This window comes from Trachurus trachurus (assembly GCF_905171665.1).
Source record: "Trachurus trachurus genome assembly, chromosome: 4".
Classification (NCBI taxonomy): domain Eukaryota; kingdom Metazoa; phylum Chordata; class Actinopteri; order Carangiformes; family Carangidae; genus Trachurus; species Trachurus trachurus.
In genome coordinates this window covers 31,685,304-31,749,720 of record NC_139898.1, presented here as the reverse complement: position 1 = coordinate 31,749,720, position 64,417 = coordinate 31,685,304, and the positions used below count along the sequence as shown (strand labels likewise).

Genomic DNA, 64,417 nt, shown 5'->3' with positions numbered 1-64,417 from the left:
TTTCTGGAGCCTTCATCAGTTGCACATGATCTTCATTGCCAGATGTTGGATTGAGGTTATGCTATTTATGAGTTAAGACAAAAAAAGAAAAAGAAAAAAAGAATAGTGTTGTTTCTTTTGAAATCCTGAGCTCTGAGCTGATTCTGTTCACTGATGGATCTGGACCTGTGGGTTTTGGTCTTTAAAGTCTTTAAAGGAGACATTTGGAATTTTGGAGGTTTTGTTGTTGCTTCATACAGTATCTCCAGTGTTGGTTGGAAAACTCACTCTCTTATGACTCATCAACAATCATTATCTTAGCTTAGTTTCCACAAAACAGAAGACAAATCTTTAGTACGGACATTTTCACTCATGTATAACAGACATACAGTAAAAGTCAGTGTTTATTTTTCTCACTATAAGTCCCAGAACGGGAGTCTAACCCTGTTTCCTTGTGGAAACTGTGTCAGACCAATCATCAGATGTTGATGTGAAGCCGGCACATGTTTCACTGTGAGGACCTTTTGTTCAAACGAGCTGGATGACCTCCTTTCTGTCGCTATACTTCATTCTTCTGGCTTCTAAATCTGACACACTGACATACGAACGTACGTTAGCCACAGATGAGAGGTGAGGAGAGACGACAATCATGAGGAGAAAACAACCTGAAAAGACTAAAAGAGTTCAGGGCTGCAGATTTAGAGATGAGGTCATGTGTAGAAGAGGCTCCAAGGGGACGGAGAAAGAGAAGGAGAAGGAGAAGGAGAAGGAGAGGGGGAGGGGGATAAAAGAGAAGTGTGCATGCTCAAGGCTGCAGGTGAAAGCTGCTTGACTCAGAGTGCTTCTTCATCTAAAACGACAGATTTAGCTTCAGAGATGTGACATTTGCCGCTCTGACATATAGGTAATAATGTCTCCTCAGGATGAAGCTGCTACAGGTGCAAAGAACTGTGGAAACTGGGCAGTGAACGCACCACACATCACATCACAGTTAACTCATGAATCCGTGCTGTTACTGTATGTTATGCAAGAGTTCCAAAACAACAGATTAGCACAGTAACGAGGCGGCGAGTCCAACTTCTCCTCCTGCAGAACAAAAACAGAGCTGATTGACGCCTGAGTTGAAAGTTTCCTGCACGTAGCTGCAGCTTTGTATCCGTGTTGTTATATCTGCCCAACCTTTTTGTCACAACACTGCAAAAACTCAAAATCTTACCAAGAATATTTCTCTTATTTCTGGTCAAAATGTAATTTCTAGTCAAAACAAATCTCATTATACTTAAAATAAGACTCATTGTATTAAAAGTAGCTTGTTTTTAGACACTTTTTACTTCTTTCAAGTATATTTTCACTTGAAATATGTAGAAAAATCTGATAGTGGATCTGAACGTTTTTCTTCCTTATTACAAGCACGAAAAACTTGCTTTCACTGGCAGATTTTTCTACTTATTTCAATTGAAAATTAGTTTGAAACAAGTGAAAATGATCTGAAAACAAGTGAATTTTTAGATGATGAGTCTTATTTTAAGTGGAAAGAGATTAGTTTTGACTAGAAATGAGACATTTTGTCAAGAAATAAGACAAAAGATTTTGAGTTTTTGCAGTGAAGCTTTGTTATTACACTTTTATCAATGTTAGCGTTGAGTCATAAACACTCAGAGAGCAGTTTATTACACCCACGATAAGATTGATACACAGAAGTGTAATAAATCATTGTAACGTTGTGTTTGTGTCTGTGTGCAGCTGCTGCGCTCTAACAAACAGAGAGGTGCTTCAGGGGAAAGTTCACCAACAGAAGCGTCTCCTGCATTAGCTTCTGTTTAGGCTGGTTTGTTTGCATGTGACAGCCAGGCTTTGTGTATTTCTTTTTTTCTGTAGAAATGCAACCGGGGACAAATTATAATGTATTTTCATATTTTCCATGATTTGAATCCACTGGTTTCCTGGTTGAAGAGACGGATGCAAAAGACTCTCAGGTTGTGTGTTGTTCAGAAAGTTGTTTTTTTTTCTTTCCGTGTCAGAATCACGTCAGTGGGCCGAGCAGTGAAAACAGATGACAACACCTTCCTGCCTCCTCCGCCCTGCCAGCAGCAGCGTTTCTTCTCTCTCTCTCTCTCTCTTTTTAATTTCTTCTCACTTTCATGAATCTGTCTGTTCTTTGTTTTTTTCCACATGAGCTCCTCCTCCTCCGAGACGCTTCGCTCAGTGGAAAACACCTTTTGTTTTGGTAACACACGATCCCTACACTGCAAAAACTCAAACATCTTACCAAGAACATTTGTCCTTTTTCTAGTCAAAATGTCATTTCTAGTCAAAACAAATCCAATTATACTAAAAATAAGACTCATCACATTGAAAAGTAGCTTGTTTTTGGACACTTTTTACTCCTTTAAAGCATATTTTCACTTGGAATAGGTATAAAAATGGATTAGGCATTAGGGTTACACTGCAAAAACTCAAAATCTTACCAAGAATATTTGTCTTATTTCTGGTTAAAATGTAATTTCTAGTCAAAACAAATCCAATTATACTAAAAATAAGACTCATCACATAAAAAGTAGCTTGTTGGTAGACACTTTTTTTTTTTTTTTTTACTTATTTTCACTTGAAATATGTAGAAAAATCTGACAGTGGAGCAAGTTTTTCTTTCTTATTACAAGCACAGATTTTTCTACTTATTTCAAGTGAAAATTTGTTTGAAACAAGTGAAAATTATCAGAAAACAAGTTAATTTTTAGGTGACGAGTCTTATTTTAAGTGGAAAGAGATTAGTTTAGATGAAAATTGAGACATTTTGACAAGAAATAAGACATATTCTTGGAAAGATTTTGAGTTTTTACAGTGAAGGGTATAAAAACAAGTTAATTTTTAGGTGTTGAGTCTTATTTTAAGTGGAAAGAGATTAGTTTTGCCTAGAAATGAGACATTTTGACAAGAAATAAGACAAATATTCTTGGAAAGATTTTGATTGAGGTTTTTGCAGTGCTCCTGCTCTATATATCAGCTATTTCCTCTCTCCCTCCCTCCCTTCCTCCTTCCTTCCCCCTCCACCTCTTCCTCCCTTTCTCCCTTTCTCCCTCCCTTCCTCCTCCCCTTCTCTCTTCCTCCCTCTCCCAGTGTTGGGTGTGATTGGTCGGCTCTCTGTCAGACTGGAGGTATAAAGCGTCTGCTGGGGGGGTGGAGACAGATACAGCCGTTCTGCCGTCTCCTACTGAAGAGCACTGCTGGAAAAACTCTGTCTGACGCTCTGCAACAACAACAACAACAACAACAACAGCATTGACATTGGACCTCTGACTCGTCACCATGTGTAAGGGACTTGCAGCACTTCCTGCAACATGCTTGAAAAGGTAAGAACCAACAGGTGCAAAGAAAAAAAATGCAGTTAAAATGTACTTGAACGTCTCATGCAAGCTGATTCTCTGTGTTTGCTGCTGCTGCTCGTGCATTTCCTCTTATTTATAATTATTAATAATGCAAACAAATCTGACTATCTGCGTCTCCTCCTGCAGCGCCAAAGACATCAAGCACAAAATCAGCTTCTTGCTCCAGAAGCCGGAGCCTCAGACGACGGAGCAGAAGCAGACGAAGGAGAAGGAGAAGAACTCTGCTGCTGCTGCTGCTGCTGCTGCAAAGAGGTCAGAGGAGCTAAATGTGTCTTCATTCACTTTAATACAGTAAAACCCAGTCTGGTTTGTGTTTATTCTGCAGTTCCCTTGAGAATGAAAGTGAATTCAAGCACAGTGGCACACAGATTTTAATTCTCCATTCATGCATCTTGGGAGGAGCTGAATTTCTGTGTGTGTGTGTGTGTTGTGTTAAAGAGGATTTTTGCATGAGGGTGTTGGTGGTTTCAGCCTCTTGTCCGTCCTGGGTGAGGGATCCCTCCTCTGTTGCTCACCCTGAAGTTTCTCCGATTTTTCCCTGTTAAAAGGGTTTTCTATGGAGTTTTTCCTCAGTGGATGTGAGGGTCTAAGGACAGAGGATGTTGTTATGATGCCATGTAAAGCCCTTTGAGACAAACAGTTTGTAAAAAACGTGCTATACAAATAAAATTGCCTTGCCTTGCCTTGTCTTAGAAAGATGCTTGTCTCCAGGCTGAGGACAATTTATATTCAATCGATTCCAACACCACCAATCACTGCAGACATGACTCAGCTTAGTAGACTGTGAATGCATCGATGTGCGGGGCTTTTATTGTGAAATTCCTTCCAGTTGCACACAGAGAGTGGAAAAAATACATTTTGATTTAATGGGAAATCGATTGTTTTGATGTGAGATGTGAGATGTGATGAGTTGTTGTAGATGTGAGCTCAGAGGAAGACGTTGACCCTCAGGTTGTTACGGAGCGGGTCAGGCATCGTTGACCTTTTCCCTTTCAGAACCACTGACTGAACCCATTCAGACGTCGTTAAAGTGGTTTCGTCCCATTCATTCAGGACACGACGGCCGCTGTCACGCGCTCCATTCAACAGGAGATTTATATGAATATAGATTATTGGAAGGAAGCTATTAATTATCCTCATTATGGCCGTTGTTCCTCGGCCCGATGAAATCTTCAATGGGATGTTATTGAGTTACAGGTTTTTCCTTTTTTTTCTGCTGTGACGCAGGACGCTGAGATAGATGTGCTGCAGTTATTGATCGAGGAGGATGAGAGGGTAAAGAAAAAACCCACACATCTCCTCTACAGCTTGTTCATTCTGATGGAAATAAGAGACAAAGAGAGTATATTGAATACAGCCCTTTTGTTTACTGTAAATGCGATCACAGGAAGTGATTCCTTATTAGAGCTCATTAAAGGGATAGTTCAACATTTTGGCAAATTGGCCCATTGCCATTATAGTCATAGCAGTAGGTTCGTTACCTTTAATTGTCGGTGCAAGTTATTTTTAGAACGGCGGAGCAGAGCCGTGAGCTGCTCAGAGGCTCATGGGATTTCTTGGTTTCCCTCATCAAACTCATCAAATACACAATCCAACAACTCCAAAACGCTCTGGTGGACAAGTTGTGACCTGCACATTCACCACGCTATGAGATAATAACACAACGTTACCAGACAGAGTTGTTTTAGAGGGAAATGCAGAGACTGCTTGATGAAAAACTGTCCCTGAAGGCAACGTGCATCAGTGGTTTTTCATGAATTTCCCTCTAAAACAACTCTGTCTGGTAACGTTGTGTTATTATCTAATAGCGTGGTGAATGTGCAGGTCACAACTTGTCCACCAGAGCGTTGTGGAGTTGTTGGATTGTGTATTTGATGAGTTTCATGATGAGGGAAACCAAGAAATCCCATGAGCCTCCGTAGCGTAGCTCTGAGCAGCTCGCCGCTCTGCTCCGCCGTTCTAAAAATAGCTTGCACCGACAATTAAAGGTAACGAACCTACTGCTATGACTATAGGGATTATGGCAATGGGCCAATTTGCCAAAATGTTGAACTGTCCCTTTAATTAAAAGAGATTTGAATAAAATCAGCCTGTGCAGCTTTATTTATAAAAGCTCCTGTGTGTGTTTCAGGACACCGACTCCGGCCGAGGTGAAGAAGTGGAAGGAGTCGTTCGGCAACGTGGTGAAGAGCGACGGTGAGTTTCAACTTTCACACCTGGACGGTTAAAAAAACTGAAACATGAGCTTGTGTTCGATTCCTTTAAAAAAAAAAAATTCCCAGAGGATTCAGTCAACATGAGCTCATCACAGCTTCTCTCTCAGGGTTAATTAAAGTAAAAAAAAACATTCAAACATCCGAAATTTCATAATTCTCCTGTGACACAACGAAGCTGCAATCATGGGAATAATATCAGACCCACACACACACACACACACACTGACCTTCACATTCCTCGCTAATGGTTGCAAGGCCTTATGGGTAATAACCACTAAAGAGATGATGATCGATTTTCTCATGGCTCCTTTATGAGGCAGGGTTTTCAAAATAAAAGAGCCAGAGCAGTAAAATTGTAAAAAATGTGCAAATGAGGTTGAATGACCGAGCTCAAATTAACACACACACACACACACACACACACACACACACACACACACACACACACACACACACACACACACACACACACACACACACACACACACACATGTACACACACACACAGACGCTCTCCGACACATTCTCATGCTCTGGTTTTCTGCTACGTGTCTCGAGGCACTAGTCATCGGCCCCTCTGGGCTTTCGGACCAGTGTGAGTGTGTATGTGTGTGTGTGTGTGTGTGAGATTGTGTGTGTGTGTGTGTGTGTGTGTGTGTGCAGAAGCCTTCTGAGAATTACACTGTGTGTGTATATACGGACACAAAATGGGGGAGCAACGAACCCGGCGGGAACCGGCTGAGCTGCTCTGACCTCCTCCCGCTGCACTTCCCAGCATCAGCTCCCAGTTGAGCTCATCCTGCACTGCAAAAACTCTAAATCTTACCAAGAATAATTGTCTTATTTCTAGTCAAAATGTCATTTCTAGTCAAAACAAACCTAATTCTACTTAAAATAAGACTCATCACGTGAAAACGTAGCTTGTTTTTAGACACTTTTGACCTATTTCAAGCATATTTTCACTTGAAATAAGTAGAAAAATCTGATAGTGGAACAAATTTTTCATTCTTATTAGAAGCACAAAAAACTGGCAGATTTTTCTACTTATTTTAAGTGAAAATTTACATTGAAACCAGTGAAAATGATCTAAAAACAAGTTAATTTTTAGGTGATGAGTCTTATTTTAAGTGGAAAGAGATTAGTTTTGACTAGAAATTAGACATTTTGACAAGAAATAAGACAAATATTCTTGGAAAGATTTAGAGTTTTTGCAGTGTGGTCTCAGATCTGTGTGTGTGTGTGTTGAATCTATACAAATGTCTCTAGATGAAAGTGTAGATTATGAATTATTCATCTTTTATTCCTGGCTCCTGGAAGAAGATTCAAAACGGTTTTCAGACGGAAAAGTTTTGGTCAAATCTCTGAACTTGTAAATGTGGGCTCAATATTAAAATCATTCTTCTTCTCCTCTTGTGTCAGTGGGTCGTTCCGTCTTCACCAGCTTCCTGAGGTCGGAGTTCAGCCAGGAGAACATGGACTTCTGGGTCGCCTGTGAAGATTACAAGAAGACGCCGAACTCCAAGCTGCTGACCAGAGCCAAGCAGATCCACCAGCAGTTCATCGAGGCCGACGCTCCTCACGAGGTCAGCTTCACCTCCAAAACACACACATAAGTTAATATAGTGTGTTCACGTTTCTTTGAATAAATGTGGAGGACAAAAAGTGCCAAAATGTTCCCAAAAAAGGCCAAAAGAAAAGAAAAGAACAGGTTTTCAGCTCTGGACTCGTTTCAAAGACATTTTCATGAATCTTATTAATGCAAATGCACATTCCTCTTCAGTGAGGTGAAGACTGGTGCTGATTGTGACCACGAGCTGCTTTATTCATGTGAACAGTGTTCATGAATAATAATGCTGCTGCTGCTGCTAATGGCCGACCACTTGCTGCTCTGATTAAAGCTTCCAACTCTCTTTTGCTTTGATCATTATCACAGGAAGTTGATGAATAATATGAAGGAAAAATCTGCTGGATTCAGTTGATTAGATTTAGGAAATAAATACTTTAGTTTTCTCCTCCACCTTCCTTGTTTTATCTGCAACTCAACATAAGGATTAGATGTCATTAAAGACAAAAATGAAAATGTCCACTACCAAAAAACTTGTGTAAAAACATTACAGATTAATATGTTTTCAGCTGTTTTCTGCATAAATCTCTTCAACAACTTCTGCCCTGCCCCAAAAAACGACCAATCATTCAATCAGTTTGAGGATTTCAAACCTTAAAGTGCCAGTTTGATTACTTTGATGTCTCTGTTTTTAAATCAGTCTTGGTCAAAGATTAGCCAAACTATTGACTTTGATGCATCGTTGTCATCAGATTGAATCCTTCTGAGCCATTTGAGGACAAAAAACGTCCAATCTTTCAGGGTATTTTGTCAGAACTGGACCCACAATTCAGACTTGTAGACACAAACAGGTAAAAATAAGAGGACTTATTAAACGAACACACACAGGCAACAACACAGACGATCCGACAAGGACGATGGGAAAACACTGAGGTTAAAAACACAAAAGGAACTAGACACAGGTGGTGCAATCAAACACAGGTGAGACAGGTGAGGTCATCACAAGGAAGACAGGACATGGAAGACCAGAGATGAAGGGTTAAAATCCTCACAATGATTCAATGATTGGTTGATGATTTGGTTTTTGGGGCTGTTTAAGAGATTTAAGCAGAAAAAAATATGAATCTGTGATGTTTTCATCTGAAACGGTTAAAATTAATTGTTTAAAGGGATAGTTCACCCTAGAATGATATTTCGCTCATTATCTACTCACCCTATCATGTTGACTAAGGGCTGGAAGAATTATCAGAGTCCACCGTCCCTTCTCTTAGTTACAGGGGGTCTTGGCGTAGCAGTGAATTTCAATGCAACGGTTGCAAAAGGACACCAGAGCTCTTCGTAAAAAAACACACACAAAAAAACATCCAAATACCTCCATGATGCTCGTATGTAATGTCCGTCTTGTGCTGAAGCCCCAAATTGCGTAATTGTCCCGAAAAAAATTAAATAAGTCCATATTTTAAGCTTGTTTGTAGCGGAAGCTTCTCGAAGCTCCTCTTCCTGGTCCGTCCAAATATCGCGTGATTTGCGCCGGCGTCAGTGCGGTTACTGCGAATCACGCGAGCATCATGGAGGTATTTGGATGTTTTTTTGTGTGTGTTTTTTTACGAAGAGCTCCGGTGTCCCTTTGCAACCGTTGCATTGAAATTCACTGCTACGCCGAGACCCCCTGTAACTAAGAGAAGGGACGGTGGACTCTGATAATTCTTCCAGCCCTTAGTCAACATGAGGGTGAGTAGATAATGAGCGAAATATCATTCTAGGGTGAACTATCCCTCTAAGGGATAGTTCAACATTTCGGCAAACTGGCCCATTGCCATAATCCCTATAGTCTTAGCAGTATCGGTGCAAGCTATTTTTAGAACGGCGGAGCAGAGCCGTGAGCTGCTCAGAGCTATGCTACGGAGGCTCATGGGATTTCTTGGTTTCCCTCATCAAACTCATCAAATACACAATCCAACAACTCCACAACGCTCTGGTGGACAAGTTGTGAGCTGCACAATCACCACGCTATGAGATAATAACACAACGTTACCAGACAGAGTTGTTTTACAGGTAAATTCATGCAAAACCGCTGATGCACGTTGCCTTCAGGGACAGTTTTTCATCAAGCAGTCTCTGCATTTACCTCTAAAACAACTCTTCGCCGTTCTAAAAATAGCTTGCACCGACAATTAAAGGTAACAAACCTACTGCTATGACTATAGGGATTATGGCAATGGGCCAATTTGCCAAAATGTTGAACTATCCCTTTAACGTCTGTTTCTTCGTTAACTCCTGGACATTAACCCTTCGCTCTCCTGGCTGCAGGTGAACCTGGACGCGGCGACCAGAGACGTGACGAGGCAGAACATGGAGACCCCGTGTCCGCTGTGTTTCGACGAGGCCCAGAGGATGATCTACCTGCTGATGGAGAAAGACTCGTACAGACGCTTCCTCAGCTCCAAACTGATCCGGGATCTGTCTCAGACACACGCCACTGCTGCAAAGAAGGAGATAAAAAACAGTAACTGTACCGGTGGCGCCTAAAACAAACAAACAAACAGGAAGGAAGCTGCGGCCTGTTTCCGTTCACATGACAACCGTGTAAAGTTGTCGTGTCTCTAAAGTGAAATATCGAGTTCTTCTACTTCTTTCGACAGGAAGCGATGAAAACACAGACGTCGAGCTGAAACAATCATCAACCGTGTTTTTTTTAAGTTTCATATTTCTATTCAGGGAGTTTGTTCTTTTTTTTACAAGTTGTTGTTTTTTAAGATTTAAGATTTTAAAGGGACAACAAGGAGTTTTGGAAAGTGAAGTGTTGCCAAGAATGTTTTCATTCATCAGCAATGAAAGTCAGAGGTTCGAAGATCAGATCAGATACCGTCGTAGTTCCGACCGTAAACGGCGATTCGGCGTCCACGAAACCGAAAGTAAGGAAACGCTGGTCGGCTCGACCACACTGCAAACACTCAAAATCTTACCAAGAATATTTGACTTATTTCTAGTCTAAATGTCTCATTTGTCGTCAAAACAATCTAATCCTACTTAAAATAAGACTCATCACATTAAAAAGCTTGTTTTTAGACACTTTTTACTTATTTCAAGCCTATTTTCACTTGAAATAATCTGATAGTGGAGCAAGTTACAAGCACAAAAAAACTTGCTTTCACTGGCAGATTTTTCTACTTGTTTCACTTGAAACAAGTGAAAATGATCTAAAAACAAGTTAATTTTTAGGTGATGAGTCTTATTTTAAGTGGAAAGAGATTAGTTTTGACTAGAAATGAGACATTTTGACAAGAAATAAGACAAATATTCTTGGAAAGATTATGGTTTTTGCAGTGCAGCATTTCCACCATTAATTTCAAATAACAAAATAACGATAGAGACAAAACTATATATTTATTGAAAATGGAGCCATTAACAAGTGTGGGTAGCGTAGATTCATCCACATTAATATGAGCCTTTTTTATAACCAAATAGAAACTCCTCGTTGTCCCTTTAAAAATACGATAAAAAAATCAATCAAACCTCAGCAGCTGATTGTTGTGAACATGTTTATTTTTTATACCAGATCTGCAGACGTGATAATTTCCCACCATGTTGTCATGCAGCTTTACATTTCCCTCTCCTTCCTCATGACTCATGACTGTGTTTATACAGAAACCAGATGGACGGAGCTGATGTCTGTGTTCTTATTACTTCAAGTGTATAAGCTGTTGATCTTAAACCTGATGTACAGTATATCTCAAAAACAAAGTCATAGTAACAACTGGCTGTGCTGTATAAACATCTCTGCACTGTGCAAACACATAGAGCTTTTATTTTTAGCATGTTTATATATTGTACTATAATTTCCTGTCGCACGTTGTTATTATATACATAGTATAGTTTTTTTTATTCTTTGTCTAGATTGAGAGTCATTTGATGGATTTTTTACAGTAAACGTGTTATCAGACAATAGATTTCCGTGGCCTTCATGCGAAAACGTTGAATCAGAATGTACACTGTGATAGTGAACTGTGTAGATATTTATTAAAGTATGTCATTGTCCTATTTATATCATATATTACAGATCATGTAACTGATTATTTCACTAATAAAAACGATGTAAAGACAAATAAACAAGAGACAAACAGACACCTCCGCCTCAGTCTGTGTGTATCAGAAACATTAGTGACCTTTGACTTTTTGACATCAAAATCAAATTAATTTAAGTCCAAATTTGTAAAAAATTCCCCTTAAAGCATGATCAACAACATGTTTTACTGGGTCACCCAGACCGTGACCTTTGACCGCATCAATTTAATCAGCCCATCCTCAAGTTCTTGTGAAAGTTGTTGCCAGATTTAAAGGGTTTACTTTACTCTTTACTTTAATCATGCTCAGAGGTCACGGTGACACTGAGGTTTGAACTTTTGACCTTAAACCACTAAATTGTTAGCCTGGTTGGCACGACTTTCCAATGTTGATACTCAGCATTGGGTCTGGCCAAGACGTTAAGAGAATCCATTTCTCAAGCGCATCCTTCAAACCTGGTTACCCGCCCCCCTCAAATGCCTCAGTCTGCTATTGGTCGAAGCCAGAATAGGCGGTGTCGAAGCTTAAACCAATCACACCGCTCTTTCCTCTGTCCGCTGCTCCATGCTGCTGTTTACAATGAGGTTCCGGTCGCTGCTCTACTGCGTCACTTACTTGAACACGCCTCTACCCAGAGCCGTTGGAGAGGCTCGACGTTGATTGGCTCTCGAAAAAGAGGGTGGAGTTCCCGAAAATTCGGGAGACAGAAATCCAGTTAATAGCACGGTTGGCCAGACTAGCAGTCAGCAGCGCTTTTGCGAGGCGTGACGTCACTAGTGTGGGCGCGACCAGGCTTCTAAATTGTAGTTGCTATGACTACATCTGACATGGGTTGTCGGGAGGAATAGTGGGATTCATGTTTGAGTTCTCTTTTTGTCTTAATGCAGACGCTCCGACATAATGTGAAACTGATGTATTTTTCTGTACTGTCTGCAGAAGTTCAATAAAGAAATTGGGGGGGGGGGATGATGGTGATACGTCACTTGTACGGAGAAGGGGGACGACCCCCATTCCAACATTCAGGGTTCCTACACATTTGAAATTTCCAAATTCCATACTTTTTCCAGACCCTAATTTCCAGACTTCTCGGTAAAGAAATTCAAATAATTTGTGATATTTGAGTAAATAGTTGAAAAATAGTTTTAAAAAAATCATGCAATTAATAATTTGTTTTCATTATTCTGTATGTTATTATGTAACCAAATAATTTCCAGGAGATTGTAGCTATAGGTTAGCCTAGAAATCTAGACGCACCCTAGCGGCAGCAAAAATATTTGCTCCGTAGGTGGGTCTAGAAACGAGCCATAGGAACTTTTTGAGTCTCGAACACCGATTGTGTTCACCAAACACAGCGCTCTATCTGTTTAGAGAGTCGTTGGGCGGCTTAACACGATGACGACATACATTTTAATTGGCTTGTCAGGCTAACGGCATCCTGCTCTTTGCGCTGATTGGTCGGAGCGCTCAAGCACTACCCTATTGGTGCAGAGGCAGTTTGAAAGACAGTCTACCGGTCGTTGCCAGACTATACATTTTAATGATATAGTCTGGCTTGTCAGGCTAGCTATAGGTACAATAGCGCATACAAAAAGAATTAACCCAGATAACTTCAGATAAGACCAAACCCAGATAAGTATTAAGAAAAATATATTTCCATACAATAATTTCCATTTTCCATACTTTTCCAGACCTGGAAATGTATAAAATCAAATTCCATACTTTTCCATACTTTCCATACTTGCATAGGAACCCTGAACATTCCGCCATTCCAAAAATTTATGAATGTCAATCATTCCGAATTTCCGAGGGGCCGTCATTCTGAAGGTGTCAATTGTGGTGTTTTATTTTGAAAACTGACTGGATTCTCTCATGTTTCTATGTTTGACTTCCTGACGCGATGGCTTGCAGCAAATAGACCAGACGCCGAAACAATCGGTTAACATGGGCGCCTAGCCTCGCGTCACCGGGCTATTCAGAGAGGAGAAGAGCCTGGTGTCTGTTAACTCTGAATTTTTCTAGCGGATCCGGAAATCACCAAATTTACCAAAGTAAAAGTGTTCACCAACATAAAACTTATAAAATAGACATTAACTTGTAATACAATAGAAGCATAATGTTAACTTAATGGCTTTGGGACTTTCTTGTAAATTATATTCCTTAAATTAAAAAGTTTCACCGCATTTTATTAGCTTGGTGCTTTTATTTTGATGGGAAGGCCTGTCTCTCTCGCCCTAGATCCGGTTGCTTACCAAAACAGCGAGTCAACGGCCCCAGACTATGGGCGCCAGAAAGAAACTGGCTCAGCTTCTCGGCGCTTCCGTGTCCGGTGTGTCCCCAGCCGGCTAATACTGTACATAATGTGTGGGCTAATATACAAGACAAAAAAAGTAACAGTATGCAGCCCTTCTGGGATTCGATGGTAGGAACCTCTCCACACGAAAAAACTACAAATGTGCTGACTGCTTTACGGCATACGTCACTTCCCCCTTTCCCCATTCGTTAAAAAGAAGTCGATGCGAACGCCTATGTGGGATTACTGCTATCATGGCAGAAGCAGCAAGAAATCACTCAAACAGCTTTCAAACTAGAACTGAAACACTTCAAACAGATGATGACAGCAGCAGCTCAGCTTGTAGATTGTAAACCAGTGAGTTTCAGCTCTGCATCCGGTTCAGAAGTTACTCGAGGGAAATTGCTGAATTGATTTCACATCAAGGAAAAAAGAAAAAAGAACAAAAAAACGTTCTCCTGATCTGTTCTGTTCTGTACCTTCCTAATCTCATGGTAATCATCTGTAACGAGCAGACATGAGGCGGGCTCCAATCTCCGGAGGTGATTGCATAACGTCTGCAGGATAATAGATGATTACATCATTAATGATCATATTAAAATCTAAAGATATTATCAAATTACCAGCAGACGAAGGTTTGGAGACAAACGAAAGAACATTTTTACAACATTATTTCATGAGTCCAGTCAAAAAAAAGAAACAACTCTTGCTGCTCATTTGCAAAAAAAAAATGATGTAAAGAACGGAGATGTTGGCCAAAAAAGAGACTTTCATACTTGTCGAGAGTTTTCAGCGTAAAATGAGTTTTTTGAACCAATCTGAGAGATCAGATCCAGGATCGGGGTCAAGCAGCAGTGAAGCAGTGAAGCAGCTCTGGCAGCGAGTGGTGGAGCGACAGCTAATCAACACCCTTCAGCTCCAGAGATCACAACTCTACGTTTAATGACGACTGAGTCACAGCCGAGCAACGTTTTATTTTGAAGGATCCTTCAAACTGTGACCTGATTTTCCTGCCTCACTGTGCACCACCAACACCACCACCATGACCACTCGTCAACTTAGCTAAGTGTTAAAAAAACAAAAAAAACAATGTCTAGATATTCAATGTCAAGTTCAGGTTGCTAGGCGACAACTGGAGATCTGAAGTGAAGATGGAGACTATGGCAACTGTGAAGGACAATGTTGTACTTATAACATGTCCAGCTTCATATCGGGATGAAATTTCAGAATGCACCTAAAACGCACTATAACCTTGAGAGGTAAACTGACTTTGACCTTTTCTAAACTTTTGAACGCACATGTCCAACTGTTCAATGTTTCAGTCTTTATAACATGACACGCTGTTCTCTAACAAGGTGATGAACCACAAAACATAACAACAATGTCCTTTGGCCACATGAGAACTTACTGTCACATTGACATGTTTTAGTTGTTGTGCTACATCCACCACTGTTGTTGGAGATGAAGAAATGACCGTCCCACACTTTCATGATATCTGGCTGTTAAGCGTGACGACACGCGTGGCAAATATTCTATTTCCGGGCCCAAGCGCCGGTACAAGTTGTAAACAACGGCAGAACCGGTGGATCTATAACCTCTTTCTTCCATGACACATCTCTGAGAGTGAAAAAGAGATTAATTCATTTAGAGTAGAGAGTGTAGCCGTGCTGGTTCAACTCTGGTGCCTCCAAAGAAATCAGAGCCACGCTCTCCATACAGGAGCTGCTCCTGTCTTTGCTGCTGTTACAGTTATAAAAGGACCTGAAAATTAAAACCTGGTCTGACCTGCGGGTGTTGAACACCAGACCCGACGTGGTCCGTCTGATTAGCGACAATTCTCAGTCTAAACTCGGCTGAAAAAAGAAAAAGAGAGCCGTCTTCGCTCTAATCGCTGTGACCGCCAACTACATTTTGACAGTGATACGTTTGATGTGAGCGTTAGCTGCTATTAGCCTGGCTAACAGCGGCTAACGCTGCCTGTAGCCGAGTGGCTACTTAGTGTTAACAGTGTTTACATCGATTAGCAGATAAACAAACTTAATACGTATCGATAACATCTCTGTTCATATACATTCATGAAAATGTCCGATTCTTATTGTTTTTCGTGGGACCATGACTATGCGTAGGCTACTTTGTTGTGTTTGCGATGGACCCGATAGCGCCGATGGACAATATCACTGGATAATATCACTGTAGCAGCGTTAACTTTTTACATTTTCCATAAATTTCATCCGAAAGTCAGTTATCCCTAACTTTAGTGTACATTATGACGTATTTTCCTTTGTGTCTGAAAAAGCTGAATTCGTCTTCAAAGCCTCAGATCTGAAGGTATATTCAGACCTGTGGCTCCTTTGCTTTTTTCTGATTGACGAAGCTAAACCGATACGATTGTTGCATTTTTGCTTTTGGGGTGTTTTTTGTGTTCACAAGGTAACAGTCACGAAAACATGATATTTGACCCGTCAAATCCTCATTTCACTCTTCTCCTCTGTTTGGATTCACCTCCAGCTTGTTTACTGCAGCTATTTGCACGTTCGCAGCAGAGCTTTGCCTATGTAAGGGAAACACATTTGGGGCTCATGACGCCACTTTACGGTAAATAAACTGAATCTAATCTGCAAATTTGACTTTAACAGTGAAAGGCGAAGACAAACATGCCTAAATATTTACTGTTAATTCTGACTGCCTCCTTTTCGGCTCCGTAAGAGCACCAAAAATAGATTTAGATGTTTTTTTTTCTTTCAAGGAGCCAGAAACAGTAAAAGTGTTTGGCTTCATAATTCACCACCAACCTTTTACAGACTCTTTTCCGTGCAGACCTAAAATGGGCCACTCTTTGAAAACGCTGCTGTTTATCACAGACGGTTGATCATTTCGTCCTGCGGTGACATTTCAGTGTCATTTTTTCTTCTTTTTTGCAGAAGTTTTTCCACCGGAGGAATGCTGCTTTCATAAAAGGACTGGAAAGTCACAGATCCTGGTTTTAGGTCTGATATAATGCAGCAAATCCACCACCAGTCCATAAGAAAGTGATAAATCCACTGAGGCCAAAGAGGCACCATGGATTCTTATCTGTCACCTGAAATGAATCAGTGAGTGTGTGGATGTGTGTGTGTGTGTGTGTGTTTGTGAGTGGAAGAATTCAAACCATTACATTCCTGTGTCAGACAGGAGCTTTGATGCCAACACACACTTGAACATGATCTATTAAAGTTTCAAAGACAGATCAGTGTTTAAATCCTTCACTTAATTCTGATAGGCTAAGTAAAGCCTTGAGATCTTCTTCATCTTTGTCTCATCAGCAGTGGATGGAAAATAAAAAAAATACCAGAGTCAAGGCCACATCTCAGACAAAAAAAAATATTTTTGCCTATTTTTGAGTGAGAAGTTGAGTTGTGACTTTGAGTAAAGTGGAATTGTCCCATTGGTTGGGTTTAGGCAATGAAGAAAGGAGTTGGTTAACCCCCACGTTGTTCTCCTGGGTCAAAGAAAGAAGGAGGAAGGGAGAGAAGGAAGGAAAGAAGGAAGGATGAAGGGAAAAAAGGAAGGAAGGACCAATGGAAAAAAAAGGAAGGATGAAGGGAAAAAAGGAAGGAAGGAAGGAAGGCAGGCAGGAAGGACGGAGGGAAAGAAAGAAGGAAGGAAGGAAGGCAGAAAGCATGAAGGAAGGAGGGAAGAAAGGAAGGGAAAAAGGATTTTGGAAAGAAGAAGGGGAAAAGGAAGGAAAGAAAGATGGAGGGAGGCAACAGATTGGGCCAATTAGATCAAAAGAAGAAGGAAGAAGAAGTAATGATGAAGGGAACAAAGGAAGGAAGGATCGAAGGAAGGGAAAAAGGAAGGAAAGAAAAATGGAGGGAAGGAACAGATTAGGTCAAGAAAGGAAGCAGAAGGATGGGTGAAGGGAAGGAAGGAAGGAAGGAAGGAAGGAAGGAAGGAAGGAAGGAAGGAAGGAAGGAAGGAAGGAAGGAAGGAATGGAAAAATGATTAACTGGCTTACAGAGGCAAACAGGGGCTAATGGTAAGGGATAATGCCCAACGAGGTGTCCATTATCAGAAATGAATGGATGCCTCTATCATGGGTGTCCATTATCACTTTTTAATGGACACCCTGCAGCCAATCAGAATCGAGTACTCACCCAGACCATGGTAGCCTATAACACAGGCTAACACAGGCTAATACAAGCTAACACAAGCTAACAGAGGCTAATGGTGAGTTCATACCAAAAGCATCATGAGCGTCTACGGACGTTGTGGTCGCTGGCATTGCGCCGCCTGCTACGTGTACATCTAGGCTGACCCACCGGGCACTTTACAAGGATCATGACTATACTACCATATAGCTACTATCTTTCATGTTTCACTGTGTAGTGAATTATGTCTCTTTATACTAAAGAGACATCACACTGCTCCGGGAAACTGGAGCTCTCTTCATATTCTCTTTTTCAATTCCTCTCACCTTGGGAATCCTGGTCTGCAATTAGCTGCTCTTTTGCATAAAGATGAGCTTCTTTCCACTTCAAATTGACGCTCTGACCTTGAAAGCCAGCGTCCACTGAAGATGCCGCTTTTGTTGTGAATGCACAGTAACACAGGATGACATGAACTAACACGGGCTACCAGCGGTTCACACAAGCTGACACTGAACTTTCGTCGAGTAAAGCCTTTTTATGCTTCTGCATCAAGTCGACGGCGTACCCACATGCATGTCGAGGTGACCGTCACAGTGAGTGATTGGTCTGCTGTTTTTGGCTGCTATTTTCTGTTTATTTTTAATCTTCATTACGTTTTCTTACCATTTTGGGCTCTATGTCCTTTATGTAAATCACTGTGCAGCACCTTGGTAAACCTTTATGTTTTGAAAATGTGCTATTATGGCGGTGAATTGCACACCAACCCGTTGCCTCGACGCAGAACTTCAAAAGGTGCATGACCGCGGCGTTGACGCAGAAGCATTAGGTTTTACAAATACAAAGTGGATTTATTATAAGTAGTCGAATATACAGTTTGAACTAAATCATTTTAATCTGTTATAACACATGTTAGGAGGACATTTATTGCCAAAATGTGTTAGGAAAAACTCAAGACTCAATAATGAATCACATGTTTTTAATAGTAACTTTATCCAAAGTAATAGAAATACAACATTCCCCCATTTTTTCCTCTGACGGTACACGGCCGCAGGAACGTATGCACCAAAACAGGCAGAGTTTTCAATGGGCACTGAGCTAGTTTATTAAATTCAGTGAACAGTTTGTTTTAAATAGCAGTTTCACCTCCCCGGTGGTTCTGATCCAACGCCCCGTGTGAACAGTAGGAAGCAGTAATGATCTCCTCCCTCCCTCCTGTGTGTGTGTGCAGAGGGATTAACACAGTATCGACCGGCGGGACGCTGCGGGTCGTTAGATGTCAGAAAATCTATCGACAGCGACAGCTCATGCAGAGTTTTCATGTCTGTGAACTTTTTCACCGTCGCCTGCAGCGGTGAAACGAGCCGGGGTCTGTTCAGGCTCCGAGTCTGAAGGCCGGAGTGCAGCTTCATTCAGTTTTAACCTGCTTATCACTGGATGTCTCACCCCCCTCATACCCCCCCCATACCCCCCGACGCTGAGCAGCAGCAGCAGCCGTCCGCTAATTAAAACCTGACAGGACGATCTGGTGCTCTAATGTGATCACACATGCAAGGAAGCACGTACACAACTGAAAGACACACACACGCACGCAAGAAGACACTTATCTGTCGGCCTACCACACAAACGCACACGTGCATGTGTTTGCTGCATGTATACACATACATACTGTAGCTACATGCACCTCTGGACCTCTGGTTTATTGTCTGGAGAGGTTGGGATAATAAACACTGCAGGGCTGAGCTGATTCATCTCGCTGTGTGGCGTCTGCTTTGTGTCACCGTGTTGCCTTCAGGTTCACGCTGCCTGGTATACACAAACTAACATCTGTGGCAGCTCTGTAACGACCTCGAGATGTGTTTGGACACTTGTGAGGAAGCTGTGTCACTTTCTTCATTTAAAAAAAAAAACTATTTTACTATTATAAATATGTATATAAATGGCCCCCACCCTGGATACTTTAAAATCTTGTCTAAAAACTAATTTTTACTTATTGGCTTAATACAGCATGAGAGTTGTGTGGTCTCTGTAGGTCTTTTATTGTATTTTTATATTTCTCAGTGTTTTATCTGATCTTATGTTTTTCTTATTGCTTTTATATGTTTTTCTTATTGCTTTTATATGTTTTTCTTATTGCTTTTATATGCTTACTGTATTTTAACTTTAATTTTCTTTATTTTACTGTTTTGTATCTGCACTTTGGTAACCTTGTTGTTCTTAAAATGTGCTATACAAATAAAGTGGATTGGATTGGATATACAGCTATTTTGGTTGTCAAAACAAAAGTCCAGTAGCAGTAGTTAGAACATATTTTGCCTCTTTCACATTGACTTTATGATTTACACGCAGAACATTTTGTTTTTTGTCAAAACAACACAAATGCTTTGTTGCAAAAAATTGGATTTTAGAATGATTTTTCACTGATTGATTGATTATTTTTTGCTGCAACCAACTAGTGTTAACCTCCATGAATATTTGAGTGAGTCACGCTCAATAAAACGGATGCAGATATTGATTTTTAGACCGACACAGGTTCTCAAAGACGCTCAGACATTTGCAATCATACAGCGTGTGACATGTTGGGAAAATACAGTTGGAAAATGTCATTAAAGTAAAACTCAATGGAGGAGGAGGAGGAGCTGCTGTGTCACAGTGTCAAGTTTAACTGCGTCCACTCCTACGGTTGAGAGTCCTCCTGGGATTTCCACACAGAGTCAATGAACCAGTGCAGGAACAGCTCATCCATCACTGACGGGACACCAACAGCAGCAGCAGCAGCAGCAGCAGTGAATGAGTGAGTGAGTGGGAACTTCTGCTACTGTGGAAGTGTTGGATCAAAAGCACTTGAGAGTCAATGGCTTCACTTTACGGCTGGATAACATGGAGCCCATGGAGTCTGTGGTGACTGATGCGTTAGTCAGTCCTTGTTTTATTTTAGCTGATAACTGTAGTGGAACTGATTTTTATCATTCAGTAAAAATAACAATTAGACTGGGAGAGTAGAAAAGTAAGATGACGTTTAGTGGTTTGGGAAGGAGAGATTTTTCATTGTCCAAAATGTGAAAATATTAGCCTAAGTTTCCGAGGAGCGGAGGTGACCAACGATGTGGGTGAGGAGTTAAAACAATGACCAAACATAAACCAGAGTAAAACAAAATATAAAGATGAGTATTAAATGTAGAGAGTTTTGTTTGTTGCAGTTTGTAAACAAAACATTGGGAAGACGGTGTTAGCGGCGGATGCTAACTGCTACCAGTAGCCGAAGTTAGCATCGAGCTAGCTCACTACAACCGCCCTAATACTTGTTACCACTCGAGGCTTTAGTTGTCGGCAATCGGTTCGCGGCTCCAGCGCTTCACTCAGACTGTATTTCTTTTTCTTTGCTGTCTTGACTGCTGCTGCTGAGAGTGAGAGATGTGCTAGCACTCGTTAACATCAGAGGCAGCTAGTGCGGCTAGCAGCCCTGAGCCTCCTACTCTGCTGCACGTAGCTTCACCTGAGCTCCGTCATTGGTTGGAGAGAAAACACTGACTCTCTTGCTCTGCACCCAGAGACGTCCACATGCACAACAAAACAAAGCAAAAGATCAAAATACAGAAGAGAGCCTCCATTCTCCCTGGAACAAGGGGAACTGCCCATTGGTCCGACCTCCCATTGGTTCGATCTCCCGTTACTCCGACAAAATCAACCACAAGTCGGACCAATAGGAGGTCGAACCAATGGGTGGTCCCATTAGTTCGAACTGTCATCGCTACTTTGCGACAAGCTCTTCCATTGATCGCGACCACAACCATCATAAATGCTGATCAAGATGTGTAAACTGATAATCAAAGCCCCCCCCCCTCCCAGAGTACAGAGTAAAAGAAATACACTTTTTTTTCTCTTCCCCCCTCCCACTCCTCCTCACTTCACGGGCGCGAGGCTGCTGCAGCCGTCGTTCGGACCAATTGTCGGACCAATGGGAGTTCGAACCAACGGGAGGTCGAACTAATGGGAGGTGGGACCAGTGCCATGGACCCGGCATAAGTCACAAGTCATTGATTTAACCATCACAATCACTCTGAAGCTGTTTAATTAACGGTAAAAATGTAGCAGAGTTAAGGTAAAAATCCTGCATAGTTCCTCTTTAGATATGAAAAACAATAAAATTACTGTAAAGTACAATGATATGTAGAAATGGACTTGGGTTGTGTGATTGAAAAGAAGCTTGTGCCTCCATTCTCCTTGTAACAAGTCATTTAACCATCACAGCTGCTCTGAAGCTTTTTAATTAAGGTACAAATCTTGCATAGTTCCTCTTTATCACTTTTTGTAAATTATCATCACATTATGCGACATATTGTGCAGTGACAGAGACAAACCGTAGAGATGTCCATCTCCTCTAACCTGCTCCGCTGAGGTCAAACTGAAATTTGCTGAAATATATGAATCTACGCTCCAGCTGAATAAAAGCTCTGACAGCGACTCACCAATTATCCTGCCGTTCCTCAGGTGACCCCCAAGCCTCAGACTCGTTTGTCATTTCGTTATGTAACTTCATTATGCCAGTGGATCCACTCCTCCCCCCCTTTAATTAATTTGTGGCTTCAGTCGTACATCAACTTTTGCGAGCAGCTTGATAATTGCAGCAGAGGGCGACGGGGCCGCGGCCATTCACAACAACAAGGAAGAATGACGTTATCTGACAGAGCGATAAAAGAGCGCCTGTTTGCCAAGCGAAGGGTGGACACTCGCTCACAATATTGCGCGTGAAGTGTAATTAGTGCAACAGAAGCGCGCTGAGTGACGAGCTGCAGCTGGACGAGCTGACTCCAGATCAGCAGACGATGCACAAGCTGATAAGGGAACAGGTGAGAGACGAGTGGAGCCGGAGAATACAAAGTGTCGCTCCACGTTGAATCAGAGCTGCAGCTGTGAGGTGAACGCCACTTTGAGGTGCTCCCGTTAGTGTCCTGTTGTGGTGCGTTTATGTACATTAAAGGGATAGTTCAACATTTAGTCAGATTCTCCTCTCACCATATAATCCCTATAGTCATAGCAGTAGGTTCATCACCTTTAATTAATTATTGGTGCATGTTGTTTTGAGATGGGCGGGGCAGAGACGTGAGCTGCTCAGTGAGCACAATGGAGGTGAACGGGTACAGGTCCCCTGTCCCTCATCAAACTCATCAAATACACAATCCAACAACTCCAAAATGCTCTGGTGGACAAGTTGCGACCTGCACATTCACCACGCCATGAAATAATCATGTAACATTAGAGAAAGAGTTGTTTTAGAGGCAAATGCAGCTGGAACTACATTCCAGACACGGCTGCTGGGCGGAGGGATTTCAAAAGAGAAAGTAGTTCAGAGTGTTTGCATCATGTGTCATAATGCTACATGATTATCTCATAGCGTGGTGAATGTGCAGGTCACAACTTGTCCACCACAGCGTTGTGGATTTGTTGGATTGTGTATTTGATGTGTTCATTGAGCAGCTCACGTCTCTGCCCCGCCGATCTCAAAACAACATGCACCGATAATTAAAGGTGATGAACCTACTGCTCTGACAATAGGGATTATGGTGAGAGGAGAATTTGATTAAATGTTGAACTGTCGCTTTAAAGTTCACAACACAACGATACAAAGAAGACAAAGAATTCACAAGTTTCTCACCTCGATGAAACTTCTTTACATTTTGCACAGCACGATGACGATGGACGATGAAGTGGTTAGATCACGCAGAAAGGGTCAAAGGTCACGGTGATCTCACAGCTCAGTCAGTCATGGCCTCGTTGTGAACATGATATCTCCGTTATGGTTTGTTCAAATTAGGCCCCAAAGCTCTGCTGGGATAATAATAATAATAATAACTTGGTTTTGGAGGTCAAAGGTCAAAGGTTGTGAAAAGATTTCATACCAAATGTGGATGTGATCTGCAACTGGCGGAGGGATACGATGTGAAAGAAATGGTACAGAAGCTCATTTCTGTGTGTGTGACTTTTACTGCTGCTTATTTTGACTGTGTTTTGTGTTTTGTGGGTCAGAACCACTTCCCTCCTCGCCAGCTGGTTCGGGTTAACCCGGCTGAACCCCGCACATGACCACAGACCGATGACACCCTTCCTCTGTCAGTTTCCATATGTCAGTGTAGTTTTACTGCAGCGACTCTGACATATACAGAGCGTTTAAAAACACTCATGTAGCCTATTAGTTCAGCGGTCGGTTCGTCTGTCTTTGATTTGGACTCGGCTGCAGGAAACAAGAGAAGACGCTCGCTCTGCATCAACGTCGCTGCATGAGCTGTTGTTCACTCGACAGCTAATGAACATCTGAGGTTGATGCGTCTGTCAACTCCCTCTCCTCCGTTTGTTTTTGCTTTTCAGTTTAATTACTTTGTCACTTTTAATCTGTTCTTTTGTTTGTTTGTATCTCTCCCGTGTTCGTCTGTGACCATATTAGCTCCTGTCAGTAAAAGTCGTATAAAGTCCGTTTAACCCTCCTGTTGTCCCGTTCCTTCCTTCCTTCCTTCCTTCCTTCCTTCCTTCCTTCCTTCCTTCCTTCCTTCCTTCCTTCCTTCCTTCCTTCCTCTTTTTATCCAATTGACCTGGTCTGTTCCCTCCCTCCATCTTTCTTTCCTTTCCTTTTCCCTTCCTTCTTTCCCTTCTTCCTTCCTTGAACAAATCCGTTGCCTCCCTCCATCTTTCTTTCTTTCTTTCTTTCTTTCTTTCTTTCTTTCTTTCTTTCTTTCTTTCTTTCTTTCTTTCTTTCTTTCCACAATCATTTTCCCTTCCCTTCCTTCCTTCATTCTTCCTTCCTTGAACGAATCTGTTCCCTTCCTTCCTTCCTTCCTTTTTTGACCCAATTAACCCAATCTGTTGCCTCCCTCCTTCTATCTTTCCTTCCTTTTCCCCTTCCTTTCCTCCCATCTTTCCCTTCCTTCCTTCCTTCCTTCCTTCCTTCCTTCCTTCCTTCCTTCCTTCCTTCCTTTCTTCCTTCCTTCCTTCCTTCCCTTCATCCTTACTTCCTTTTTGACCCAGTTGACCCAATCTGTTCCCTCCCTCCTTCTATCTTTCCTTCGTTTTCCCCTTCCTTCCTTCCTTCCTTCCTTCCTTCCTTCCTTCCTTCCTTCCTTCCTTCCTTCCTTCCTTCCTTCCTTCCTTCCTTCCTTCCTTCCTTCCTTCTTTCCCTTCATCCTTCCTTCCTTCCTTCCTTGACCCAGGAGGACAACAGGAGGGTTAAATGACAGCATCGTTTGTGACTTGACAGCCTGGTTATGCAACAGACAGGACCGATAATGAGGAAACTGTTCTTGCTCTGTCCTGTGGAGGTGTCTAACAGGCTTCAGGTGCAGAGACCAGGCTGACTCTGACTCTGACTCTGACTCAGAAGAGCTGCTGCTGCTCCACTGCGTCTGGACAATGGGGGTGTATTGAGTGGAAACGACTGTGTATTCGACTGTGAACGACTGTGAGTTCATTGTGTTCCAGCTGTTGGTGCTTTTGTGCAAAAAAAAACTTGAGAGATTGGATGGTTTCTTGGTTGCTCCGTCCTCTGCTGTTGCTCAGGTTTCCGTCCTTTCACCTGCACAGCTGTGATTTTGTTTTTATGTCTTAAAATCTTAAAAAAAAAAAAAAAAAGTTAATTAAATTTGCCTCTGTCCAGATGTGCAGCGATGCGGCCTCCTCTTATAGCTCTCACGGTCACTTCCTGTTGTGGCGGCGGTCAGTCAACCTTGGGGGTCAGAATCACGACGTCTCAGAGGGGTTGGCCACTCTCAACAACAACAACAACAACAACTACTACAACAAGCACAACCCAGAGAGTGTGAATCAACTTTGTTGCTATGACGACGCCAGGCTGCCTTGATGATTTGTGACTTGAGGGAAGGAGCACGTCAGTCAGGTGACACAGGAGACGACTGATCAGCAGATAATCAATATAGCTTTTTTTTTTTTTTCCTGTTTTTCCTCCTCCAACAGACTTACAGTATAGAGTTTTTTATTTTTTGTAGTTTTTTTTTTATTAAGTTTTTCATAGTTTTTTTTCTATTTTTCTTTTTTTTACTTTTAGTTTTTTCGGGTTTTTTTATTATTATTTTGTTTGGATTTTTTATTTTTTGGTTATTTTTTACAGTAAGGTATAGGCTATGGATGGATGGATGGATGGATGGATGGATGGATGGATGGATGGATGGATGGATGGATGGATGGATGGATGGATGGATGGATGGATGGATGGATGGATGGATAGATAGATAGATAGATAGATAGATAGATAGATAGATAGATAGATAGATAGATAGATAGATAGATAGATAGATAGATAGATAGATAGATAGATATACTTTATTGATTTCCAGTAAAAAAAAAAAGTTAAAAAAAACCCACTCTGGTATGGAGGTAGGGACTGGTTGTCATTATTGATTGACAGCTACAGGCTGCACCATCTTCACCTCTACCTGCCAGAGGGTGAAACTGAGGAAAATGAAGATGATGATATGGATGATGAAGACATTTCTGGAGTGAGAGCGTATATGTTTGAGCTGATAGCTGAACGTAGCACACGCATAAAACAAACATACCGTAGATGACCATGTAGTAGCCCGGGTGTTTAATATGCTAAATCGACTTGGAGCCGTTTATAAGAACCAGGCGCGTATTTGCAACAGGCTACAATTTATTTTTGCAATGAGCAGCACCAGACCATCATGCAAAGAACAAGGAGCTCACCATAGCACCACTGGAACAAAACTACTTTTTTCCCGACACGTCTTTATTGACATCAGACAATAAATACAAAGACTGTATTACCGCGACACAGGGAGCCAATCAGATCAGTGTTATGATTGATAGCGGGAGGAGGGTCTGACTGACAGACGTGAGAGCCGGTGAAACGCTGTTAAAAAAACTTTTTTTTTCTGTGCAAGACTATGATAAACACTTAATCGCCCGGGCGTTTAATTGAACCGGCGTTTATTATGCCAAATGAGCTCGGACCCCTGCGGCTATTAGAGCCCGGGTGCATATTTGCACACGGGCGACTATTTGGTCATCTACGGTACGTCATTACAAGCTCAATGCGGCAGCTATACAGTAGCTACATCAGCTGGTGATAACTGGCAGTAACTCAATTGTGGGCAAACGTCATGATGGTCATTTCTGGTTAAGTGCACAACAACTATGACGTATTTGATTTGAGACAACACTCTAGTAGTATACAGTAGGTCTACTACATGGAAGTGTGTTTGTCAACAGGGAACAATAAAGGGACAGAAAATACAGCGTCGGCCCGAAATGTGGTTGCGATGGTGACTGGAAGAATGTATAGTATGAGGAGGAACATAAACATTCGAGAACAAGGGACCGCCCAGGATGAGTCATCAAATGCAACACGACCCACAGACCAGTGGTTGTTAAGGGGTTAAAGCTGGGAAAAAACATCAGTATAGTCTCTGGATTCCACACACACACACACACATAGTGAATACAATGTGATGTTGTTACCTTTAATAGGCCGCTGTGTGGACTGAGAGCCGGTGGGCAGAGCTGTCAGCCTCAGACATCACTGGGGGGAAATGTCCGAATATTCTGTTCTCTCACATGAAGACGGATTTGATGTTTTCTCTCTGTCTCTGTGTGGATGAAAAGCCCCGAGGCTCTGAGAGCAGCTCCTGGAGTCAGAGCCTCAGCTTTTAACGAGGAACTAAGTGGACAATCAGCTTCCTGTGTGTGCGCTCAGCCACACCCTCAGCCTTTAATGACACTCTGAGTGAACAAACACAATGCTGCTGTATAGTTGTATAGTTTTAATGCACCAACAGATCAGTGCAGTGCCTGACGGTGTGATCTACCTGCTGCACGTCCACATTCAGACTAAACCACGTAAGATTTTCCAAAACATGCTGTCGGTTCCAGCTGTGCAACATGTAAATAAACTCCTGCAGATCATCTCCACATGTTCAGGTGTTGCTCATCTTCTTGTTGATGTTTGGAAAACCATTTTTTATCCAACGTCAGAAATAATTAGCTCATGATTTGAAACTATTCTTGTTGGATTCAAGCCGCCTTATGCACTTTATCGTCAAATTCTCTTCTTTGATTCATGTTCCTGTGTTTTTAAGACATCTGGTCTGTGTGAAGCTAAATCTCTTACTTCACTCACCCAAAGAGATAGTTCAATGTTTTGGCAAATTGGCCCATTGCCATAATCCCTATAGTCATAGCAGTAGGTTTAATTAACCTTTAATGGTCGGTGCAAGCTATAATTAGAACGGCGGAGCAGAGCCGTGAGCTGCTCAGAGCTACGCTACGAAGGCTCATGGGATTTCTTGGTTTCCCTCATCAAACTACACAATCCAACAACTCCACAACGCTCTGGTGGACAAGTTGTGACCTGCACATTCACCACACTATGAGATAATAACACAACGTTACCAGACAGAGTTGTTTTAGAGGGAAATACAGAGACTGCTTGATGAAAAACTGTCCCTGAAGGAAACGCGCATCAGCGTTTTTGCATGAATTTCCCTCTAAAACAACTCTGTCTGGTAACGTTGTGTTATTATCTCATAGCGTGGTGAATGTGCAGCTCACAACTTGTCCACCAGAGCGTTGTGGAGTTGTTGGATTGTGTATTTGATGAGTTTGATGAGGGAAACAAGAAATTCCATGAGCCTCCGTAGCGTAGCTCTGAGCAGCTCTCTCTCCGCAGCGTCTCTGCTCCGCCGTTCTAAAAATATCTTGCACCAACAATTAAAACTAATTGTTAAACTAAAACTATTGCGATTATGGCAATGGGCCAATTTGCCAAAATGTTGAACTATCCCTTTAAACCTTTATATTTGTTTCAGAACATACAAGCCATTGGTAGGCCTCGTCTGTCTCCACCTCCTTCTTCTTGAACTCTTGCTCCTTCCTCTGCCCACTTCACCTCCCGAGTGTATTGTTGTTGTTTGGGATGTATTTTCTATACCATTATCGAATTATATCTGTTGATTTTGCAAAAAAAAAAATCCAATGAAAAAAGTTGTTCAAAAGACTTGTGTGTGGTTTCCTGTCCAAAGTTTGATCAATGTTTGCTTTTCTCTGAGAGACAGATGTAAGAAACATCTTTTTAATTTTCTGGCTCATTTGCAGGAGAATCAGCTCATCAGGTGAAGTAATAACAATAATACAAAAACAGACTGTCGTGATTAGTTTTGTAGACTCTTAGTAAAAACATTAATTACATTAATAATTACTTTTTCAGCTGCTCTGCGTTCCCAGTTGTGCTGCACACACACGTAGCAGCAGCGTCGAGTTGAAGTCGAGAGAAGCGTTTGTCAGAAATGTCACTAACCTCCTCCGGGGACTGAAAGCATCTCGACCCTCTGCGTCTATTTCTAGGAAGTGCGTTGTTAATGGATGCGAGTCTCTGACAGTGTTTGTGTTGGCAGCCACTTCCTCAGCTGCATCTGTTTCCACTCTGTTCCTCACTCATCACCCATGTGCTGCACTTAGTTTTTTTTCTCCTTAATGCTCTTCACATGCATCTTTTTTGTTCTTTGAAACGATTCGTCAGAGCAGGAAATTGAATAAGGAGCAGGTTTATAAACTAATCTTGTTTCTTGGGGATTTTTGGACTGTTTTTTTTTTTCTTTTCTTGTGTCCATTTCTATCGGAGACAAACCGATCTCCAGAGGTGTCGTACTGTCGCTCACTCAGAGTTTGACAGAGGTTCAGTCGTAGGCCTTTAACATATTTGGACGAGTGCCAGACGTAAACCTACAGATCTTAACATTTAATGATCTTGTGGACTATAAAACTGCTCAAATTATGTATAAAGTAAATAATAATCTGCTTCCAGATGGTGTCCAGAGGATGTTTAGACTCGAACCAGTAGATATGAACTAAGAGGGACTTATGTGTATGCAAAAGCAAAAGTATGAACAAATGTGAAACAAAGATGTACAGTATATCAATTACAGGAGTCAATCAATGGAATAAACTAGAATTACTGTAGAAATCAAACTGTGCAACACACTTAACAGATTCAAAAAGTTATTCAAAAATAATTATTAATACATATAAAACTGATTTATAAATACCAGTGTGCTTATAAACTGGACCAGTCAAACAACACTGGTAATAAACTGGGAGAAAATATGACTAATTAACTACATTGTCATCATTGTCATTGTTGTATCATGTTATTTTGTACAAACCTCTAGGCCTTAAAGGGAAAGTACATATTTTCGGTTATAATTTCACCGTTGCTCCTTTACAGTATCTGCGCTCACACGGCTATACAGCGTCGTCATGGAGACACATCGTGGCTCAAAAATCAAAAATCACCATGGGTATACTTAATCAGTGACTGTATACAGAAGCAGAGGCTGATGTGCATGGTTTAAAACTTTCCCACGAGCCACTGGGTTTCACTTCGCTTGTAGTTGGGACTTTTTCTTTTACAATAAACTGATTTTTTTGTCATATCATGCAATATAATTTATGTTTTCTTTATTACAAAGTGGTTTCAACTGTAGCATGATTTACTAAAAATATGATTTGTTGCAGCTCAGAGTAAAATAACTTTCACTTTCAAAGCAGCTTTGCCAAATAAGGATGAACATCAGCAGCATCAGTATGTTGCTAACCACAAAGCTAAGGTGAGAATGACTAGCAGATTGACAATGTCATTATTTATAAGTATATATATAAGTTAATAAATAAGTAATTCATTATGAACAAAAAAAAGGGACAAGATTTGAAATATTTAAATTTTCAGCTGCTGCATTGATCCATGTTTTTGCTTCGTTTGTACACGCACAATATGAAGTTTGTATAATGGAGAAAAAAATAAAAAAAAAACAAAAAAAACAAAGTGACAATTGAAAGTCAGATGTTTTTTGTTTTCTCTTTTTATAACAGAGAAGGGACTCGGAGCTGAGTCCTTTACCAGCTCTCCATTCAAAAGAATTAAAGAATAACTTAAAGGCACAGTTTACTTGTAAATAGTTGATATTTACACGTAAAAATAAATACATCTTCAGGAAATCGTATGCATATATATATTTTTTATGTGGTTAACTCCAAAACATACATGCAAGGCTACATGGAATAATGCATACTCAGCACTGCTAAAGCCCTTATTGATTATTTATTGATTGATTGACTGACTGTCTGGGTTGTAGGTTCAGACACCAGACTGGCCAATCTGTGTCAGAGCAAACCCTTGGATTAGAAGATAATGTTTTTTCTTTTTTTTTCTTAAACAATCAATATAACCCAATTGATATGTTGAGAAACATGTCACCTCTTGACCTCCTCACCTTTCATATCAGATTTTTCCAGCTATTGATTATTGGCGAATCATGATGGGAACAATAAGGACTTAGAAAATGCTGAATATCTAGATAGTATTACTGTTTGGGTTAAAACACACATATGCTTTTGTGTAAATGTAAATGTAAAAAAAAAAAAAAGCATTAAAGAGTAAATATAATCACTTTATGGCTGCTACATTAAAACTAAACGTATATATTTTTAAAACACTTAAACATTGCACACCCATCTCCAACTCCACTGTCACATCAGCCTGTGTCTCAGCTATAAGTAAAATACCAGTGTCTGGATACAGTTGTTTTTTTTTTAGTAGTAGGAGATAATAAGTCGTGAAGTGTTAACCTGGTAATAACAAGAAAAGTACATTTAATATTGAACTTATCAAGTGTGAATATTTCTGCAGTGTTGCTACGTCCTTAACTCTGATTCTTAAACTTTTAAAGTACGACGAGTAGCTATTGTCAGTGTGTGTCGTGCTCAAAACCAACCTGTAAGTTCAGTTTCCCATGTTTTCCCAAGCAGTTTTATTTTTTGTTTTTTTTTAAGGAATAACTGTGGTATTACAGTATAATCACAAGGGAAAAAAAAACCTTTCTTTGTATAAAAGCTTCAGCTCTGTTCACCCTCTGTTTCTCAGATTCCCTCCTACTTGATTTTCCCATCTTAGCAACTTGCAGTGAAGTGGTCGCCAGCCAATAAGGAGCCTCGACCACCGAGCCAACTAGTCAGCACTGTTCTCACAGGACGCCTCGCAACCAGAACGGCTGGGTCGTTTTTTATATATTTTTTTATTTTTTTGGGTGAAAATCCAAAAATTGCCGTCCATGTGTGTGAGAGAAGAGACCAAAAAAGAAATGAAAAAGGGAAGAGTTATGTCATCTTTAGCTTTGAAATGTTAAATTATGGGTTCATTTTGTTTAACATGATACAATATTTGGTTCAAAAGGATCTGTTCACTGTGTTTCATAACTTCCTGAGAAAAATCACAAAGCACGATTCGTTATATTTTTAATTTGGTTCATTTTTGATTGACTTGCGGTAACAACAAACATTCCACCATCTGTTTCAGTTTCACTTTAAGGCACCGTCGTTTCTCAGGTGTAGGTGAGCTGGGTCAATTACAGCTGATCTAAATGTTGTGCAACATTAAGGCTTGTTGTAAATGTTCCAGCTGTTTTCTTTCTGATTTGAATTTGTCACAATGTTTGATGGCGTATCACCTTTTTCTTGACAATGTCTGAGTTACTTTATGTCAAACTTCCTTTATAACCAGTATAAGTTTCTGTCTGATCTGTTAAAGCCACAACAGCTTGATGCACACCTGTGTCTACTGGGGGATGATGTCATCAATACTTTGCAAGTTAAGGAACTAATTAGTTAGATTAGTCATCGATTAAATTGATTTAATCCAAGGTTTGAATGTGGTGCGTCAACTTTTTGTGAAGTTTCAGATTGTTAATTCTTGTCTGACTGACGGTCTTCACTTTGATAGAAGTTCACGAACGTGTGTGTATGTGTGTTTGTGTGTCTGTGTTTGATGGGGAGGTGGGGCTCTTTCAAAAGGCAGTCGTTCCCTTTTTTTTTTTTTGCAATTTTTTTTTTCAAATCAATTTTTCCGCCCTCTTTTTTTTGGAGCCTTTTGTAAAATAAAGATCTTCGGTTCTTGAGCTCTCATACACAATTGTTTATTTATTAGAAATATTAGAATTTTAAAAAATTAGTAGTCGTTTCCGAATATTGTCATGAAGACTATAACTGCGGTTTGAAACCTCCCCCCACCCCCCCATCAACCCCCCCACTCCCAAAGCAGCTCCTCAGATTTGCTGCTTAGTTGAGCAGCAGCTCCTGGTACTGCTCGGAGCGCAGGAAGCGGGCGAAGGAGTCCTTCTCCATCAGGGCGTAGATCCTCTTCTGGGCCAGGTCGAAGGTCACGGGGGACAGCTCGACCAGGTTCCTCAGGGTCACGTCCTTGGTGGCGTGGTCAATGTTCACCTGGGTGGGGAAGAGGAAGATGAAGAGGAAGATGATGTATTTTGTCTGCTGTTTGAGTTGAGTTTATGTTAGTTTGTCTATGTATGGACTTTTGCTTAGTTCTCTGCCTTTTAAAGGGACAACGAGGAGTTTCTATTTGGTTATAAAAAAGTCTCACGTTAATGTGGATGAATCTCCGCTACCCACACTTGTTGAAGTAGAAGTAAGCGATATTTTTGTGTTAATATAAGTCTTAAATAGTTCTATCTTCCGACAGCAATCACTTACATAGAGTGTTTGGTCTGAAACACGGGTCTGTCAGTCACTCTGCTCTGCTCTGAGCCGAGGAGAAAACTTTTCTCGTATCCTACAAGTTTTATCCAATGAGGAGAGAGAACGGCATGCAGGGCTGTGTGACGTAGGGACGACGACCAATAGATCCATGACGAGGGCGGGGGCTGCTAACTCCATCGGCTGACAAGACGTTATGGTGCGTCAGTGTTGCCAGGTGTACGATAATTATCGTATTTGTACGATAATTTGGCCCTCTGTACGATGTACGATCAATAATCCCCAAAAGGGCCAAATGTACGATAATTTGACCATTTCGTGAATGTGTGGTTGTAATCAGCCTGCGCTTGCGCGCGCCTGCCAGCCGCTGTTAGGATCAAATTGGTTGTCGTCTTTTTAATGTGTGGCTTCAGGAGAGCTAAAAATCTACCACCACTTAAATAAACTGTGATCATATAAGGTCTATTTACTCTAATTTTAATTCCCTGACAAGTTACAGGACCACAAAATCATCCTCACTGCGTGACGACTGTAAAAAAAAAAAAAAAAAAAGATTTCTCATTGGCTGAGGGTGGGGGGTACTGGGGGTACTGACATTACAAAGCCGTGAGTGCCCATAGGACGCTATTATACACTAGAGTGACTATAGTGCATCAGCATATTTGACTATAATGCATCAATAGGCTTGTTATTTTGGTTATAAAAGGTGTACGATAATTTCCCTCAAAATACGATAATTTTATGCCTCTGGTACGATAATCCTACATTTCCCACCTGGCAACGCTGTGGTGCGTTCAAGGCAACCCGTAACTCGTGTTTTTCCGACCTGTGAAGTGGTACCAGTTCGATCTGGTAGCTACGAGTTCACGGGTCGGAAGTTACGAGTGGCCGTTATAGTGACTTTCACAGGTAAAACAGGTCGGAAAAACACGAGTGGGTTGCCTGGAACGCTACAAAGTCGTAAGTTGTGACGTGAAGCTGTAATTTACGGTTTCAAAAGCCTGCCTGGAACGCAGCATTAGCCAAAACGACCGGATCGCTTACTTCTGCTTTAATGTGCATTGTCCCTGATTTTTAAACCTTTCAGTGATGGGTCATCAGCATCTAATTTTAGTAAAGATTGTTCTGTTTAGTCTGAATGAACAACAGTCAGCATCACATCCTGCGAACCAGACGACCGAGTCTTCCAAGGAAAGGACGAAGATGTTTACAGCTGACTGATAACAATCGAATGCAAATTCTGATGTGCAATAAATTTAGGGGAAAGAGCTTTACTTGTTTACTTCAATGGAAAAGTAGTTAGTCGAAAGAAAACAAGCAGGAGCGATAAATCCACCGTCCTTCCAGAGAATTCAACTATTTTCTGACTCTTAATAAATAAAAAAGGTCAATAATAGAACACAAGGACTCACATCCAGTAAACATCTGTTAATGCTAACGTTAGCCATGGGGCAAATTGACCAATACCTCCGTGTATTCCCACGGCTACCAGTGCATCCAGTTTCTGTGGAAGGGTTTGTACTTGGTTCATTACAATAAACCGACGACGGTCAGGCTGCATTTACCCGCTGCAGCAGCCGTAGAGTAGGCTACGAGTCACTCTGGAGATGCGAGATAAGGGTTTGCAGGTGGCAGCGAACGTTAGTACATAACTGTTTATTTACCGTACAAACATTCATCAATCATTTCATCCCACGCTTCATCCCAGGAAAGAGAGGAGAGAGCGAGAGAGAGAGAATGACTGCAAATGTTGCACTGTTTCTTCGCTTCGTAACAAGACAAGTCAAGGAGATGTAGATGTGTGTGTGTGTGTGTGTTAGTGGTGTATGTTCTCATGCCTGTGCTGTTCACTGGCGTGCAGAGCCCTGGTGTGTAATCTCATCTGTTTACACTCAAGCACGTCTGTGTTTCACCGAGTAGATAAAGACTCTTAACAGTTTCCACCAGGTTTGTCTCCAACGCTTAGGCTTTTTTTTTCTCTTTCCTTTTTGAAAACACTTTAAAATTCACTTCATCAGTGCACTATCAAGACATAATTACGGATTGAGCATTTACAAGTCTATATTTAGAAACAGGTTTGATCTCGACTGATTGAAATAAAGTCCTAGTGCTGGTTAAATCAATGACTTGTAACTAATTCCAGGGAGAATGGAGGCTCTCTGCCAAAACAACATTGTAAATGTAGAGCCTCCGACCTGGTGTCCCAGCAACAAATATACACGTTGTAACATCATATATGATAAATAACGTTATCCACCGCTCCAGGGATTGATTTCTCGCTAGTTTGTTGAAAACAAATGCACATGGCCGAGAGGAGGGTTAGAGACACAGAGGAAAAGAGACCGGACCTGCATAGTTCCTCCGACCGTGTTTCTATTCAGTGTGGATCTTAGGTGATTGATTAAAAGGATAGTTCAACATTTTGGCAAATTGGCCCATTGCCATAATTCCTATAGTCATAGCAGTAGGTTCGTTACCTTTAATTGTCGGTGCAAGCTATTTTTAGAACGGCGGAGCAGAGCCGTGAGCTGCTCAGAGCTGCTCTACAGAGGCTCATGGGATTTCTTGGTTTCCCTCATCAAACTCATCAAATACACAATCCAACAACTCCACAACGCTCTGGTGGACAAGTTGTGACCTGCACATTCACCACGCTATGAGATAATAACAGAACGTTAACAGACAGAGTTGTTTTAGAGGGAAATACAGAGACTGCTTGATGAAAAACTGTCCCTGAAGGCAACACGCATCAGTGGTTTTGCATGAATTTACCTCTAAAACAACTCTGTCTGGTAACGTTGTGTTATTATCTCATAGCGTGGTGAATGTGCAGGTCACAACTTGTCCACCAGAGCGTTTTGGAGTTGTTGGATTGTGTATTTGATGAGTTTGATGATGAGGGAAACCAAGAAATCCCATGAGCCTCCATAGCGTAGCTCTGAGCAGCTCACGACTCTGCTCCGCCGTTCAAAAAACAGCTTGCACCGACAATTAAAGGTAACGAACCTACTGCTATGACTATAGGGATTATGGCAATGGGCCAATTTGCCAAAAATGTTGAACTATCCCTTTAAAGAAAGAGGAGGTTGGAGGTTTGAGGTGTTGCTGACCTCTCTGGGTCCCTCGGACTGGATGAAGTCCTCGTAGATCTTCTTGGCCTTGGCGGCCATCTTGACGGGGTTCTTGGTCTTCTTGAAGTCCTCGCAGGCCATCCAGAACTCGACGTTCTCGTCGCTGAACTCGGACTGCAGGAAGCTGCGGAAAGCAGACAGACCATCTGTCGGAGAGAGAGGGAGAGGGAGAGATGATAAAGAGATGAACAGAACAGATAGAGGGATGAATAGATAATTAGAAGATGGTGAGTCACCTCTCCATTTGAGTCGCAATGACAGTTTTCATTTCGCTTTAAATGCGGCTAACGAGAAAAATCTCAATTAGCGTCAGACCATCTGTCTGCCTCTCTAAATGAACTGCTTCCATCCAACTGCTGTGATCATCCAGCTGAAGGTTTCTGAGCAGAGGCAGCACTTCAGCGTGTGTCACAAACAAGAGTGTTTTTCATTTATACTCTGTGTAATAAAAGATGAAATGATAAGAAATCTCCTCCACACATGCACACACTAAATGTCAAACATCACGTTGAGTGTTGTGGCTCTTTTCATAACAGACCTCTGTCGTGTTTGAACAAAGCCATTTGCGGAACATTTACGACGCGCCGCGAACGGCAACAAGAAGACGTTACTTTAAACACATTCACGTCTAAAAGCCTTTTATTAGCTGATTTACAGAAGCGAACCGGGAGGAAAAGAATAATTAACGTTATAAAACGGTGACGATACACAGTGGTCTGTCTGTGGTGTAAATGCAGAAAGTGCAATGAGGTAAAGAAATGTGTTGTTAGTGTGTAGCTGCAGTAACGAGGAGTCATTAAAGAGCCCATATTTTATACAGTGACATTGTTTTTTGATAATAAAGCAGCTCAAGGTTCTATATTAATACTGTATATATTTAAGTCTAAAGGTAGATGTTTGTATTAGAGCTCCATACAGTATAAAGGTAGATGTTTGTATTAAAGCTCCATACAGTATAAAGGTAGATGTTTGTATTAAAGCTCCATACGGTATAAAGGTAGATGTTTGTATTAAAGCTCCATACGGTATAAAGGTAGATGTTTGTATTAAAGCTCCATACAGTATAAAGGTAGATGTCCATGTGTAGTGTGATTATAAAGCAGCTCTAGGTTCTATATTAATACTGTGAAAGTATCAAAGCCTCAGTCCACAGAGAAATGCACACAGCCTGTATTCAGAAACTGAGCCTTAAAACCAGCCGTCAGGACTTCCTGTCACTTTGTGATGTCACAACAAAGCCCCGCCCCCTTCTCACCTGCACCAAAACATCCATCCAACAACTTGCAGGATTTGGTTTCTCTGAGTGTTTTATTCTTAAAATTAAAATCTGCTCTTTTTTGTATTGGATCACTCAGAAAATAAACAGTCAGCCAATCAGAAGAGAGACTCACAGCCTCCTGTCTTCTGATTGGCTGAAACTGTTGTTACTACAAGTCCAGAGAGAAGTGAAGTGAAGTCATCTTTTTGTTCTTGAAACTACAAACATATCATCGTTTGGGATCAACAAGTGAAAGAAAACACAGGAACAAGTTTGAATACGGGACCTTTAACACAACAGTGCTTATAGAAATAAAAAAATACGACAAAATTTCATCGAACAAAAAACAAAACAAAAAAACATCCTTTAGGAAAATGTCAAAAAGTTGGAGAAAAAATGGGAAGAAAGAGTAAAAACATCCAAATGTAGCTGTATAAACACCCACTCATTGTAATTTAACACAATAGCAGTGAAAAGGTCCCATTGTCCGACTGAGCATGTGCTGCTCATGATAAGCTCTCTGCTCTGGCCGCTGGCTCTTTTATCTGGCATCTAAATGGCTGCTTTAGTTCAGAATAGCACCGAGTCGCAATCAAGCTGCTGTTTTTTTTTTTTTTTTTTTCGAAGACCTTCAGTGCAAGGACACACACAAAAAACAGAGAAGCACGCACCCATGCACTCACGCACTCACTCACGCACTCCCGTTAATGACAAGCTGTTTGTGTATGAGGGCTGCAGCAGAGCGTCCACATCACCAGAACTTCACGTCGGTTTAAATTGTTTTGTTTGATTTTAATTAGCTGCGATGATGATAAACATTGAAAAATTCCTTTAATTAAAACCTGCACTGACATCCAATTTAATATGAAGTTCATTTATATTTACCAGTGCAGAGGACGGGACGGAGCACAGAGCCGTGCGTTATGGGTTTTTCTTGTTGTTGCATAATACATAACACTATACCATGCATTATGCAACTTAGTGACAAGTGGAAAGTGGAAAGGAAAGTGGAGGTGGGGCTCCTCATCTGACAGGTAATAAGTCAATATGAGTCCCATGGGAATTAACAAGAATAATGCTAATGCAAAATCACATGGAGATAAATCAACGCCGCAGCAGCAGTTTGCAGCAGCCGCACCATTAATAAATAAATCAGCATCGACGGGATCGTTTAGTTTTCTTCTCCCCTCCCCTGGAGATGTTACCATAACACACATAACCTCTATAATCTGACACACACACACACACACACACACACACACACACACATGCAGGCATGAGGAGCAGCATACATCTCAGTGTGCCGCCACCCACCGAGTCTCTGCTCAACATGCAGCGCCAACGTTTTGGTTTTTGTGCTGACGACAAAGTAAACGACTCGTTAGCAGGAAGAGTTTACGTGTTGCACTCAACGCCGTTAACCATTAGCGTTAATCATGAGTCCTGCTGGCTGTCAGCTCTGTGTGTGTCAGTGTGTGTGTGTGTGCACTTTGTCAAGTAAACAGTGGTTCACACTGTGTTAATGTAGTGTCACCTGATCTCCTGCTGCAGATGGAGGAGAAAAGAAACAGGCCACAAAAACACGACGAGTGAAGTTTAGCTACGGAGGCTCATGGGATTTCTCGGTTTCCCTCATCAAACTCATCAAACTCACAATCCAACAACTCCACAACGCTCTGGTGGACAAGTTGTGACCTGCACATTCACCACGATATGAGATAATAACAGAACGTTACCAGGCAGAGTTGTTTTAGAGGGAAATACAGAGACTGCTTGATGAAAAACTGTCCCTGACGGCAACGCGCATCAGCGGTTTTGCATGAATTTCCCTCTAAAACAACTCTGTCTGGTAACGTTCTGTTATTATCTCATAGCGTGGTGAATGTGCAGGTCACAACTTGTCCACCAGAGCGTTTTGGAGTTGTTCAAGTAGTTGTTGGATTGTGTATTTGATGAGTTTGATGAGGGAAACCAAGAAATCCCATTAGCCTCCGTAGCGTAGCTCTGAGCAGCTCACCGCTCTGCTCCGCCGTTCTAAAAACAGCTTGCACCGACAATTAAAGGTAACTAACCTACTGCTAACGCTACAGGGACTATGGCAATGGGCCAATTTGCCAAAATGTTGAACTATCCCTTTAACCACCTCATCATTCTGGTGGTGTATAGATAATATATTAAAACCCTGAGGCTCAGTGGAAACTGTGCCCTGTCGGTGCTGTACCGGTGTAAACAGTCAGTCAGTGTTTCCCCTCCAGCTGTTGCATAACCAACGTCTGAAACAATAATAATGACGACGCTTCTGTTTCATTACAACAACGGAGCAGACGGAGCTCGGAGCGCACAGTGTTTTGGTCGTGTTTATAAAGGCTGTTGTTGCCTATTTTGGGGATTTTTTTAACAAGGAGGCTCAACCTCAGTCACGGGGAAACAACTGAGTCTCTGTCAGTCCGTCTATTTTTAAAAGAGCTGCTGAGGTGAAGGTAGAAGATGTTCAGCTGCATGATACGTGTTAGGATGTTTATTTCAAAACACGACAGGTGGCTCGAGAATTCATGATTGATGCATAAAGTAAAGTACAAACGACATTCAACCTGAAAACCCAGTGATGTTGAACTTTTATCGGTCGTCTCAGGACTCGCAACAGTTTTTAGTTGCGTAACAGTGAAGGTCAGGCAGGTGCATTATCATTTATGCCGGGATAATCAATGTAAATCAATGTAAATCCACAGTACATGACATAGACATGTGTGTATATATGTGTGTGTGTGTGTGTGTGTGTGTGTGTGAGGTAGACGTACAGTTGTTGCTCAGGACTCGGTCCAGACCCTCGCGCCACTGAGCCGCCTCCTCAGCAGCCGGCCTGCGATCGACAAAACACGAGAACAAGAGTCACACAGCTGCAGATACACAACACATTTCATTCACACACACTGCTTTACTTTTTATTTTGATGTAACTTTTACATTTCACTCGGTTCAGGAGCAGCATGGGGTTTTGAATGGGTCAGATTGTATTTGTGGCTCTAGTCCTTGTTTTTCTAATGTATCGTCATGTTTTATTTAGTCTAAAATTGCCTTTTGTTTGCTTGTGCATGGATTCCAGATGAAGATGAGCTGTCTGCCAACTCTGGTGCCACTTAAAGTTGTGTAAAAGTCTGCAACATGTAAACAATAAACTAAACTAAATTAGCTCCAAAGCTCCAGTTGAATCTCTATTTCTTGGAAAAGGGTTTAAAACAAACACTGTCTCTTTCCACTTTAAATAAGACTCATCATCTAAAAATGTACTTGTTTTCAGATAATTTCCACTTGTTTCAAACAAATTTTCACTTGAAATAAGTTTTTTGTGATTGTAATAAGAAAGAAAAACCTCCTCTGTCAGATTTTTCTACTTATTTCAAGTGAAAATATGCTTGAATGAAGTAAAAAGTGTTAAAAACAAGCTACTTTTTAATGTATAACTATGTATGTATATGTATAAATATACTTATTTTAGGTATAATGAGATTTGTTTTGACTAGAAATGATACATTTTGACTAGAAATAAGACAAATATTCTTGGTAAGATTTTGAGTTTTTGCAGTGAAGCTGTTGATGTAAAACCTCCCTCCCTCAGACCATAAATTAGTCTTTTATTTCTAATTTACAATCCACGACTTTCTTTTATCATTAACAAACATTGGTCGGAGCCGAGGTTGGACGAAGCGATCGTCGTCTACGTCACCGTCGCTGAAAAGCTTCAAACAGACGAAGCTATAAATATTCAGAAACACACACACACACACACACACACACATGTGCTGTGTGTGTGATGTAGGATCGGAGGCTGAGCTGCCTGTCTCCCTGTTTGATCTTGGCTTCTGGAAAACGTCCACTGAGAATAAAGAGCTCAGTGCATCTGGGGATGTGGATGTGTCAGAGGCATCGTGGGAACACTGGGAGCAGACGGTCGATGATTTAAAGACGGAGGAGATAAGATTTCTTAAAAGTTTGTTAAAAGTTTTATGACGGAAGAGTTACAGCTCCTCTACTCCACAGCCTCCTGATAAGATCTGAACCTGATTCTGAACACATTTTTCCAGCTGATTCTTAGAAATACACTGCAAAAACTCTAAATCTTTCCATGAATATGTGTCTTATTTCTTGTCAAAATGTCTCATTTCTAGTCAAAACTAAACTCTTTCCACTTAAAATAAGACTCATCACCTAAAAATGAACTTGTTTTTTAGATCATTTTCACTTTTTTCTAACAATTTTTCAATTGAAATAAGTAGAAAAATCTGCCAGTCAAAGGAAGTTCTTTGTGCTAGTAGCAAGAAAGAAAAACTTGCTCCACTATCAGATTTTTCTACTTATTTCAAGTGAAAATCTGCTTGAAAGAAGTAAAAAGTGTCTAAAAACAAGCTGCTTTTTAATGTGATGAGTCTTATTTTAAGTATAATGAGATTTGCTTTGTCTAGAAATGACATTTTGACTAGAAATAAGACAAATATTCTTGGTAAGATTAGTTTTTGCAGTGTAAAGAGGTTTAAACGAAGGTTAAACTGAGATATAAAGTCACACACCGTCCAAGAAAAGCAAGAACAAATCAAACCAAAAGACTGATTCAGGTTAAAAAAACAAAAACAAACATTCAGCCTGACTCACTTCTGCAGCTTCTCCGGCTTCTTCTCGGTCTTCTCCGGGTAGGGGATGATGAGGTCGATGGCATTTTCTGGCTTCTGCAGCAAAACTCCCAACTTCAACTTTATCTCTTTGGCCCTGGAGACAACGGAAACAAGGAGAGCAGAGGAAGAGGGAGGAAAACGGCTTAATGTGATGACACTCAGGTTGAATCCATCAGCTCATTAGACGACAAACTGCATTAGAAAATATGAAATTATTGTTTTGTTTTTTCAGCTCATCCAGTTATGTGAGCTGAGCGTTGTGTAAAAATGTTTTTATGTTTGAATCCAGAGCAAAAACCTTTAGAATCTGATCTTTTCTAGATTTTTGAACCAAATTTAAAGCAAAAAAACAACTTTAAATATGGTCGTTGTGCCTAGAAACTTTTCTGACTCAGGTTTGAGCAGCTCAAGCAACTTTATAATTATTTTGAGAATCAACTATTGTAAAATAAAACATCCAAGTTCACATAAAAATCTACTTTAACACATGAAACATTGTCATTGAGGTTTAAAAAGGATTTCCAAACATCGTTACTGCAAAAACTCAAAATCTTTCCAAGAATATGTGTCTTATTTCTTGTAAAAAATTTCTAATTTCTAGTCAAAACTAAACTCTTTACTCTTAAAATAAGACTCATCACATTAAAAAGCAGCTTGTCTTTTTACTTTTTACTTCTTTCAAGCAGATTTTCATTTGAAATAAGTAGAAAAATCTGACAGTGGAGCACGTTTTTCTTTCTTATTACAAGCACAAAAAACTTGCTTTCACTGGCAGATTTTTCTACTTATTTCAAATGAAAATTTGTTTGAAACAAATGAAAATGATCTAAAAACAAGATCACTTTTAGGTGATGAGTCTTATTTTAAGTGGAAAGAGTTTAGTTTTGACCAGAAATGAGACATTTTTACAAGAAATAAGACAAATATTCTTGGAAAGATTTTGAGTTTTTGCAGTTTAAAAGGTTTGAAATATATATGTAAAGTTTTTCCGAGGCAGAGTAAAGCAGCAGTGTTGAGCCGCGACAGGACAGACAGGTGCAGCGGTGATGCAGGTCTCACCTTTCCAGGCAGGAATGGGGTAAAGCTGCTAATCCTTTACACATTTTCCCGGCTGCAGTTCCTCAGATAAAGAGTCAAGTTCCTTGGTAATAAAAAAGCGTGAGTGTCTCTCAGTGTTGTTGCTGTCTGACTCTGGCTTTCAGCACATGGGGAGTTTTTATAGAGACGGACGGCCTCTGGGCTCGGGGCCAGCAGCTCAGCCAATCAGACTGGAATGTGTGGAGCCGCTCGGAGGAAGGGCGGGTTTTCTTCACCGTGCGTGCAGCTCTTTTCGCTCCGCTTTGAGGTTTCAATTAACCCGGGCAGATCCAGGACCAGCGTGCAGGAGGGAGGGAGGGAGGGAGGAACAGGATGCAAACATGAGCCTGCAGATCACAGCAACAGCTTTTTATATATTTAACCTTCTTTCACCGACAATCAGACGTCAAGTTTGTGTTTTTCAGAATCAGAATCAGCTTCATGTTGTCTGACTCTGGTTTAATGTTACTGTTTGTACTTATGCACAAAAAGACGGACAGAACAAGGCAGCAACTACAGAGTATTAGGGCCACATTGACAAAAAAAATCACAAACTTTGAGGATAAAGTCTTAAATTTATGACTTTATTCTCGAAGTCTGTGTCTGTGTCGTAAGTCGTGACGTGAAGCTGTAATTTACGGTTTCAGAAGCCTACCTGGAACGCAGCATTAGCCAAAACGACCGGATCGCTTACTTCTGCTTTAAAGAATAACAGTAATATAAGTGCAATGGCTGGACTGTACTGTACAATGGTAAGTAGTTCAAATAAACAATGAGGTAAGGCCATGAAATAAATATGAGTATGAAGCATTAATTATGAGTACATTGTATGTGTTACATGTCTATATATATATACATACAGTGTCATGCAAATGTCTGTGAATGTGAACAGTTAAAGCAGAAGTGAGTGATATATTTGTGTTAATATAAGTCTTAAATAGTTATATCTTCCGACAGCAATCACTTACATAGAGTGTTTGGACCGAAACACGGGTCTGTCAGTCCCTCTGCTCTGCTCTGAGCCGAGGAGAAAACATTTATCGTATCCTACAGTTTTTATCCAATGAGGAGAGAGAACGGCATGCAGGGCTGTGTGTGCAGCCAAGGGACGCCGTGAATGTGGTGACGTAGGGACGAGGACTGTTATGGTGCGTTCAAGGCAGCCCGTAACTCGTGTTTTTCCGACCTGTGAAGTCGTACCAGTTTGATCTGGTACGAGTTCACGGGTCGGAAGTTACGAGTGGCCGTTATAGTGACTTTCACAGGTAAAACAGGTCGGAAAAACACGAGTGGGTTGCCTGGAACGCTACAAAGTCGTAAGTTGTGACTTGAAGCTGTAATTTACGATTTCAAAAGCCTGCCTGGAACGCAGCATTAGCCAAAACGACCGGATCGCTTACTTCTGCTTTAAACAAGTGGAAAATGAAATGATCTCCAAAAGGCATGAAGTTACAGATGACACATGCCCTTTACATTTTACATATACATATATATTCATTTTCATCTTTTCCATTTTCAAAATGACAGAAAAGGAAAAGTTAGTACCTACAGTACCCCCCCCCCCCCCTTGGAAACTATCACAGCATGTAAATAGTAAATATCTTGTCTAACACCTTGGTCAAAGTTATCTGAGAGCTCAAGTCTCATGGGTTTCCCATTCTCCCATTCTTTTGCAGCTGCTGCTTTGTTTCCCTTTTTCACTCTAAAACTGTAGAACACTAAAATAATACACTGATATTGATTAAAATATTGCAAAAAAAAAAAATAGTGTTTCTTGTTTAACAGTGACAGTGTGTGATGACATTTAGTCTAATCTAATCATTACTGAGTTTTATTGAGTTGCACATCCTCAGCAAACTATTCATGATCAATATCAATGACTGTATATTATACTGTATGGTATAATAAGCGTTTATATCCCATAAAAAACAATAATAAAGGGTTATTTCACCAGAACTATAACACAGTAACTTGCTCTGAGAAACATGCACCTGCTTTTCTACAAAACTTTTAACAAAGAAATGTCTGAACAACACACATGACCGCACCTGCACGATATCCCATCATGCCACAGTGGACAAACACAACACAACACAACATGGTTGTTCGTGGACGGACAGGAAGTGCTGAGGTGATCAACACTTGACCTTTGACCCGTCTGTCCGTCTCCGTCTCCGTGTCCAACCTGATGAACAACTTCCTGTGACGTCGTCATGAACATGTGAGTCCACGCACGTGAACAAACCCACAAGTCAAACTCAAACTTTTCAGAATTACACGTTTTTTTTAATTTCCTTTTCACGGCCTAAAGGACAGTTGAGTTTCACGTCTTTATTCTGGAGCGACATCTCTCCGTCTTTTTTAAACAAGTGACAACAAACCGGAGAGTGTTTTCATCTTTGACATTTCTGTTTGTGTTGTGTTGTACTGAGTGTGAGTGTTTTGTAGGAAGTGGATGAATGCAGCCTGACGTTCCCCCTCTCTCTCTCCTTCTTTCTGTCTAAATGATAATCCATCCAATCTGAGGAAATGTCTTTGACACTTGACGACCTCTCGGATGAATCACATTCTGCTGATGACAAAAAACGATTTCCCTCCTCAGATCGACAGAGTAAGAGGTTATTTTTTTCCCTGCTGCTGTCGCTCTATGAAGAAGATTTATTTTTTCATTCATTCATTATTTCAAGGTCTTAACCTCAGAAACACTCAAACACACACGCACGCTTTAATTCAGAGAGGAATCAATTGAATCACATGTTTTTTATTCGTTCAGACCAGGAGCAGAGTCTTCGTCTACAAGATCTTCACTAAAGTGTTGTATCTAGAGTTTATTTTGTTTTTAAAGCAGAAGTGAGTGATATATTTGTGTTAATATAAGTCTTAAATAGTTATATCTTCCGACAGCAATCACTTACATAGAGTGTTTGGACTGAAACACGGGTCTGTCAGTCACTCTGCTCTGCTCTGAGCCGAGGAGAAAACATTTATCGTATCCTACAGTTTTTATCCAATGAGGAGAGAGAACGGCATGCAGGGCTGTGTGTGCAGCCAAGGAACGCCGTGAATGTGGCGACGTAGGGACGAGGACTGTTATGGTGCGTTCAAGGAAACTCGTTTTTTTCCGACCTGTGACGTCGTACCAGTTCGATCTGGTACATAGACTGTACAAAAAGACGTACTGGTACGATTTCACGGGTCGGAAGTTATGAGTGGCCGTTATAGTGACTTTCACCGGTAAAACAGGTCGGAAAAACACGAGTGGGTTGCCTGGAACGCTACAAAGTCGTAAGTTGTGACTTGAAGCTGTAATTTATGATTTCAAAAGCCTGCCTGGAACGCAGCATTAGCAAAAACGACCGGACCACTCACTTCTGCTTTAATTCTGGCCTTGATCCGTCCTCATTAATTCAAAAAACTCCATGTGAAACCTTTAACTCTCCGTGGACTCGTTTACAATCTGTGTTATTCTGACTTTCATCTTCCAAAATAAAATGAAAAATCAAAAAAATAAGTGTTTTATCTTGCAGGCCAAAGGATTCATGTGATTAATATGATGATGTGCGACAGTTAATCAAGCTAAACAAGCAAAACTCACAGCAGCAGTTATTACTTTTCATTAGTGCTGCTAAAGTTTTCTTTCTTTCTTTCTTTTTTTTTTTAATTCTTTCATCTTGAGGGTTGGTCTGTGGCTAGACGACAACGATGATTATACCAGCCACAGTCATAACAAAGATAAAAGTGAGAAACGGCAATTTCCTCCCAGTTGCTATGGCGATCAAAGGGGCTAATCTAATCTGCAGCCGAGTTATCAGTGATGGAGCTGATTTTAAAAATGTTTGATCAGGGCTGAGGAGCAGCCACTATCTATCTATCTATCTATCTATCTATCTATCTATCTATCTATCTATCTATCTATCTATCTATCTATCTATCTATCTATCTATCCATCCATCCATCCATCCATCCATCCATCCATCCATCCATCCATCCATCCATCCATCCATCCATCCATCCATCCATCCATCCATCCATCCATCCATCCATCCATCTATCTATCTATCTCCATCCATCCATCCATCTACTGTATCTATCTATCTATCCACCATCCATCCATCCTCTCCTCTTCAGTTAGAGAACAATGAGATTTTTCTTGTTCTTTCTGTTTGACATCAATTTTCTCGATGGATTCAAGTGAAATATTTTTATTGATCGCTCTTCTCTGATCGTAGCAGGTTCGTATGTTTTAACGAAAGACATGAGACCAAACCCGCTCCTGTTTTACAGATCAAACATCCAGCCATGTGATGATGTAAGAGGCTGAAGTGATAAATGTTGGTATGTTTATTTATCAAGTAAAATAATGACGTGATTATATTACAGTAATAATTATATTTGTCTGCACATTTACATTTCAAATGTAAATGCAGTTGCTTCCTATTGTTTTGTATTATATGTAAATGAATAAATATTTTGACATTTTACTGTAAATGAGCAAGAAAAAACAAGCAAACATGTTCTGGTTTCAGTCTCGGTGCATCAGCCTCTGATCCATGAGCAGATTTGACTCTGGTGGTTGATTAGTGCAGAACTGAAGTACAGAACATTTAAAGTAAACAGAACGCAGCAGTGATGAACCCCATGAGATGAGAGGATGCGTTCGGAACAGCTCCGGAAAATCCTGATTTCACTCAGATTAGTAACATAAGACTGATAAATAAATAAAAAAACAAATACACAGAGAGAACGTGCAACACTGAGCCTGGAGCTGCTCAGACAGAGGACCGGTCGGTTGCTGTTGGTGATGAAAAATACACTTTTCACTAAGGCCTGGTTCAGACGGTTCCTGAGTCTGACTGTGTGTTCTTCACGTTAAAGGGATAGTTCAACATTTTGGCAAATCGGCCCATTGCCATAATCCCTATAGTCATAGCAGTAGGTTTGTTACCTTTACAGTAATTGTCGGTGCAAGCTATTTTTAGAACGGCGGAGCAGAGCCATGAGCTGCTCAGAGCTACGCTATACGGAGGCTATTGGGATTTCTTGGTTTCCCTCATCAAACTCATCAAATACACAATCCAACAACTCCACAACGCTCTGGTGGACAAGTTGTGACCTGCACATTCACCACGCTATGAGATAATAACACAACGTTACCAGACAGAGTTGTTTTAGAGGTAAATACAGAGACTGCTTGATGAAAAACTGTACCTGACGGGGAGGCGCATCAGCGGTTTTGCATGAATTTACGGCAATGGGCCAATTTGCCAAAATGTTGAACTATCCCTCCAACGCTCTGTCATCCCATTCGTCAACATCAAGGTTCACGTCGTAGGAGATTCAAATTAGGCGAAGAAATTCAAAAACATTTAACATGCGAGACTTTCAGTCGGGGTGTCATGGAGCTTTCTAGACGCATCAGTTATGTCACACCACATGTTGGTTCATCGTCCCTGATGTTCATTACCGGGCCCAACGCTGGAAATGTGTCTGCCACGACAAAATAGCGTGAAAATCGGCCTGAATTTGTGTCGTCTGATCCTGGCATAACACACTGTTGCAGTAGCACAATAGAGCACAAGTGTGGCAGTTATTAAACATGACTAATGCATAGCAGGGTGACCTGGATCAGTGTTTTTATTCCAGGAGGACCAATAACAAAGCTGGTACAGAGCTGTTCAATTTTTGTTTTCTATCTCTTTGTTCTTCTTTAAGGCAGAGTCCTTGAAAAAATAGAAATAGAAACAGAAATAAACTGTAGTGGGTTAAAGTAGCTGGTGCTTGTTGAGTGTTTCTGTGCAGGACGATCTGACAGAGACACAGATGTCGGGGATCTGACTCATTCCTCAGAAAACTGGAAATAAAATTGTTTTTTCTCGGCATCTGTGAACATTTTCCTGCAGCTCTGCAGCTTCTGTAGATTTGTAAATTTGAATTTGGGCGTTTAATGAACAAAAACAGAAGCGGCGAGGTGAGGACACATCACCTGGAGCCGTTACACAACGCTGTGTTTTTGTGGCACTGGAGAGGTTTGCTTTTCCCAGAAGGCCGAGCTCAGTTCAGCTCAGTTCAGTTGGAGTGGGATGTATGTTATGTATGTGTGTGTGTGTGTGTGTGTGTGTGTGGTGTGTGTGTGTGTGTGTGTGTGTAGCTGCTGTTCAAACACACTGGTAACAGTTGGCATCCAGGTGCTGTGTTTACTTACCTCGCGGACAGAAGCTCTAAACGCTCCATTTATAGATGAGAAGGCCGACTGGTTTTCAAAGGTCAGCGACCAAACACAGAGGTGTTAATGATAATCATCATCATAATAATAATAATAATAATAATAATAATAATAATAATAATACATTGATGTGTTGTGGCTAATTTTTGTTTTTTTGTTTATTTTTGTATTGAGTGTGGATCATAAAACCTGACACGAGCTCGTACCTCTTCCCTAGAAGCTTCTTTTGATATTCAACACAGATGTTAACAGATTCATTGTGCTCATCTTTGTTTGTTTGTGTTGTGTTTGTGTGTAGCCAACACCTGGCTCACGTGTACGACCGATTAACAACAGCAGTTAGACGACTGAACTCTCTGCCCTCTGTTTCCTTGATGTTGTGGTTTGTTTCCAGAGGCCGTTTTCGGGTTGCGTGTGATTTAAGTTCACTTCAGCTTTCATTGTTGTAATAAAACTACAGCCCTGTTGTTTGTGATAATAATAGCCTAAATAAATAGTTAAAGGGATATGCCAACTTTTTTTTTTTTACATGTCTTGCCTCACTCCCGATCCCATGACCAGCAGATAGACACCATCCTTTCGACTGTACGTGCAGTAACAAGGGAGATAGAGCCGTATCGCCCGTAATTAGCTTAGCTCAAACACTGGAAGTGTATGGGTAGTGTTAGCCTGCCTCCACCTAAAGTCATCAGAGAAACTCTTCAGCAACTCTAAACGGAAACCGGCGGGCCAATCTTCGTCTCAGAGCTGACAAAACTCTCCGGTAAGGCATCTTGAGCGGTCAAATGCCGCTAACGGGACGAGATCGGTCTAAACGGAGGGTTCAAGCAGAGACGCTTTATTTTGGTTCAAGCTAGCTACATCGAGGGTAGGTTAGCTTCCTATTTCAAAGTAAAAGCACAAATTCTATCATCATGGTTTTCTGTACGTAAAGGCCAACGGGTGTTTTATTTTGTGAAAGTAACCGGAAGTGCGTTGGTCACAACGGCTAGCTTGAGTAGCGCCGAATTCTTCTGAACAAAATTGTAAACAGCTGGTATTTAGACAAATTAACGACACATTGCTGATCTAAACGGCTACTTTCTCGCCTGAAAATGTTTGAAATGTCGATAAAGTGATATATTTACAGAGTTTAGAGCTAAAATGAAATCAGCTTTCGGCTTGAGTAGGAGGCAGGCTAACACTACCTATACACTTCTAGTGTTTGAGCTAAGCTAATTACGGGCGATACGGCTCTATCTCCCTTGTTACTGCACGCACAGTCGAAAGGATGTTATCTATCTGCTGGTCATGGACTCGGGAGTGAGGCAAGACACACAAAAAAGAAGTTGGCGTATCACTTTAATAGGCCTACATGCTAATAAAGTCCTCGTTTGCGCTTCTACTTTTATGGTCACTGCCCTTTTCACCTGGACACATACTTTTTTTTTTAATTTTTGCATCATGTTTCTGTTCCTTATCTGATTTACCTCTGTGTCTGAAAATAATGCAGCGGCTTCATGGTTTCCAGATGTTTTTTTGTTTTTTTTGTCAAACATGCAGGAGAGTGTGATCTCAGCCTGACATTATTCCAGAAATACCAGCGAACGAAGAGCTAATCCTGGGCTAATCTCTTGAGTAACGGATACGACGCCTCGGCTCAGATCATTAACAGATTACACACATGGTGCACATCTCTCCTGACATTTGCGTCTTATTCCCACCGGTTAGAGGTTAACAATAGGAGCTTTGAGATAAACGCAGCGAGGCGAGGAGGAAGAGAGGAAGAAGAAAAAGAAAGAGAAGAGGGTCTTATTGCTGCTGTTTGCTTTGCTGAACCCAGATCTGCTCTGAGAACGCCTAATGCTCCAGGCTGCAGCGTTTGGCCTGCACATGCTGGGAATGTCTTAATAATAAGCTCCTGTTGGCAAAACACCATGAAGTGTATGAAATCACAAAGATAATTACATGCACTCACTTTAAAAAATAAATAAATAAATAAATAAATATGTTGGACTTGTTTCTCTACAAAAGGCTCAAGGTTTTATTTAATCGAAGTGCAAGAAGAAAAACACCTGTTTGTGTTTTTCTGTTTAAGCCCATTGGCTCCCAAGGCCGACGCTCCACAGGAAAGTCCATGTAAAACACAGAAAACTGAACTGAAGAGAAAAGAGCAGAGAGTTTTGGATCCACTCAAGTTTCAAGATGTTGTAAAAAAGGAGACAGTCATAAACTGGGTCTGATGCTGAGAGATGTTAACAAAGTCCTATTTTTATTTCTGTGTACTTAGTGGAACTACTGAGGCATAAATATTTAAAACTGACATAGAAATGGTCATTTGTGGGTGGACCAAACTGGATATTGGACATCAGTTTTGAGGAAATATATGAAGTATTTCACAGACTTCAGCTCCATGATTTGATTGAATGAGCTGCAATATGATCAAGATCTTAGACAAAGAAGAATAAAAGTAAAACTACCTGGAGTAAAAACGAATCATCTCTGCTTTAAAAAAAAAGTTTGCCTCGTTATGGCTCTGGTTAGTGATAAGATAAGATAAAGTATTCCTTTATTTGTTCCACGATAGGTGAATTTCCAATATTGTGGTAGCAGACAGATGTAAACTGTTACTCAGCTAAGCTGCCTGTAATGGTGGAGGGCCTAAAATAACCTCTGATTGGTCAGCTCATATGGTATAGATTGTATATCCGCATACGTTTTTTTTTTATGGTTTTGGCATTTCATCCAGATGGAAACACCCTTGGAAAGGTGCCATGTCATTATTCTGATATCCCAATAGTGTGAAAATTACCCATCATTCTGAGATCTCAATGTTTCGACATCCTATTGTTCTGACCATATTTAACCTATTGTCCTGACGTCCCGTTGTTCCGAAATCTCTATGTTTCTAACCCAAACCCAAAACCTGTGCCCTTGCACGTTGTACATCAGACAACCTAACCAAACCCTAATCCTAACCATAACCCACATCCCATAACCGGCTGGGGGGCAGTCAGCACCACGGAGAGCTCCCCAAACAACCCAGACCCCAGAGCGTCCTTTATGCACAACTTGAACCGAACCAAACAACTTGATGCCGAGTTTGATCACACGTCAGAAACAATGGGCTTAACATGGTTGGAACTGCTCTAACCTGTAATCTCAGCCACATTGCTAGAGGTATACAGTCTATGGACATGACATAACAAAAACAATGGCCAACTACTGAACATACCTCAGATACTGATGTTGAATCGCACCCGTTAAATCTTTATCGGTCGTCATATTTGCACTGACACGACTCCCAGTCAATATTTAATCTACTTATAATGTTTGGAGTTTGAATGCAACTGGGGAGTTTTTTGTCTTCTTCTCTGTTGTGTGGCAGCTTTACAGCGCCACACAGGCCTGGTCTATGTACGACAGCGCTTTGAGTAATTTTCAGTGAAAAAGATGGATTTGAGGGTTGAAGTTTTCGTGTGGACAAGGACAAAGGACAAAGTGGAGTCAAGAGTTCTTCATGTTTCACTGAGTGTCTTTGGTTCTCCTGGATGTCGTATCCAGGAGGCATCCTGCAGGAGGAATAGATGAGTCAGAATGAATGGAGCAGTCAGATCTCCCAGTGACTCGTCATCTCTGTCGTCAGGGAGAAAACCAGATCCTGGTTTCCTCAGAAGTTTCCAGTGGAATCACCAACAAAGCCTGTAGAACGATTTAAACCCTTGTTGTTTACAGACATACATTTTTAATCACGTACGACCGTGTCCTTTATATTCTAACAAAAACAGTTAATTAATTCTCCATTTGTGACATGATTACAGTCGCTTCAACTCATATCACTTTATGGAACATATTTGATCTACTTAAAATGAATGGTAAATTATTTTAGCTCTTTGTATAACAATTAAATTATGATCAATAGCTCTTTCAACCACCAGCTATGATTACAAATCATAACTATCTAGGCCTTTCCTCACTGGGGACGTTGACTAATAATACAATCATGGTACTGGTATTCTTCACATATTGCGAAACCATTCACACCAATGGCAATGTGAACCAAATAACTTCAAATAAACATAGTTTGAAGAAACAGAAACAAAACAAAAGTATAATAGGAGAATAAAATTACAAATATGTTTTGAATTACATTTTTTTTTTTGATCAGACAAGGAAAAGTCAAAGTCGAAGTCAGCTTTACTGTCAATTCCACAATATGTACGGGACATAAAGAGAATTGAAATTGTGTTTCTCTCAGACCCTTGGTGCAGACAGTAAATAAACAAACAGACAATAAACATAAAAAAAACAAAAAAAAAACAATCTGCAATCTAAAATACCAATCTAGATTAAATATGAATATATAACTGGGAGCATATAAAAAACTAAGCTGAACCAGTAGTAAAAAAATAAGTAGTAGTGCAAAAGACACAAAAGAAACTGGGGGTCTAATGGGTTTTTAGAACAGTTCAGTGGATGTTTAACTTGTTATTTAGGTTTTTTTTATTGAGTGTTGCACTGACGTTGATGAGCTCTATATAAATTATTATCAGGTGTGTTTGTGGTATTTTCAGAATAAAATTAGCATCTCATCTGCACAACAGCGTCCAATAAAAATTGCTCTCTGCTCGTTCTGTGAATAAAACCAACAACATCCAACACATTTCATTCCTTTGAAAAGAGAAAACAGATGGGAAGTGGTTTTAAGTGCTTCCGTTATTACTGGATATAATATAACTAAAACCCTGCTGTGATAACTGTGGAGCTCGTCCACGCTGAGTGCTCGACTGCTCGTCTATACAAACATGGCTGTGTGATGATGGAGAGGAAGGGCGGGAAAAGGGGGTCGCTGAGGTCGTCTCTCCGTAATTCACACACACACACCGAAATTACAGCTGTGACACATTACATTAAGTGACATTATCAGCCTCGGACTTTAGACTGGGCCCAAACTGGGTTTCTGGTTTCTGTCTCTCTGTGCTGAGCCAGATCGAGGCCTGAGGCCGGGTGAGCGAGGAGGTGTCCAGCTTCTCAGCGCTCCGTCCGAGAGGAAATTAAATCGCTTTTCCCACAGCACCATTAATTATTTTCATTCAGATGTTTATTTGCAAAGGCTTTTCCGGTGAACCTGATGATTATACAGTAGGGGGGTGGAGAGGATCGAGGGCCAGAGAAAAGACACAAAGACTGTTTTCTCTTGAATTACGGCGGATTTACATGTTACAGAATTGTGGCCCTGGATGCTGATGGGAGGGAGTGGAAAAAAAAAATCCAAAAGCATAAACAATGATGTATTCGTTATCATTCCTACCTTGGAGAAATAAATTGCATTCTTGGTTTTAGAGAGAAACTGGATTTTCCATTGCAGAGGTCAGCGCTAAATGCTAACAGTGGATGTACTGCACCGGAGGAGCTTTTATACATTTACTGTTTCAGTGGCGGTTTAGGTTTTTGTTTCAGGATCGCACAGTGGCGTGCACAGACTTTTTGAAGGGCAGGGGCAAAAAGGAAAAAAAAGGGCTCATAGCGCATCCTAGCCACTGAAGAGGGCACTTTAACACGCGTTTTGGCTCCTAGAGGGCAATTAAGCACGCGTTTTGGCTCGGGCACTTTAGCATGCATTTTGGCTCCTAGAGGGCACTTAAGCACGCAGTTTGGCTTCCAAGAGGACACTTTAGCGCGCATTTTGGCTCCTATGAGCACTTTAACATGCGTTTTGGCCCCCAAGAGGGCAGGTTAGCACAGGTTTTGGCTCCTAGAGGGCACTTTAGCACACGTTTTGGCTTCTAGGGGCACTTTAACACGCATTTTGGAGGGCACTTTAACACGCATTTTGGCTCCTAGAGAGCACTTTAACCTGCGTTTTGCCCCCCAAGAGGGCAGTTTAGCACACGTTTTGGCTCCTGGAGGGCACTTTAGCATGCATTTTGGCTCCTAGAGGGCAATTAAGCACGTATTTTGGGCACTTTAGCATGCATTTTGGCTCCCAAGAGGGCACTTTAACATGCGTTTTGGCTCCTAGAGACCACTTTAGCACACATTTTGGCCCCCATGAGGGCACCCTGCCCCCCCCGTGCACGCCACTGGAATCGCAGCAACATAAAAAAAAAAAAGGAAAATGCATGAGAAACAGTGCACAAGACATTCCTGTGTGTTTTGACCTCCACATCAGAGCAGATAAACCTCGACTTTAAAACAAAACAACATTATCACAAGCCACTGAGAGCGAGGCCTCGTAGTCTTGAGTGTGTTTTGGTTTTCAGAGATCTGGACACAAATCAGATCAAATAATAATAACCCTTAATAATATTGGCAATACACCGACGAGGAGCCAAACCAAACAGGGACAGCACAACCAGGCCAGGATGTGGAAAATAGCAACAGTTTGAGGTGAGCGCATGGCTTGGCTTCGGTGTGTGCAGCCAGCGAACACACAAGTGTTTGGTCACATGGTCGGGGAGCCGAAGCCGAACTAACAGCCCGTTGCCTGTGGAGCTCACGTACAGAGTGTTTGTCATGTTCACACTGACGGAGGGTTAATGCACTGAGGAGCACTTCAGCAGCGGCCTTGTTGTGTATGTGCTGCTCTGTGCTGCTGCTAATGGACTCCAAGATGGGAACTCAAACAATGATGAAGTCTCAGATGGAGAAGGAGGGGGGGGCAGTTCAGTTCATCACAAACCTCACAAGGCTGCATGTGCAAGAAGCTGCAGTTCCTCTCCTGACCAATAGGTGGATGAGTCAGTCTCCATAGACTCCTATGTTACAAATGTCCTTTAACTTTACAGCAGAAATATTTTAAATTCTCCAATAGAAGCCCGGGCTTTTATTTGCTTCACCTGCTGAACTGACCCGTCTTCATTTAATTTTCCTATATGCTCAGCAAAGATGTCAAATGTTTCTGTTGTTCCTGTTTAAAAGAGTAAGAATAGAAGGAAAGAGTCGGATCCTGAGCAGCACCTCATTTACAAGTTTAATCAGCACCGATTAAACTTCTGCTAAATTAATATGTGCTCGGTTTTGTTTTAGAGGTAAATTCATGTAAAACCGCTGATGCACGTTGCCTTCAGGGACAATTTTTCATCAAGCAGTCTCTGTATTTCCCTCTAAAACAACTCTTTCTGGTAACGTTGTGTTATTATCTCATAGCGTGGTGAATGTGCAGGTCACAACTTGTCCACCAGAGCGTTGTGGAGTTGTTGGATTGTGTATTTGATGAGTTTGATGAGGGAAACCAAGAAATCCCATGAGCCTCCGTAGCGTAGCTCTGAGCAGCTCACGGCTCTGCTCCACCGTTTTAAAAATAGCTTGCACCAACAATTAAAGGTAACGAACCTACTGCTATGACTATAGGGATTATGGCAATGGGCCAATTTGCCAAAATGTTGAACTATCCCAGTGCATTTAACTTTTATTTGATACTAATAAGTTGGCATTGGCAAACTTCAACCTGGCAAACCTGATGAATTCTCATGATTGACGTTGTTTTTGTAGAAATAAACCAAGTGGAACCAGTTGTTCATTTGTTCTGAAGGCGACAGGTGTGTAAAAGCAGGGCTGCTGCATACAGGGGTGAAGGTCACACGGTGACAATTGACAATTCTGAGGTGAAAATATTCAGCTGGACAGTAAATTGGGTTATGCCATTGACTTCAGATTGCAGCTTAAATTCCATGTGGTCTGTTAGAGGGTGAAAGGCAGTTTTCTTATTGTGACCACACAGTAACTTCACAGGAATTGCCTAAAACATGATTTCACATGATGAATAAACTTATAATAACACTGGATCATCCTGTAAAATACAAGATCATCCTGTATTGAAAACTAAAAAGCACTGAATCGATACAGGACCCTCACCCTGCCTACTCTAATGCTACACTACGTTTTCACAGAAGTTGTCTGTCATTGTTACCCAGATTTAACTAAATAAATAATGATTACGTAATTAAAAGTCAATAATATCAGTATTTTTTTCAGGGGGGCCACAACAGCCCTGTTTAAAAGTAGCCTACACGTTATAAAGTAAAACTTTAGATAATCGTGTAGTTTTAAGCAGCAGTTTAACATCTTTGGCTCTGCTCCGTCCTCATCACTGAACTCTGGACAACGTTCCTCTTTGCTGATGCAGATTACAGTTTTACATCCCATCATGATTTTCCAGACTGTTGATCTTTGCCACATTACATTGTTTTGATAGAGGGGACTAATAAAAGATAAATTGATATAATACATTTGATTAACATTTTGGCCTCATTTGAACTCCAAATTTAATCCAGTTCACAAAAAAAAAAAAAAACAGAAAAAAGAAAAATGTGACGACCGTAGAGTCCGAGAGAACAGAGGAAACATACTGTAGTAAAATCCAGGAAACATGAGAAAACACGTCATCACACTTAACTCAGAGTGAGTGAATGGAACTGAATTAAACGTGTGTTTTGCGAGCCAGGCGTTTTGTTATTGTGTAAACATCTGGAGCTGGTTATCGAAGCGTCTACAACAGAAATATGTCAACACTGGCATCCCATTAGATCTGGCAGATGTGTGTTCAAGATCGCACAAGAGTGATGAGTGAAAAACACACACACACACATATATATACATGAAAGTCATCCAGGAACACAATGTACGCTAGGATAACTGACCCCCCCACGCCCTCCAAGGGTGAGAAATATACAAAAACAATAGCTGACATGAAATAATGGTGTTAACCTGTGAGTGGACTGATGTGGAGCGGAGCTGCAGTCTGATCCAAAGTCAGCTCCATTACTCCATGTTGACACAAGATTGTTGTAGTTGTGTTTTAATGAAGGTTTGTTCTTCTGGTTTCCCCTCTTCAATCACTTCTCCCTCCTCTAATCTTCACTTTAATTACAAAAACTAAACATTTGGATGATTTTTCTTTTCTTTTTTTTGTCTGTTTGTCTCTGTTAATCTAACTGTGTCCAATAAGTTTGAGATACTGCGACTGTGCCAGGCGGACCGAGGCCTGATGGAGGAAAAATGTGATTTACACTTTGAAAATGAGATGATGCACCATTAAGTCAGAGGAGGAGAAAATAACTCAGGTAAAAATAGCAACACAGAAGTGAATACACATGCACAACGTTTACAAATAGTAGAGGAACTAAGGCCCCTAAAAGCTGACATACCCCTACCCGAGGTAGAACAAAACACAACCATGTTTTTTCATATCTTTAATATGTCTAGTTTATGAAATGGATGGTTGTATAAAAATATTTTACTGCAAAATTATTTTTTTTGGTTAATATTTAGATGCTTGCCAAAACCGAAAATAGTGAAAATTTAGGCTCCTCGAAAAGGGGCAGTGTTTGCCTTATCACATGTATCTCTGAAAATAATGATCAGAATGTCACCAAATTTGGAATGGATGTTCACAGACAGTTATTGAATGCAGTAAAGCAAAGATTTGATCAATACCTTTGCCCATCTTTGAGATTTATACACTTAAACACACATGAATTATAGGCGAAAATTTAATCGGAAATTAAAAATCCAGAAGGTATGTATATATTTGTCTGTCATTATTAAAGTCAGAATACCAATCATCAAAAAATGTAATTTATATGTACCAAAGACTGTTATCTTATCAAAAAAATAGGTTATTTGACTATAAACTTCACCCAATGTTGTCACCAGCCCCTAGCAGGTAACTAGTGCAGCCAGCTTCAAACAGACAAATAGGCTATAATGGGGCCCGATTTGTGTAAATGTGTGAAGAGAAGGACACAAACAATAGATTAAGCTAAAACAATTAAGTTTAAACATGACATTATGAATAAAATATACATTTCTTTATCATTCTAAATACATTATTTATTTATATTGTATGTTATTTTTTAATAACATGATATGATGACACTATGAGCCAACAGGCTGTATGACACTATATTTTCACATAATTTACTTGGAAACTTTGACTGACTGAGTGGCAAAATCAAACAATAAACATAACTTGAATCATACATTAATAAATAAAATAAATAAATCATAAATAATATAAAGTGTAGAAGTACACTGGAGTTACACTGGGGTTCTGAAAAAGTCAAGAAACGCTTGCACCCTGCAAGGGCTCCAATTCAGTGCAATTTCAAGCCACCGCTCTTCAACAGCTGATGCCACTTCCACATTGATAATAAAGTATAGAAAAACATACACCTGGTGAGTGTAAGACATAAATACCATGTCAATTCCACATTAAAACTCAATTGTAAAAATATGTTAAACACACTTAAAGCAGTCTGAATACAAAAACATAAAGAAAACTCATCAAACCATATTAAACATGCTAAAAGAGGCACCTCTTACAATAACTGGGGAAAAATGCACATAGATGAGCAGTCAGAGCACAGAAGTATCAACATGAACACACAGCAAATACAAAAATACACAGACAGGCAGAGAAGGACCAGTTCAGAGAACGGGTCTAATGCCACACTCTTCATTGAGGCCTCTGGGTGCCATAGCGTTGAGAGTGTATATCCAATACAGTTTGCGTTTCAGAAGCAGATTATTGGTGGTGCCCCCCCCCCACCACACCGTACATGCTCAATGCCCATGTACAGTACAGTAAGTAAGAGAAGCAACAGGATGGTTCGTTAAATTAAAGTGGCAGGCAACTGGACTTTTCTAATATGATGATTTCTAATGGTGCTTCTGTGTTCTGAAAGTCTATTCTTCAGAGGTCTTGAGGTCTTGCCAATGTAAGCAAGGCCACAGGAGCACTCCAACAAATAAATAACATTACTGGTCTTACAGGAGATGACACCTTTAACTTTGAAAACCTTGCCAGTGTATGGGTGGTAAAAAGTCTTAGTTTTACAAGTGAAGTTGCACGGCTAGCAGTTGCCACATTTGTAGTTACCAGGTTCAACTGGACTCAGGACAGAGGTGGATGGAGTGGGAGAAGTGCCCTTACAAGCATGTTCCCTCTATACGCTCTAAAGAAGAAGAGGAGAAATGTAGCTACTTGCTACTTTGGGTCAGCAAAAAGGGCTGTGACGTATGTAACACATGGACTCTTACGGCAAATGAAAGAAAACTTCTAAAGACATACTACGACAGGTTTGGAGCTTATGTAACGCCAAAAGCAAACCCCATTTGCACACTTTAAGTTTCACGAGAAGAAACAGGGGGACAGTGAAAGTTTCAACCAGTTTGTGACTGAGCTAAAGCTACGCGTAAAAGACTGCAACTACCCCAACGGCGATGAGATGGTCTGAGACCGCAAAAAGTTACTCTGCTATGGTCCAAACCTCACGCTTGAAAATGCTATTGATATTGTACGTTCACATGAGTTGTCGCAGCAGCAGCTAAAGACGCTGGTACACATAATCCAAGCACAACCAGAAACACACACAAGCATAACTGAAGAGTTTGCAGACGTGTTCAAGGACATTGGGCTGTTTCCTGATGAATGCGTCTGTGGCAGGACGAAGGAGGGCCCGGGCGGAGTTTGAACCCTAGTCTCCCAGGTAAGAGTCATGCATGTTTGCCATTCGACCAAAGGGATATCCCAGTGGCCAAGTAGCCAGGGCACATGATCAATTGGAGGCATAGTGACAGGACCGTCAACTGTCACACGTCCTCCACCTCAAACCTTCAGCCACACCAGTGGTGTGCCCACCTCGCCGCATCCCATATGCTCTTCGTGGCAGGCTCAAAGGTGAACTGGATGAAATGGAAAAAATGGACATTATCCAAAAGGAGACAGAACCAACTGAGTGGGTAAATGCTTTAGTGGCAGTGGAAAAGCCAAAGACTGGAAAACTCAGGATGTGCCTTGATCCTCGCCCCCTGAACAAAGCCATCCAGAGACCACACTATCCAACTCTAGACGACATCACACCGAGATTAGCTGGACAATATTTCAGCGTGTTGGATGCCAGATCCGGCTACTGGACAATTAAACTAAGCCATGAATCATCCATGCTCACTACTTTCAACACTGTCTTCGGCAGATACAGGTTCAAACGACTTCCGTTCGGAATCATATCTGCACCCATGCAACAAAGCAGAGCTGGAGACCATATTGGGCATGGTCATTTACCTCTCCAGGTTCGCCCCCAGACTTTCAGAGGCAACAGCTCCCCTCAGACAGCTGTTAAAGAAGAACAATGAGTTTGTGTGGGACTCAAATCACGACACAGCTTTTCAACAGGTGAAAGACCTTCTGACACAGGAACCTGGCCCAGTACTCACATACTTTGACCACACCAAAGATGTAAAGCTGCAATTCGACGCATCCAAATGCGGCTTGGGAGCCGCATTGCTCCAGGAAGAGAAACCAGTCGCATATGCATCCAGAGCACTGAATGAGACTGATGAAAACTATGCTCAGATAGAAAAATATCTTTATGCAGTTCTTTTTGGATGCAAACGGTTTCGTCAAGTGGTTGTTGAATCGGACCACAAACCGCTGGAATTAAAAATGCGGAAGCCTCTGTGAAAAACACCAGGAGCAGAACAGCAGACAAAAGACTCACCTGTGCCATCCCATACTCACCTCTTTCTCATGACATCCCTCCCTAAAAATACAGCTGGGCGAGCCACCTACTGTAGTGTTGTGTTCAAACGACCCCCTAACCTCAGGAACATGCTTGTAAGGGCACTTCTCCCACTCCATCCACCTCTGTCCTGAGTCCAGTTGAACCTGGTAACTACAAATGTGGCAACTGCTAGCCGTGCAACTTCACTCGTAAAACTAAGACTAAGGGGGGGGGGGGGGGGGGGGGGGGGGGGCACCACCAATAATCTGCTTCTGAAACGCAAACTGTATTGGATATACACTCTCAACACTATGGCACCCAGAGGCCTCAATGAAGAGTGTGGCATTAGACCCGTTCTCTGAACTGGTCCTTCTCTGCCTGTCTGTGTATTTTTGTATTTGCTGTGTGTTCATGTTGATACTTCTGTGCTCTGACTGCTCATCTATGTGCATTTTCCCCCAGTTATTGTAAGAGGTGCCTCTTTTAGCATGTTTAATATGGTTTGATGAGTTTTCTTTATGTTTTTGTATTCAGACTGCTTTGATGCACAACATGGGTCTAAAGTGACCCGAGTGAGTTTTTTTGTGCCTATATCTTTGCGAAAAATTTATTTCATCATATAGAATTCCAGGTATTCCTCAATTAACTTGTTTTTGATCATAATACATCATTATTTTATTTTTTACTTTTTCACTTTTTTAATAAAAACACATTTTGTATCACTACCCCTCTAATGCGCAACATGGGTCTAAAATGACCCACATTCATTTCCAATGTGATTTCATGCTGAGTGATAGTTTCTTTGCTGTAACTTTTGAAATCTATCTATTTTATGATTGAATGTTCCAAGTATTATTTAATATCTTGTTTTTTATTAGTGGGGTCATTATTTCCATTTTTAATTTCTTACTTGTGAACAAAAATGAACAAACATGTCTCAGTGAGTGGACCAGTTGAAAAAACAAGTATAGCAAGAATACTTTAATTTTAGCATTCCCTCACTATCTATACCAACAACAGACCATTGTTTCCTTGATTACAATAATGACTAGTCATTACTTGTCTTTTTTCCCCATTAATAGCTCTGTTGACATATTCTGTGGTCAACAGCTAGCCATAGTTTATTCTATCTGAGTAGGCTATTTCAATGTTATATCTTTGAAATCACAGCACAGTATTTATCATTTTCTTCAGTAAATATTCCTTTTTAAGCACATATAATCATATTTACTTGTTTTACATTTATTCCAATTTACCTAAAGAAACATTTGATGACTCATTAAAGATAACTGTGCATAATTGATAAGGTTTTAGTTACCTTGAATAAGTAGCTACATTACTTGTCATAAAGGGAAATACCTTAATATTAGCAAGTTAGCTAACTGTTAACATGATGACATGTTCTAGCTGGTGACAACAATAGAATAATATTCTATTGTAGACACCAGCTAGAACATGTCAACAGCTACCTAGCTAGCTAGCTGGTGACATGTTCTACTGTAGTTAAAGGTGTACAGAAATGGCCGTTTGTCCTGTTTGTCGCGCCGGTCGCGCCGAGTTGTCACGAGCTGCAACACGAGTTTACCCGAGTAAGGAAAACGAATTTGATTGGTCGTTATCGAGCGGGCGGGATATTCAAAGCTTGGGGCGAGCCCGAGCTCCGTGTGTGTGTGCGTGTCTCAGACGTTTGAATGACGGATTACGGATCCAATATCAGTGGCTGGTGAATCGTGTACAGGCTGACGTATAATCCGTGCACCTGCATTATCCAATGCGAAAAAAAAAATACACACTTTCATCCCGGATTTACTCAAAAATAGAATTTTGCACAAAGTTTGGCCTACATTGTCTAATAGATGAGTTATTACACTCATTTTATGACCCAGAGTGGGCTTAAATTCAATTTTCTTTTCTGTACACCTTTAACTAATACAGTAGAATGTAGAAATGTCAACTGCTAGCTAGCTAACTGGTCCACTCTCTGAGACTTTTTGTCTGTTTGTTCATAAAATAAGAAAGTAAAAATAGAAATAACACCCTGTACTAATTAAAAACAAGATATTCAAATGATACTTGGAGGATTCAATCATAAAATATATTGATTTTAAAAGATACCACAAAGAAACACTCACCCAGCATGAATTCACATGGAAAATGAATGCGGGTCATTTTAGACCCATGTTGCGCGTTAGAGGGGGTGTGCATATGTTGTGCATCAAAGGGTTAAGTGTGTTTAACATATTTTTACGATTGAGTTTTAATGTGGAATTGACATGGTATTTATGTCTTACACTCACCAGGTGTATGTTTTTCTATACTTTATTATCAATGTGGAAGTGGCATCAGCTGTTGAAGAGCGGTGGCTTGAAATTGCACTGAATTG

The 64,417-nt window shown here is 40.9% G+C and overlaps 2 protein-coding genes across 2 annotated transcripts; one reads left to right on the top strand and one right to left on the bottom strand.

The window, feature by feature from the left end:
• The first annotated feature begins 3,179 nt into the window (after nt 1–3,179).
• On the top strand, nt 3,180–10,079 carry rgs4 (regulator of G protein signaling 4). Its single transcript, XM_083969513.1, has 5 exons — nt 3,180–3,329; nt 3,492–3,617; nt 5,497–5,561; nt 7,001–7,164; nt 9,456–10,079. Exons 1-5 carry the CDS (start codon nt 3,286–3,288, stop codon nt 9,672–9,674), a joined length of 618 nt encoding a protein of 205 aa, XP_083825639.1. The 5' UTR covers nt 3,180–3,285; the 3' UTR covers nt 9,675–10,079.
• A 20,580-nt stretch (nt 10,080–30,659) lies between these two features.
• On the bottom strand, nt 30,660–43,427 carry rgs5a (regulator of G protein signaling 5a). Its single transcript, XM_083970342.1, has 5 exons — nt 43,309–43,427; nt 42,230–42,343; nt 40,382–40,443; nt 36,305–36,471; nt 30,660–32,924 (listed from the first exon to the last, which is right to left on the bottom strand). Exons 1-5 carry the CDS (start codon nt 43,350–43,352, stop codon nt 32,760–32,762), a joined length of 552 nt encoding a protein of 183 aa, XP_083826468.1. The 5' UTR covers nt 43,353–43,427; the 3' UTR covers nt 30,660–32,759.
• Between the last annotated feature and the right edge of the window lie 20,990 nt (nt 43,428–64,417).

Coding starts and splice junctions, on each gene's coding strand:
- rgs4 (XM_083969513.1), top strand. CDS start 3,286: ATGTGTAAGGGACTTGCAGCACTTCCTGCAACATGCTTGAAAAG. Junction 5,562..7,000: donor CAACGTGGTGAAGAGCGACG/GTGAGTTTCAAC, acceptor CTCTTGTGTCAG/TGGGTCGTTCCGTCTTCACC. Junction 7,165..9,455: donor AGGCCGACGCTCCTCACGAG/GTCAGCTTCACC, acceptor TCCTGGCTGCAG/GTGAACCTGGACGCGGCGAC.
- rgs5a (XM_083970342.1), bottom strand. CDS start 43,352: ATGTGTAAAGGATTAGCAGCTTTACCCCATTCCTGCCTGGAAAG. Junction 40,444..42,229: donor AAGCCGGAGAAGCTGCAGAA/GTGAGTCAGGCT, acceptor TGTCGATCGCAG/GCCGGCTGCTGAGGAGGCGG. Junction 36,472..40,381: donor CCGAGTCCTGAGCAACAACT/GTACGTCTACCT, acceptor TCTCTCCGACAG/ATGGTCTGTCTGCTTTCCGC.